Source organism: Culex quinquefasciatus, chromosome 3 (genome assembly GCF_015732765.1).
Source record: "Culex quinquefasciatus strain JHB chromosome 3, VPISU_Cqui_1.0_pri_paternal, whole genome shotgun sequence".
Classification (NCBI taxonomy): domain Eukaryota; kingdom Metazoa; phylum Arthropoda; class Insecta; order Diptera; family Culicidae; genus Culex; species Culex quinquefasciatus.
In genome coordinates, this window is record NC_051863.1 from 158,825,561 (window position 1) to 158,877,607 (window position 52,047).

The 52,047-nt window shown below is 38.9% G+C and overlaps 3 protein-coding genes across 3 annotated transcripts; 2 read left to right on the forward strand and 1 right to left on the reverse strand.

The window, feature by feature from the left end:
* Nucleotides 1-5,984: 5,984 nt before the first annotated feature.
* Nucleotides 5,985-8,302, forward strand: LOC6045927 (DAZ-associated protein 2). Its single transcript, XM_038263879.1, is given in 5 exon segments — nt 5,985-6,196; nt 6,699-6,757; nt 6,874-7,248; nt 7,309-7,347; nt 7,350-8,302. Coding segments are annotated over 5 exon segments (645 nt in total). The 5' UTR covers nt 5,985-6,174; the 3' UTR covers nt 7,500-8,302.
* A 5,443-nt stretch (nt 8,303-13,745) lies between these two features.
* On the reverse strand, nt 13,746-23,469 carry LOC6052635 (KAT8 regulatory NSL complex subunit 2). The gene is made up of 4 exons (XM_001868835.2): nt 23,332-23,469; nt 15,830-15,926; nt 15,123-15,759; nt 13,746-15,062 (listed from the first exon to the last, which is right to left on the reverse strand). The coding sequence occupies exons 2-4, from the start codon at nt 15,845-15,847 to the stop codon at nt 13,981-13,983; spliced, it is 1,737 nt and encodes a 578-aa protein (XP_001868870.2). The 5' UTR covers nt 15,848-15,926; nt 23,332-23,469; the 3' UTR covers nt 13,746-13,980.
* Nucleotides 23,470-23,699: 230 nt separating this feature from the next.
* LOC6045920 (cyclin-T) lies at nt 23,700-51,377 on the forward strand. Its single transcript, XM_001863166.2, has 9 exons — nt 23,700-24,051; nt 35,795-35,912; nt 35,976-36,186; nt 36,255-36,300; nt 36,427-36,517; nt 36,694-36,858; nt 36,939-37,116; nt 40,975-43,433; nt 49,987-51,377. Exons 1-9 carry the CDS (start codon nt 23,783-23,785, stop codon nt 50,299-50,301), a joined length of 3,852 nt encoding a protein of 1,283 aa, XP_001863201.2. The 5' UTR covers nt 23,700-23,782; the 3' UTR covers nt 50,302-51,377.
* Nucleotides 51,378-52,047: the final 670 nt, after the last annotated feature.

Below are 52,047 nucleotides of genomic sequence, written 5' to 3' on the forward strand. Positions count from 1 at the left end.
AAGGTCCAAAGTCAAAAATGTAAACAAAACACATTTTTCTTGCAAACGATGCTAAGAAAGTTAAACTATCTCTACACATCGAGAAAACTATGAAAAATATGATTTTTCTATGAAAAACATCTATTTTACCAAAGGCCAAAGTCAACGATATCTTGTTTGTTTTCAAAATCCTCATAGACCCGTTGCTTCTAAGGGCCATTGTGGAAACTGGGTTGTTTTGGTTTGGAATCGTGTTTGACCTAGGGACAAAAACAATGTGTTTCAAAACAAACACCGAAACAAAGAATGGCCCTTTGTTTTAAATTTGTACGAAACATCCAGCTGCCGCGACTTAACGGAGTAGCAATGCAGTGCGAAGCCACGGGACACATACTACTTCCGGCTGCGTTGACAAGGACGACCTAATCAAGCTAATCAACGTGAACACCGGAATTCCGAACAGTTCGCGCGCCCTCTTGAAAGTCCTGCCAGCGCTGGCTGGATGGCATGGTGCGTTCCATTTCATCTCGGCTTCGTCCACCGGTATAAGCAGTAGTAGCGGGGGAGGTGTGCGGAATAGCTGGGATTGGGTGAGTGGACAATTTGGAAGTGCAGATTCCAATACAATATTTGTCTTTAGATCCCAAAACCTAGCAGCACCACAATCCTGACTGTCCCTACTTCTTCTTTTCTTTCACGAAGGAAAACCTGCGGCCGCACGTCAACTACGCTCCGCTTCGGCAGCAACGACGTGCACCAGGTGTATCTACCCCCGCTAACGGCTACGCCAGGAATCAGCCCAACCGACGACGCCCGTTACAACCCGAACGGTGTCAAGTGCTGATGACGATTACGGTAGTGGCCACATGAGCGAGGCCGACGACACGAGCGCCAACACTATGTCGCCGGAACATCGCCGGATCCGGAGCGGCGGATGCGTTAGAGTTCGAAACAAGAGTATGCTGGCCTCGAGCGCGATCGTAAACCCAGGGTGCTGTGACTGCTCCGACGAGTAGTAGGAGGCTGTTGCCCAAGAACCGATAAAGGCAGCATTCGAGGAGAATCTGCTACCGTAAGCAGCGGTGGCCGATACAAGCTTCGGTACAGGTCAGCAACCGCCAACCTCGTTCCAACACCATCCGCGACGTCTCGAATCAACGAATGAACTCTTCCACTATCAGAGATTTAATCAAAATAAAAATTCCCTAGTATTTCTGGCCAATTCATACACCATCAAGACGTGCGTCATTATGATTCCAGTAATTGTCTGGCTTTGAAAACAAACATAAACGAAAAAACATAAAATTTACATAAATTTATTAGATAAAACGGATAAAACCATCACTTGAAGACACTGTTAGTCCATTTCTCCTGTTTGCTATTCCGTGTCGCTATCTCGTTCCGATGAATATACCCGTTGATAAGAACTTTCGCACAGAAAGATCCCCCCTCCCTCTCGGGTGGTGGCCGGTCAAGTCGTCGGTGCCATCGACTCGTAGGTGACATAAAGATTCGGCGGAGATGGCCATGCAATTTGGCAGCATTTATGTTGGTAGCTTGGTTCCTACGCCTCCATCGAAATCGTACGGTATTCCTTCCACAGATGCTTTAAGCTGTTTCCTCTAAGAAGGCCACTCTGGGTGTTAGCAACACCTTGTTGTCGTCACCCTGGTTCCGAGCATCTCTGGAGCACCTTCCGGTCAAAATCGTCTGAGTTTGTAGGCTTTTTAGCCATCCAAGTATCCAGCATTTTCCTGTAAAACAGAACTTTATTATGTACTTTAAATCACTAATACCACACAGAAAACTGTGCTAAAATATTGAACTTACCTTTTGAAATGCAGGAAAACTCGATGTGTAACAGGCAATGTATAAAAAACGCGACATTAACTGTAAAATTTACAAAAACGAGCGAAAAAATATTGTTGATTACAAAGGCCCAACACGAAACACGAAAGGCCCAACACGAAAGAACAATTTGTTTTGGTTTGGCCTGCGAGGCCAAAAACCAAAATAACAACAAAAACAAAGCCTGCCATCGTGTTTGGACGTTTGCCATAGGACCCACATGGAAAATGAAACACGCAAATGTTTACAAAGGCTGTAAATCGCAAAGGGCTAAATCCGATCCGGCATGTTGATAACTTTTTTTCAGGCCAATGTATTTTTTTCATTACTTTTTCCGGGAAAAACACATTTTTGCATAAAATTGAAGATTAGGAAGCATAACACATCTAGTTTTATGCTTTTTATTTGATTAATAATCAGAATTGGCAAATTATGTTCGAAATAGGAATTGAAAAACTAACCGCAGATTTCATCCTCGTTTTTCTCAATGTTTTGAAAAATGTGATTGGACGTTTTACAATGTTTTGCTTGAAATGATAAACTGTTTTAAAAATAAGATTGAGTAGTGTGTGTGGTTGCTAAACTCCAAAAGGTTTGACAAAAATTAGTCTCAACGACCGAGGTTTTTCTCCATCGAGATGTTAAACAGTGAAATATGGCGTTTTATTTTTTCCATAAATCTGCGAATGTTTAACTCCACTTTTTATACTTTTGGCACAAACAATCAGCACACTGTGCAAATCATGGCAACACTGCCCGGTATGGGTTGGTCTGGTTTTGGCGAGAGCGCGAGAGGAAACTACCCTGCGTGTGTGCGAATGTGTGCGTGGCCTCGACGCTGATTGGGTGACTGCCCGCCGCCGGGAGAGAGAGCGCATGCGGGTGGCAAGAGAGCGAGAGAGAAAGGGAACGAAAAGAAGAGCGCCGGTTTCTGACTTTTAACATTGACAGAAGTGACAGCTAGAGTTCTACAAGAAGGTTTGTTGGAGGTATCTTGACAGTCGAACGGAAATTATATAATTACAAAAATAATTGTTAAATTGTTTAAGGTTCTGAAAGGCATCATTCCCAATCGGCCATTTGGCAGCCTATTTGTTTTAGAAAAACATTCAAATCTTGATTCAGAATTTTTCAATCAAAAAATTGTTGTCTTTGTAATGTTTGTAGAAGCATTTTTAATATAGTGATTCATTTCACATTACTATTTCATATTATTAAATTACTAAATTATTAAATTATGAAATCATTAAATTATTGAATTATAAAATTATTGAATTATTAAATTATTAAATTATTAAATTTTTAAATTATTAAATTATTGAATAATTAAATTATTAAATTATTAAATTATTAAATAATTTAATTATTAAATTATTAAATTATTAAATTATTAAATTATTAAATTATTAAATTATTAAATTATTAGATTATTAAATTATTAAATTATTAAATTATTAAATTATTAAATTATTAAATTATTAAATTATTAAATTATTAAATTATTAAATTATTAAATTATTAAATTATTAAATTATTAAATTATTTAATTTTTAAATTATTAAATTATTAAATTATTAAAAAATTAAATTATTAAATTATTAAATTATTAAATTATTAAATTATTAAATTATTAAATTATTAAATTATTAAATTATTAAATTATTAAATTATTAAATTATTAAATTATTAAATTATTAAATTATTAAATTATTAAATTATTAAATTAATAAATTATAAAATTATTAAATTATCAAATTATTAAATTATTAAATGATTAAATTGTTAAATGATTAAATTATTAAATCATTAAATTATTAAATTACTAAATTATTAAATTATTTAATTATTAAATTATGTATTAAATCATTAAAAGTAAAAATAAAAGATGGAAGCCTCGTGGAAGCCTTTTGTTCCAAAATAAAATTAAACATAAACAAACAAATCTTTGGAAAAGAGCGAAGAAGAAAAAAAATAATTGAAAAATAATCTAATCTAACACAAACGCAACTGGTTCAACGACAGCATGTCTCCTGATTAGGTTACGCCCCATTCTTGACATTATTAATGATAGTAGTACACCCGAGAACACCTGAAAATGTATTACACAAATTTGAGCGGCTAGCCCTACTGCGTTGTGTTCACCGCAGAGAGGATTCTGTGAACGGCTCACATTTCACAAAATCTACTATAGTAGCTTTAGCAGAGAAGAAAAGAAAAAATCCATGTGAAACTAGATGTCCAACCAAATTTTTAGTTTATTAAACTATTTATTCGATAAACATGTTTGTTGAACCATCCCTCATGATAGTGATGGAGATTAACTAAAAGTGTAATTTTGGGGCCATACCAAACAAGTTTGTTGGATCCACAAAATTTTGTTTTGGGTTTTACAAACATGTTTGCAGGCCCTGAGATGCGGAGTACGAGTACACATCGGAGTACGCGCAACATTTTACTAGGTTTCTGTGTGCAGAGCTTAATGTAAGGTATGCACTTTGGAAGGAACCGGTCAAGAAAAAAATCAAATGGGCAGCAGCGGCAGAGATGGTGAAGAAAAGCCCCAAGAAATCGCTCCCTCTCCTTTGTTCTGCTGTTCGTAAAGCTGTTTCTTGACCCCTTTCCTTCCGATCTGCATACTAGCCTTAAACAGTGACAGTGACAAGGACAGTGACGTCTCTCTTCAATTTCACTTAGTCAAACCAACGCACTATGGGGTTTCAGGCGGCCATAAATCGAAAAACCGACATACTCTAATTATTTTTTTGGTATTTTTTTTTCGAAAATAAACATTCTAACTAAGAAAAATCCGGAGTTTGAAAGTTGTAGGATCAAAATTCACTGAATTGCAGACCTTCAAAGGCGAAAATGGTAAGAAAAAACATGTTTTTTGACAAAAAAATGATTATTTTTCATAGTTGTACTGTGTAGCTGTTTATGTATTTTTTCCTGCATCATTATATATATATTCAGAAAGGTAATTGATTCAACTTTTCAATAACATTTTTCAAAACACACTTTTACACGCTAAAAAAAATAATAAAAATCAAAAAAGATGGATTATTATTCAAAATTTAGTTTTTTTCAACTTTGTTAATGGAGTACTTTTTTGTGTGCATTTGTGCGATCTGAAAATTTTGCAGCCTAAAATTTGAACCATGTCCTAACTTGTCTCTAAATTTCAAAGTGCACTTATGTGCACTTTTTGAGTTATGCCATTTTGAATATTTTGATTCATGCAGGAAAATTAATGATTTCGCGTATACGCTTGGTTAAAAGCATATTATTTTACCTGCAGAGGAAGAAATAATGTACCTACTACTACTACTACTACTCATGACTTTGTTGGTACTTAGGTACGTTTATTAAAATTAGAAATTCATTCAAAGAGAGGTGGATTTTAACTCAAGAAGAAGGGGAGGGAGATTGAACGTAAATCAGAAACTTTAACATAGCATAAACCGCCATTCCGTGCATCAAATAGACAGAGCAAGAATATTAAAATTCACCACTTTAATGCATGTGGCCTCAAATATATGAAAAAATCGAGAATTAAACTTTTTTTTGGAAAAATATCAAAATTCATTTGTTTTCATTATACTAAGTACAAACAACACAAAAAAGTCACAAAAAAGCAAAAAAATATTTTTGGCCGCTCGCTTATATGGAAATACCCCATGGTGCAACGGGGTACAATCAACCAAGAGAGATCTCCACTGTTTCTCTCACGCACACTATGATTCTGTATTAGTATCAGTATTTGTATTAGTATTTGTATTAGTATTTGTATTAGTATTTTTATTAGTATTTTTATTAGTATTTATATTTTGGTTTTTAACGATTGTGATTGGCTGAATATCAAGCAGCTGACTTTGTTTACACTATTTTGACGCAGACATAGGCAAATCGAGTAGATCATTCGTCTGTAAAAACCAGCTGTTTACCACGTGCTTGTGGTATAACAAAGGACCCGCACACTCTCGCGCGTTGATACCTCTAGTGTCAAACCGAAAAGTGGCCAACCACCGGGGTTTCAGTGTAATCGACTCTGTAATCAAACTCGTAGACGTCGAAATGTCTGCGCACACGCAACCGCAGATGCGGCAGCCCCGCTGTAGATTTCGCCCCACAAAGCGGGCGAACCTGACGTTAAAAATGTCAACCTTCGCTTGCTTTATTTTCTAGACAAACAAATCAATATTTAAAAAGTTACTACAAGCAAAAGGGGAAGGCAAAAGTCTTAGAACGCAATTTTGTATTTATTTTTAACGTATATAGTATTACAAAGTATATATAGTTACAAATTTACAAGTTAACAGTACTAGCAAAAGGCCAGATCATCCTACAGCCATGAACAACAAAGCAAATAATGGTAAGTGTTGTTGTGAAATCGATTGCGTTTTTTTGGGGCAAGAGGAATGGCAGGAAGCTGCTCAAGAGAGAGAAGAAAAACATGACCCATGATATCACCAGATTCTGGGAAAATCCTTGATAATTTTCGGGTTTGAAAGTTGGAAAGGGGTTGTTTTCACGATTTTTGACCTTTGTTACGTAAATTTACGACAATTTGCCAAAATCTTTTCGATGATGGTGCCCCGATGAATAATCAATTTTTAATCAGCTTCGTTTACCTTTGTTCTAGAAACCTTCCTACGTATAACTTGTGTGCACTTTGCACTGAAATATGTGCTAAGTGCATTCAATTAGTTGTGAATTTAGTGTTTTAAAATCTATTTTCGTTTGTTTGATAAGGCTTTGAATAGATGACTAATGTTTTTCGTAATTTTATTGCGTCACATGATTATTTTCTCGTCTATTTACCAAAAAATAAATGATAAAAGTACTTCAATTGCATTACTCATTCTTTCTTTCAGGTTATCCTTACGATGCAGCTGCTCAATCAGCGGCTTATCAGCAATATGTGAACAGCCAAGTACGTACTAGTCAAAACGCCATCTATCTTTTCATACTAGCTTTAGGCTTCCATACAAAAGACGCACAGCGGTGCACTCTGGTGGCGAAATTTAAATTTCCCGAAATTCCTTCCAGATTCCAGCGCACGCCCAGCTACCGCCGTCGTACAACTCGGTGGTGACGAGCATGGCCGCCCCGGCCGGGTACTCGCCGTACCCGCCTGGGATGGTCCAGCACCACCAGCCGTACTACGCCACGAGTGCTGCCACCTGGAGCGTGAATCCGTCCACGGGTTTGCCGCAGGCCACACCGATGCAGTACGCTCCGGCGCCGCCCGCTGCCCAGCATCACCATCTTCCACCGCCTCCCCCGTATTCCGCGGCGGCCGCCGGCCAACCCATGCACCACCATCCGGCGGCGATGTACCAGTACCCGATTGCGACCGCCGCCCAGCTCACCCATCAGGCTCAACCACCACAAGTGTTTCAAGCGCAGATCTATCCCGTTCAGGTGAGTTGTACCAACTGTTTGAAAATGAATCTGTTTTCAATCGGAAATGTTTCCTCCTAGGGCGCCATGTACGACGCCGGAGCCCGTTTCGGAAAGGCCGGGGTGGCGCGGCCACGATTCCCCCTCCCCCGCCGGGAATCGCTCCGAACGCGGCCCAAATTGCCGCCATGCAGGGCCAGCAGGTGGTCATGACCAAAAAGAAGAACAACTTCCTTCACGGTGGCAACGGGGCCGGGTTTACCTTTTGGTAAGTGCGGCTCGCCCGTGATGATCGCGCACAAAATTTGCAACCACAAAAACAGAGTATGTAACCTGCTCAGAGAGAAACCAACCCAAATCAATCAGTGATTAAAATTATTCTCTACTATTGGTTCTTTGAAGATAGTAGTAGTATTAGCGAGCGCACACAAACACACACACACTCCCAAACGCATCCATTCATATACAAAACGTCGTGTTTAGTTTCGGTTTTGTGTAGTCAAACGGGAAATATTCAACTCCTCTTCTAGTGAAATGCAGAACGAGAAATGATGCCATTGTTTTGATTATTATTTTCTATTAGTTCAAATATTTCGTTTTTTCGTTGTAATCACTCGCATTGACTATTTAGAAAGCAACAATAAAGAATTTCTGAAGTAAACACACACAAACGAAGCGAATTGTAACGAACTATGTATGAAACGTACCAGTACAGCAACAACAAACAAACAAAAAACTACTAAACCACAAAACGAGTTATTGAGAACCTATTAATCACACACAAACAGAAATAGAAAAAAAAACACAAACCGGCAATGAGCAAGTCATGTAGCGAAGTTCAACAGTGAGTTACAACGTACCAACTTAAAACATTAAAAACCAAGAGGAAACGCAGCAGTAATCAATTATAAATATATTTGAATGATATTGAAACAGTATATTATTCACAATTAAAAAGGAGTAAAAAGGAAAGATCAACAACTAGCAATCATGGCTGAGGAAACGACGGCTAACCCCATACTTATAAATTAATGAAGCAAAAACAGTTACAGCAAGCATTCGAAGAAGAAAAAAACTAGCGAAAGAGTAAAAAAAAAAACAAAAGTGATTGTTCCTTGCCGCGTGAGGGATTAAAACCCAGATTGACACAAACACAGATTACATTAGTTTAGAAGTTGCGGTGACTTGAACTAGCTTCTGCAGAAAATGAGAAGAAGAAAAAACGTAGCGTTACCCGCGAGTTCCGAACACGATTTAGTTTGACCAAAATGCCATACACACGCCGCAGCAGCAGCCGTAACCGGAGTCAGTATTCGAAAGCAGTTTGCAACTTTGTATTTATTCCAAAAATTTTTCAAATCGTCACTTTGGGAAGGGATTGTGTTAGCAACTCTTAATATTTTTTGATAATATCTTTCTTAAAAATAGATCAACTAAAACTTCTGTTAAAAATTATTCAACGATACAAAACAAATCTATTTTGTACACATTTTCTCCCTAATTTCCTACATTTGGCCTTGAAATGTTTACTTAAATATTGATATTTATGGCAGTGTTGCCAGATTATGAAACTTTTCGAACTGATTTAAACGTTTTAACTTATCGCTTCATATAAATCACCAGACACAACATCCTTCCTTGCACAATTATGCATAATTTACTTAGATGAAACTTTTATGCGACTTAAATCAATTTTTAAACTCGAAAGGTTGTTTGCTTATGGCTTGGCTTTTTCAGCACTCCACCCCACCTCCCCCAATTTTCGTAACATTTCGTAACATACACTGACACCTCCTCCCCCTCCCCCACCACTAACTGCGTTACGTAATAAAAGAATGCTCCCTAACGGAATTTTCTTGAAAACTACTTTTGAAAACTCGAGTTGTGGAATCAATGTGGCGGATCTTCCCGCAAGTGTCCATTACTTTTAACAGTGTTGCCAAATTTTAAACGTCCCTTGGAATATTTTTTCTTATGGTTTTTCATGCGAAACTATTTAATTACTTTTTAAACTTACGCCGATTTTTTGGTAAATAAATAAAAAATATTATTGTTTATTGCTATAATCTTTCAATTTTATAATTTTTTTTCACTTTAGTTCTTTATTATTTAATAATGAAGTGGCTACCTTGTCTAAAATCATGAGAACTGAAGTATTTATGGAAGTATAAGTAGTTGAAGTCTATTCAAAACAACAAGTTTATTTTTGTTGTGAAAACTTGCCTTATTAAACACAAAAATGTTTAATTTACATTTTTTTTGGTAAGACCATTGCCAGTATTTTTCAGAGTTTATGTCGCCCTCCTCTACAAATTAGGTTCGAAAAATCAGGGGGCAAAAACATTTCTGATTTTTTTAATAGGTCCCTTAGATATATTAAAAACAATAGCATATGGGACCTTTATAAAAAGTGACTTCCTCATATTTGTATAGTGAACACTTAAGTGCTCATAACTATTGATAGAGTTGAAAGATCTTCAATCTTTTAGAAGCTTTGGAAAGGTTTTTTGATTACCCATCTAGCGGTAGGGTGCATGACAGATCCAGACAACGTTTTCATCAAAATATCCTAAATCCGACCTCTAAAAAGTACATAAATAACACTTAAGTGCTTATAACTTTAGATAGGACTGCCAGATCTTAAGGGGTTACATACATGTAGAAAAGCACAAAATTTCATAACACAGAAAATTTATTTAATCCACTAAAACATGATTCACTCCTGAAAGTATCACGGAGCCCGTTTTTTAAAATTAAGCCTTTTAAAAAAATACAAAAATTAAAAACTGACGATTTTTTACATGAAAAACACAAAAATATATTTTTTAAGTTTTTTGAAAATCGGCGTCCGTCTGCACATAGGACCGGTTTAACGAGTCTTCACTAAAATGTTGAGCCAATTTGGTCAAAGCAGTGTTAAGATATCGTGGCACCCGTTTTTTGAAATTGCTAACTTCAAGTAGCTATAACTCGGCAAAGATACAAACAAATCTCTTCAAATTTGTTTTGAGAATAGATGAAAATGTATATTTTAATGCCCTGAAACAGATTAAAAAAAATAAAATGCTCACACTAACCTCTGCCTTTTTTGTTGATTTACATGTATGTAACCCCTTAAATGTTTTGGACACGTGAGCAACTCTCTACGAAATCGGCCGATTTCGACCATTTTTATTTTTTGTATTGTTTTATTTGACTTAATTTGTTATTAATTTATTTGACTTAATTTATTTTGAGTCATTGGTTCCCCATACAAGTCTCCATACAATTTTGACTGCTGTCAATACAAAAATGGTATGTAAATATTCAAACAGCTGTAACTTTTGAGTGAATTTTCTGATCAATTGTTCTGTATTGTTGAGGACTTTTGAGAAAAAAAATAGGTACACGGAAAAAAAATTGCAGATTTTTTAATCAACTTTTTTTTTCACTAAAACTCAATTTCCCAAAATACTTATTTTTTGATTTTCGAGATTTTTTGATATGTTTTAGGGGACAAAAATCCGCAACTTTTGAGCTATAGAGAAACATGGTCAAAAAATCTGCCGCCGAGTTATGAATTTTTGAAAAAATAGTGATTTTTGGAAAAAATCGAAGTTTCATGCAAAAACAAATTTGTTTTTATTTTTTAATGCAAAATTGAATTTGCAATCGAAAAGTACTTTACAGATTTTTTGACAAAGAGCTCCGTTTTGCCTTCCTCACTGAGGTAAGGCTATAATCCTGCTCTAAAAATGAACTTTGTATAAAAACGTCGTAGACCCACCTTCATGTATACATATCGACTCAGAATCGAAAACTGAACAAATGTCTGTGTGTATGTGTGTGTGTATGTATGTATGTGACCAACAAACTAGGTCACGTTTCTCGGCACTGGCTGAACCGATTTGACCCGAACCTGTTGCAGTCGACTTGGTTTAGGGTCCCATAGATCGAGTTTTATACAGATTGAAGTTTCGATAAGTAGTTCAAAAGTTATGTATAAAAATATGTTTTCACATATAACCGGATCTCACTTAAATGTATGTAAACTATATCCGGGTCCATCATCCGACCCATCGTTGGTTAGGTTATCAGAAGACCTTTTCAACGAGCCTAAAACATTGAAGATCTGGCAACCCTGTCTCGAGATATGCCCACTTAAGTGATATTGATGTACTTTTTGGAAGCCGGATCTCACTTAAATGTATGTAAACTATGTCCGGATCCACCATCCGACCCATCGTTGGTTAGGTTATCAAAAAACCTTTCCAACGAGTCCAAAACATTTAAGATCTGGCAACCCTGTCTCGAGATATGGACACTTAAGTGACATTTATGTACTTTTTTATTCCGGATCTTAAAAATAGATGAAATTTTTGTACAATTCCATCATATCAGCCATTGTTGGTAATAAGTGAGGAAGGCTCCAACCACATAGGTGGATTAAGTTAGTTTTTAAGATATAGCCACCGAAAGTTTTATTTTAGCGAAATATTTGCAGTTTTTCAATTTTTAAAAATAGTGACCATAAGTGAACATTTCTAAAAAAATTTTTTTTGAGAAGTTCAGAAAATTTGCAATAAAATGTTAATACATGAAACATTCGTGAAATTTTCCGATCTTTTCGAAAAAAATATTTGACTAACATTTTAAAAGGGCCAAACATAGAATATTACGCCCATTTAAAATGCTAGTCTTGATCTAAAAAAATTCAAAATATTTTTTTCGAAAAGATCGGAAAATTTCACGAATTGTTCATGTGTTAAAATTGAAAATCGGACCATTATTTGCTGAGATATGGTCATTAGAAAATGGTGGGTTGTTTTGGTGAGATTAAGAAAACTTCAATTTTCGTGTTTCTTTTTCTTAAAGCGGCTCTATCTCAGCAACCCGAGGTTCAATCTTCAATGTCTCTTAGACAATTTCATAGCAAATTTTCTGAACTTTTCAAAAAAAAATATTTTTAAAAGCGGTCACTCATGGTCACTATTTTTAGAAATTAAAATAACCGCAAATATTTCGCTAAAATCAAACTTTCGGTGGCTATATCTTGAAAACGGAGCCCTCTATCAAAAAATCTGTAAAGTACTTATCGATTGCAAATTCAATTTTGCATTAAAAAATAATGTCTAACTTGTTTTTGCATGAAACTTCAATTTTTTCCAAAAATCACTATTTTTTCAAAAATTCATAACTCAGCGGCAGATTTTTGACCATTTTTTTCTATGGCTCAAAAGTTGCGGATTTTTGTCCCCTAAAACATATCAAAAAATCTCGAAAATCAATAAATACGTATTTTGGGAAATTGAGTTTTAGTGAAAAAAATAGTTGATTAAAAAATCTGCAATTTTTTCCGTGTACCTATTTTTTTTCTCAAAAGTCCTCAACAATACCTACAACTTTGTCGAAGACTCCAAATTGATCAGAAAATTCATTAAAAAGTTACAGTTGTTTGAATATTTACATACCATTTTTGTATGGACAGCAGCCAAAATTGTATGGAGACTTGTATGGGTGAACCAATGACGCAAAATAGCTTATTTGGTCATAGGGAAGGACCCCACAAAGTTTTAGTCAAATCAAAAAATACAAAAAAAAAAAAATGGTCAAAATCGGCCGATTTCGTAGAGAGTTGCTCAGTTATCTTTAACTTTTTTTCATTTCCAGTTGAAACGAAGTATCAAAAACTATACGTTTGCCAATTTAAAAAATAACATGGAAGTTTTAATATTGTTGAACTTTCGATTATTTTTTCAAAGACTAATTATTTTTGTTTCTACTCTGAATCGTAATAATGAAATTAAATTTTTGAAGTTTATTTTTATTTGTTTTTAATTTCTGTAATTACAAAAAATGCCTATATTTGGATTTTTTTAAATTCATTGAGAATTTTTTTTTCGGTGGTTAATATTGACTTTTTTATAGAAAGTTTTTTGCTTGAAATCATTATTTAGATAACAAATGCCTTTTATTTGAGCATTCTGGAAAAGTCTGGAAAAAAGTCGGGAATTTGAAAATGGAATTTGAGTTGTCACCCTGGTCAAAAATCACGTTATTAAATGTTGCTGACTTTAGGAACACCATGGAAAATGATGCCGATCCTCTATGAGTTGAAGTTTTTTTTGTACCTTTACCTATTTTTATTAGGTCCTCTGAGGTGACGAGACCAGATTAGGACCGGGTTCGGATTAATACAAAACCTAATTTATTTCAAAAGCGAAATTTTACTACAAAAAAATACATTTTTATAACACTTGAGAGCAGAATCTAAGTTTTAACATATTTGCAACAAGTTAATCGATAACACCAATTAGGAAAATCTGTTGTTTAAAAAAACTTCTCGAAAGCAACGTGACAAAATGCTACACGCACAATCCCAACCCAAGTGATATTTGCTCCATTATTTCTTTTTTTTTTTGTCTGCACTGTCTGCAAAAAAAAAAAACGCCAACGTAACACACTCACGCACGCGCCGAAAAAAGTAAAAGAAAGCGGAAACTGTTCTAGTGAAATGTGAAGATAACATAACACAGTGATCGAGATTAGGCTGACAATTTTATTCCCCAAAATTATACACCACAAATCGAAACCCCCTAAAACTATTCTCTACAACTTCTAGGCGATTTAGTTCCGAACCAAAAAAAAAACTTTCCTTGTTTTTGTTTCGATTTTTTTGTTTTTTCGTCTGCGACTGTATTTAAGGAAAAACTATTACAATGAAAGAAAATACAATAAACATCAATTAAATTGAGACCAAAAAACACGCAAGTTTTATTTGCCCTTGTCCGTCGCTGACGTCGCCGCAGGTAACTGCTCCGGCTTCACATCCACTGGCTTGACGGGAGCTTCTTTGGCTGCCGGCTTGGCAATCACGCTCACCGGCAGCGAGTCCTCCAAGCTGCCCGGTTCCTCGTCGTGCACGATGGTAATGTTGTTCTCGACGAGTGGCGGCCCAACCTGGGCCATTTCCGTGTCCGTTTCGACGGCCGTAACCGTCGTCGACGTGGACAGCGACGGGGACGATTTGATGGTGTCACCAACGCGTCTTTCCTCTTCGAACGGATCGTTTTTGAGCGTCAGCTGACCGTCGTCTTCACCCTCCGACTCGGATTCGTACTTTTTCTTGGTGAATGTTTTCTGGGCGGGGAGTTCGACGTGCAGATAGCAGGTGGAATCTTCAAACAGGTTCGCCAACGGTTCCTGGCAGACGACGCCGCTCTTCTCGACGCCGCACGCCTTGAACAGGACCTGCTTCTTGTCCTCGAGGATGTGCTTGCGGCAGTACTTGCAGCAGGACAGCGTCCGTTCGCCACATTTGACGCCACCCTCGGTAAATGCACACTTTGGATAGGACGGCACCTTCTGGTGCAGCCCTTCCGTGGCCTTGGCTCGTTTCTCCAGATACTTCCGGTGCAGAATCGCCTCCACGCCGTGCTTCCGGTGGTAATGATTCAGCGCCTTCAACTTTTCGTACATTTTACGCTCCTTGGGCGAATCCTTCACCTGGTCGTGGATGCTGCAATGCTGCTCCCGTTCCCTGCGCAAATCGTGCAAATAACGGCGGCGTTTCTCCTTCAGCACGTGCTGCAACCGGTGAAACTGATCAATGTACAGCGTCTGCAGCCGGATGAGCTTCTCTTTCGTGATCATGGTCGCCTCCTCGGCCGTGTAGATCCCGGCGTGCTTCAGCAGGTCCTCCGTTTGCGAGTCGACACTCTCGTTGTCCGAGTTGTCCATCTCGTAGCCACGCCAAGTGTTCCCGACGGTGACCGCTTCCTCGTCGCTGCTGCTGTCCGAAGCATAATCCAACACAACCCGACCCGCATCGTTGATGGCACCAACGTCAATATCCACTGGAAAGATCAAAACAAGATTAATTTGGCTAAATTGAGTCAAAACGAATCAACTCCTACCGTAAGGGTCAACCGACGGCGTCACCACGTCCACATCCCCCTCCTCGTCGTCCTCGTGAACGGTGATCTTCAACGCCGAACAGTTGGCCGGCTGGTGGTGATGGTGCTGCTGCTGCTGCTGCTGTTTGGCCTTGTCCACCTTTACGTGATGCGCCAGCTGATGCAGCAACGTTTCCGTCGTCTCCAGCGGGGTGTACTTCCCGATCGTCGACTTGGTCTTGGTCAGCTGCGTCAACCGGCTGTGCTCGAAGCAATAGTTCGTGCCGTAGTCCTTCTTGTTGTCGTACTTGGGCGCCGGCTCCAGGCATCGTTTCCCGTTCGAGGCGAAAAAGAACGCGCACTGCTTGAACGGCGCTCGCGCATCCTGCAGGATGTGGCGCTTGCAAAAGTTGTAATTCTCAAGCCGCGGCAGCGAACACTCGTACGACGCGTTCGAACAAGCCTTGGACTTCTTCTCGATCTCCATGTGAATTTGATTCCGCAAGGCTTTCTCCTGATCTACGACGGGATTCTGCAGGACTCCGGTTGTTGTCGTCGTTCCGCTGCGATGTCCGCCAGATGGTGTATTCTGCTGATATGGTCGGGTCCTCTGCTGGCCTCGAGGATGGCTGCTCATCTTCCTGGGGCTCCCGCTCTTCTGTAAAGCAAGAAAACCATAATTACCACCTGCGAATGTCGCGTCAACAAAGCATTTTTTTTTTTCTTACCAGATTGTTGTCTCGCATTTTCCAATTCAGCGGTGACAAAAGAGGACGGGGACGCGTCAAACGCGCCGCTGCGCGTTGATGCGTGATTCACGGTGTACTAAAACGAGACACGGGAAAACTATTAGTACTAAAATTATGGCTGCGTGCTTAAAAATTTGAATCGTCTTAGCAGTACCCGTTTGTTAAATGGGCAACCTACACTAGGTCTGGGAAGTCTAATTAAAAAGTTCATTTTCGAGTGGTTTTATAGTCTTTCCTCAGTAAGGTAAGGGAGGCAACAAATTTTTAAACTTTAAAATCACGAAATTCAAATGTTTTTAAACTTATGAATTATACACTGAAACTAAAAATATTATTGTTTTCTTATGCTAATGCACATAACTGTATCTTCAAAGACTTCCATAATTGGGTCCTAAAATGAAGCTTAGATTGCTGATATTATTGTTTACAGCGATAAAGCTTATTTTTCTGAGTACAATGACCTTTTGTACGACCACAAAGAGTTTAAAATGGATTTTTAAATCTATTTTGAAAAATTAACCTCGCGGTCCTTCTTGACAGAAAAGCTCCTACTTGACAGCTCGTTCCAAGGGGACCATAGTTGATCCATAGAAAAAATGTTGTCCAGACAAAAAAAAATTTTGCATTAAAATGAAAAAAAGTGATCAGAAATGGTTTTTAATCGTTTTTTTTACCGTTGTAAATAAAAATGTACATAGGGCTTAAGTACCCAATTGCCATGATTTTTCGTTCAAAGATATAAATTTTGCGTCGCTTTCAATATTTTGACAAAATTCCTTCTACAAGTTGTTTAGAATAGTGCCCTACACATGCTGATTCCTTTTGGTAACGATTGTCCCATTCCTTCCAAAGTTATGGAAATCGTCATTAATCAATGATTGCCAGCTAGGACGTCAATGATTGTACCACAAAATTTTATAAATTTTGAAACACATTTGATTTAGACCAAAAATTCTTTCAGTGGCTTCAAGAAGGCAACAACCGGCACATGCTGATTCATTTTGGTCCAGAAATTCGTTAAATTGAATTCAATACAGAGAATTTTAGAGTGATGATCAATTTTCTTCGAAAATGATCAACGGCTTCACCTTAGCAGTGCAATAAAACCCTTGAGCTGTCAAATTGAACCGTATCGAGAAATTAAAAGTGAGAGTGTGTGCAACATGGAGTTAAACTTTCTGTGCAGTTGCTGTGAAGGTTCCCGTGGTACTTCGAAAAGTTTAACTCCATGTTGCACGCACACACTCTCAATTTTTATTTTTATTTTTCACGATACGCTTGACATATAATTTCGAATAAGAATCTCATAGATTTTATATGCATCTTGCACATAACCGAGCGTGAATTCTGTTTGATGAAAAATGTTGTGCTCAAAAGTGCCCTTTGTGAGCATCGCATATAAATTGTGTGTGCATTATGCTATTGATTTTTGCAGTATGCTTTTACACATAGAACTTATATGCAATGTTCACGACATTTATGGACGGGTCTCAAATTTGACGATTTAATGGATAGATTTGAGAACGCGTTGCGGCTGGACGCGGGAGACGTTTTGCAAAAGGTGTGAATTTAGCGGCACAAAAGGTCGAGGATCGAGATCGAGCGGGTGAAAAAGAAATTGACCGGGTAAAGAAAACGGCCAAAGTTGCCATCGATTTGGCTGAGGATTGCAGGTACCGGGACAACAGTGACCGGATCGTGAACATGGAGACATGGTCACACCTAAAGCCAGGTGAAGGACTAGTTGAAACCGCTGGACAAGAGTGCGCTTAAGGAAGCTTTCCAGAACCAGGGGCGGCCAAGAAGGCGGAAGGGGTGGTCCATGGCAAAAGTGCACGGGTAGGTTTTGAACAGGTTCTAACATTTTCTTGAATTCATTTCTTTTCTATTTCTTACAATACTCAGGCAACCAAGTTGCGAACGGGGCGTCCTGCTAGCCACAACCTAAAACCGGAATCACATTGCGGACAACACGGACCAACGGCTGTTCCAATGGTGCATGGCCAGGTTCTCCACACCACTCCGGAAACGTCTGAAAGTATGGTGATCCCGACCAAATTATTGTCAATGTGGCTGCTTGAGAAACTGGCCGCTCCGACCATCGCCAAAATGCTCATGGCCAAGTTCGTTCCATCCTAGGTTCCATCGCACGTTGTCGTCGTTCCCACCATCACCAAGGCCAGTACAAATCGATGATGCAGGTTCCGAGACGTCACAACTGGGCAAATATTTTTTTAAACAAAAAGTGATCAAAAACGTTGATATTCTTGAATAAAATTTATGTACAAAAAAACTAATCATTCAATATTTTCTAATACAGAAAATTGAGAAATTTAACAACATCATAATAAAGAAATAATCATTAGAAGTAGTACTTTTGGGAATCAAATGAAAATTCACTTGGAAAACATGAAAACTGCATATACACTCAACCCCCGGTGGTTGGTCACTTTTTCGTTCTATCAAAACAAACGTTTGGTAGTGTGTGTGAACTCCGTGTAAAAGGGGTGTCAAACTAAAAAGTGACCCCGTTCGTTTGACAACAGTTGGTGTCAAACCATCGGGGTTTGAGTGTACATGCTATTAGCTTTGCATATACTACCTATATCCCGGTACATAACTTTTATATGCGTTGGCATATTTCGAATTCATAACCATGTATATGCAGTGCTCATACAGTTTATGTGCATCGCATATAAAAGTCAAATGCAGAGGCACTCCGCAAAAATCTAAATGTGAAACTAGTAGCATCTACAGTCGACTCTCTGGCTGTCGATCTTCTCGATATCAATATTGCTCCATCTATCGATGAATTCTTCAGTCCCTGCAAACTGCATACTTCGATTGTCTTTATTCCTCGATATTTTCTCTTCCTTGAAGGATCTCTTCCTCGACGGTCCCTTGGATTCTTTTTGCTTTCAAAAATCTCTTCCGGTTGTCAATATTTTCACTATCTCATGGCTTGCATAGAAATGTTTCTTTGCAAAACGAAGCTTTGAAGGGTGTTTGACTTTAAGGCTAGTACGCAGACCGGAAGGAAAGGGGTCAAGAAACAGCTTTACGAACTGCAGAACAAAAGGGAGGGAATGTTTTCTTGGGGCTTTTCTTCACCCTCTCTGACTTGCTTTCGCTACCGCTGCTGCCCATTTGAAATTTTTCTTGACCGATTACTTCCGAAGTGCGTACCTTACATTAGCTTGTTTTTGTTTGCTGGACGTTGCCATGATTCTCTCCCATAGCTGGGTATCAAGAAAAACATATTTTCAATCGAGTCTTCATCTTGCAGCGTTCTGTAAACTGATGCTTCTCTTCCTCGACGGTCCCTTGGATATTGACAACCAGAGAGTCGACTGTATTAAAATTCAGGAATTTGAAAAAATATAATTCTGAAATTTTAACTTTTATTGTAAAGTATGCACTTCGGAAGAAACCGGAAGAAATTTTTAATGGGCATCAGCGGTAGCGAAAGCAAGCCAGAGAGGGTGAAGATAAGTCCCAAGAAAACGTTTTCTCACTTTTGTTCTGCCGTTCGTAAAGCTGTTTCTTGACCCCCTTTCTTTTGAAGAGTATACCGGCCCTATGCTTTCAAGATTCAGAAATTAAGAAATTCAAAAAGTTGAAGATTCATAAATTTAGACATTCATAATTGTAATATGAAGATATCAAAAATGCAAATATTCAAAAAAATTAAATCTTTAAAATTATTAAATTAAAAAAAATCAGGAATTATAAAATTCTAACATTTCAAAATTTAAGAATTCGAAATATTACAACTCTTGAAAATTACAATATTTGAAAATTCTAGATTCAGGAATGTAGAACTTCAACAATTCGAAGATTCAGAAATTTTGCAATGCAAAATACCAATATAAAATAAAATATAAAAAGTTCAATGAAAATACAAATATTTAAAAAAATAAAACTTTAAAATAACGCAATGAAAAAAAAAAATCCAAACTCGTGAATTATCAAATTCTGAAATATCAAAGTTCAAGAATTCAAAAAATATTAAATTTTTAATTGCAGTGCAGAGCGGATAATACGAATTTCGCTACTTCGAATGTCCGCTAACTCGAACGCCCGCTCATGCGAACATTTTTAAATTAAAAAGCATTCTAACGTCAAAACCAGTTGTCAAACTGATGTTGACGTTCCAACACCATTGTTCGACAGTTTCCCAACACGTGGTTTCAAGCCTTTGACAGCTGTCAGTCGTTCCAATTAGCGAATTTAGATTCGCTCATTCGAATGCAGTTCCATTCGGATTATCGAATCCGCTCTGTATTAATAAAATTAAGATTCAAAAATGCAGAAATTCAAACAACAAGCATTAAAAAATTTAATACTTTAATATTTAAAAAATTTAAAAATTCTAAATTTAGAAATTTAGAAATTTTTTAAGGTTAAAAAAAAATCAGTTGTTAGATAAATTAAAATCAATAGTTCAAAAATTCGAAGCTCAAAAATATAATAATTCGAAAACTGAGGAGTTAATCCAAAATTATCAAATTTTCCCAAATTCTAAAATTTGAGAATTAAAGAATCATAGAATTTTAGAAAATGATTTTCTAAGGGGTGGCGCGTTTGTGGTCGGACGGACCAGAACAGCCCACGAGTCACACCGGAGACGACACAAAAATCAACTCCACCATTCCCTGCACGGGGTCACCTTTCAGTTTGACAGGTTCATCTTTTACAGTGGCCGTTCCTAGCGGTTAATCACTTCGAGTATACTGCATACGCGTATCATACGCACATAATATTCTTATTGTCTGCATACCGTATTGACGATATAGACCAACCCTCTGACACCACTGTAAATGACTAGAACGTTTGACAGTTACCAAAACCTCGAAGAGCCCACGTAGTAGCACAGACAAACAGACGAGACTCTTCATACAAATTGTTTTCAAAATCCATCGTCTTCAATAGATCCATCAAATCCCGGTAACGCCAGCGCTGTCTGGTGAGCAACAGCCGAAACACAGCCTATACATACCCTATACTTAGAACCGTACTGTCATGTACCTGTCACTGTATGTGTGAGACAAATAAGCCTCGTGCTAGCAAATGCCACCATCGAAATGATGTTTTTGTTTTTGACCAACCAACAGCATCTGGGACGAAAAATCCTAACCAAATTGTTCCAAAACAAATTTGTTCTTATCGAGGCACTTATCGTGCGGACGATATTGCTGGAGGTGGCCACAAAATATTGGATCGCATCTAAATCCGCAACCGCCACCGAGCACCGAGAGGAGGCTTCCATTCGTGATTTTACCACTGCAATTTTCTTGGAGATAAAATTCTCGCGGTCTGAAAAATCGGACAATGTGATTTCCGGCAGACACTGGAACAATGTCGCGGCTTTCCGCGATCATCTGCACAACCTGGAAGAGGTATGAGTGAAGAATATTGGCAATAAACGGAAAGAGCCCAAGCAGGGCTTTGCTGTGACACCCGCGGGAACGCCTCAACAATGCTTCAAGCACGTACTTTGTCCCGACTTTGTCCAACACCAGCTGAGCAGGTTCCATCGACATGGTGGACACATTTGATGTTTTGCATTACCGGGTTAACAATGGGGTAATAGATACGTCCTCCCTAGTAATCCGCTCATCTGGCCTTGGCCGATACTGTCCCAATCTTTCCCGCAATAATCTGTCACCCCGTATCCGGGTTCTCGAATAACTCCAGAATCCCATCAACATTTTTGTTTTTATATGCTGCCTCGCACGTGCTCACGCTCAACTTTGCCAAAATAAAAACACATCACGCATACTAAGAAAAGGCGGGCGAGCTGTCACGACAGCAACGCCATCAGCGCCGGGTGAGTGGATGCCGAAGCTAAATTGCATTTGAAATAACCGTTTTTGGCTCGGGTTTTGGAGGACGATGGTTCGGAACTCGAGTGTCACGTCTGTTTGTCTGTGGTAGTAGTATTAGTGAAGAGCCCACGTTGTTTATCGTGGCCTCTTCACTAATACTACTGCGTGGGCTCTGTGCAAGGAGTGTAGCAGTATTGGTATTGTCTGTTTGTTTACACCAAATCTTCAAGAAAAATCACTTTTTGTGTGTGCAAATCTGTTACGAAAAAAGATGAGAACTGTTGCTTCCGATTTACCGGGAAGATTTGCCGGGTAGTACTGGGCCGGGGACTGGCTAAGTCCCGCTGTTGATCCTTCCGAACAACTCGCTGCAATCTCCGTCAGGGAGTAACCAACCAAGTGCAGACACATCCGTGGTTCCAATGACTGTGGCGGAGCTGGTCTTTCCGAGCATCCTTCGATAACCTTCTCCGAGGACTGGCCCACTCCCACTGTCGACTCGCGCAAGGAATCGAAGGAATCGCGTGCTTGTGTAGAATCCGACCTTTGGTGGACTCACAAGAAGTTCATCGCGAAGTGGTCCGAACAAATCTGAACTTGCAAATCGTCTTTATCGCCACTTCGCGGGGCATTTATCCATAGTCTCTGGCGGATAGGGTCTTTCGGGAACTATAGGCTAGTATGCAGATCGGAAGAAAAGGGGTCAAGAAACAGCTTTACGCACAGCAGAACAAAGGTGAGGCAATGATTTCTTGGGGCTTTTCTTCACCCTCTCTGGCTTGTTTTCGCTGCCGCTGCTGCCCATTTGAATTTTCTTCTTGACCGGTTCCTTCCGAAGTGCGTATACCGCTTATAGGCCAACTGGAAATCTCACTTTTCTGAGTGCGTTTTCACACCTCCCCTTACTAATTTTTCAGTTCAACCACAATTGCTATTTTTGTGTTATCGTAGTCAAACTGTCAAAGTCATACGATTTGAAAAAGTGCGAAAACAAGCTCAGCCAAGTGCGATTTTCAGTTACAGTGCGCTTTTTTTAAAATTCAATATTCATTCCTACCATAGTCCCACGTCATCCCACTTCCCTTCGGTGCCCGTACGCAGCCACATTTTAGTACACACCCCATGCTTGACAGCTGTCAGCCGTGACAGCTCGCGCTACGTCACACGCGAAACGACGGGAAAAACAGACAGCAGCGGCCATTACGGATCGGATCGAAAGGCAAACCGTGCTCGCGCCCGCAGTGAAGTTCAATTTTCGACGCGTGAAACCGCTGCTCGGGGTGTGAAACCATTTCCGGTCGGTCGGAACCGTGCGGGGGCACCGTTCGGGCACTCTACAGTTGGGCGGAACGCGGTGCGAGGGCCACAAAATTCGATTCTTTCCTGCTCTCTTCCTAGCAGAAGTGCCAGCGAGCAAGCGAAAAAAAAAGCAGGAGGTGAAAGTCAGACGTCGACGCACACGCACTCACGCACGTACACAGGCACACACGGCGCGCGCGTTTAATGGCGTCTTGGGGAATTTTCGACGAATGATGAAACTTTTTTGCAGCTCGCGTTTGCGGCACTGAGCACCGCCCTGCGAGGGATAAATTTGGTCGTTGTGGAACGGCCGGACGCTCCGGCAGCGAATCCGACCCTTTGTGGCGTACTTACGGTTCGGTGAGCGGTCGAAAATCCGTCCCGACCCCGGAACCACTTCCGCAGCCAACAACAACTCACTGTGGACTGTGGTCGGCCATATTGGGAAAATCGTGAACCAGCAGCAGCAGCGGCTGAGAAAAAAATCCGCCTGCTTTGGTTCGGTTTCGTTTTGTAGGTGTGTGCGTGAAAGAGAAGCTGCTTCTCGCGCGCGCGTGTGTGTGTGTACAGTTATTTACACACCTCTACCTATCGCACACGAATCGTCGCGCCGAACGGGAGAAGCTGTCAAACCAAGTCCTGCAGGAAAAAAACGGCAGGAGGAAAAACAGAATGTTTTTGACGGAGTAGAAGCGGAAAAGTTCAAAATAAAGGAAAAAAAAAGTCCCGTGTGAAAAGTGTTGAGTAAAATCAATATTTTCGCGTATTTCCCACCCCGCGTGTCGACGAAGAAACCGTGTTCGGAATGTCGTCCGGTGCGGCGGCAGGCCCGAGCGGCAGCAGCAGTAACAGCGGCTCATCCGGCCCACCGACGCTGGGGCCCGGAGCGCTGGCCGCGGCCGAGGGCAGAAGCCAAACGACCAGCCTCGCCCGGGACGATTCCAAGTGGTACTTCACGTCGGAACAGCTGGCCAACTCGCCCAGCCGACGGTGCGGGATGGACGCGGACCAGGAGCTGATGTACCGGCAGCGGGCGGCCAACCTCATCCAGGACATGGGCCAGCGGTTGCAAGTGTAAGCAAAAAGAAAAAAAAATGTTGGCTTTGTTGATTTCACAACGTTATTAGGTTTTACGCCGACTCGATTTGGAGGTTGGAAAGGAGTGCACTGTTTACATGAACTTAGCACAGTTCGATGCGGTCGTCGATTTTGTTCGGGAAAATTCGTCGACAATCGACGAAGACCATATAAACAGTGCACACGAGCTGTCAAATGACGTCACGCTGTAAAACCTAATTGTGTGGTTCTTGGTGTGCTAATATGGCGACGTAGGGAATCAGGTTGCACGGACGGAGGGGAATGAAACGGAATGCGATTGTGGAATGCTGATGGTGCTAAAATTTTCTTGGGAGGTCTTCATCGGAATTGGATTGCTTTCATTAATGTTGTAAACATTGAAATCGTTTAAAGATGGCAGAAAATTATTCTCTGATTAGTTTGCAGCCATCGCGACCTCCGAGATTTCTTAAATTTTTTCTCTGAAACAAATCAAATTTTGTTCGAAATTGCTAAGGAAAAGGAAAGAGAAATCGAAAAGCTTAAAACTAAATCACGGTTTATATTTGTCTTTTGACGTCGAAAAACCTCCGTTGAAGATAAACTTAATTATAAGCTCACTCCGGCAGGCACGGAAGGCCGCCAGCATCTCTCCGGGAAGAGCGAATAGCTCGGAAAGCGTGAAGCGATCATCACCGGTAACATCAGCTTGTTCCGGTGGAGTACCGAACCCAAAAGCGGCTTCTTGTTCGCCACGGAAATCCGCCGTGTGGTTTCCACCACAGTTGGCGCACTTGACGCGCGCTTTAAGCTGCTGGGCTGCACCGGATAGCTTCTGGTCGAATTTCCAGAGCATCATCATCTCTCGACGCCTGCCAGGTTTCAATCCAGGTCGGAAATCGTGCGGTCCGGATATTCCTGGCCCAGACGATCTTCACTGGAACCTTCTCTGCAGGGTCAAATGTAAGGTAGTTGGAGTTTTGCAACTTCTTCACCACCATGCCGAAATTCAGTTTCTTATGGGTAAGGCTTGTGATTTTTCGCGATTTCAAGAAAGCCGTACTTCGGGTAATCGAATCAAGATTTTTTTTTCGCTGTCTTATTTTCGATTGTTGAGCTTTAATTTGAGCATAAGCATGAGCATGAGAGACCACCCATTTTTCGATTGTTGAGCTTTAATTTGTCCTCTAAACTACCCTAAGGTGATTTAAAACTTATAAATCCTAGATGGCGGCGATAAAATTAAAAAAAAAATATTTTTTTTTTTTCAATTTAACTCTTTACAACCCAACCCAGTCTTTAGACGGGTGTCGATCTAAAATCAATTTTTCAACAAATTTTTGTTCTTTAAAAAGCATTGGAAAGAAGAACTCTTCAAATTTTAGAAAATTTAAGGGTTGGAAGTTTGTAAACTTTTTAGTTTAACTTGTTTTATGTGATTTTGCCAATGTTTTTAAATGTGTCATTTTTTAGGGGTCAATTTGGCTGTTTTGCCTTCCTCAGGTTTTGCCTTACTGAGGAAAGGCTACAAAAACACTCGAAAAAAGAACTTATTAATTTGACCTCGTAGACCCACCTTCACGTATACATATCGGCTCAGAATCATGTGCTGAGCAAGTGTCTGTGTGGATGTGCGTAGGTGGGTGGAGAAAAAAAAATAAATGTCACTACATTATCTCCGGACTGGATGATTGGATTTTGACCGTATAAGTCTTATTCGATCCGTCTTGGGGTCCCATAGGTCTCTTTTTAGAATCAGCAAGTTTAGTAAAGTACTTCAAAAGTTATGGTAAAAAAACGATTTTGGCGTATGGCCGGAAGATTGTAAAAAGGTGGTTTTCCTATCATGTTATACATTTTCAGAAAGGCATTAAAAAGATCTTTCCAACGAGCCCAAAACATTGAAGATTTAACAACCCTATCAAAAGTTATCAGCAGTTAAGCGTTATTTATACACTTTTTGGAGGCCGGATCTCAGATATTGTGATAGAAATATTGTCTGAATCTTCCATGCAAACTATCGTTGAATAGGTTTTTTATCAGACTTTGCCGATGAGCCAGAAATATTGAAGGTCTGCGAACCCTATGAAAAAAGAAATGAGTAATAAAGTTGATTTGTTAAACATGTTAAGGGGGAATGTAGCTATTTTTACTGAATGTATTGACTTTATGAATGTGAGGAAGGCACCAACCACCTAAAGATGGATAAAGTAACGTTTTTTTACTAACATTTCCTGTATTTCAAGTAAAAAGAAGTATGCAATAACTTTTGTAGTGTCCCAGACTATGCCCCTACGCATTTTTTTACAATTTAAATGATAATGGTGCCATTTTATAGAAGAAAATGTGAAAAACAAGCAAACAATTTAAAAAGTGGCTGTACAAACATGAAACAATTAGAAAGGCAAAATCGAGCCAAACATTTCATTAGGGCACAAAACAAAACAACCACGATTCGAGAAAATCGCTTGCAAAAAGTGGACAACTTGTTTCAATTCCTATTTAAAAATGAAGCTTGACTGATGGTATTTTTACAAATGATAGGATAAAACACATCATTATCCTCAACTATGCTTGAATGCTTCTTATTTTATGTTGATTTTCGCAATAAAACTCATAATTTAAAAAAAAATCTCGTTATTGGGCCCTTTTAACTTTCCAACTGTTGTTCATAATGGGCCCTTTCTGAATGCAATTTCCAAGAGAACTAAAAGGGCACTAAAGCGCTGTCACCCGATTGTTGTTTTGAATGATGATTATGGGCCCTTTTGTTTAGATAGAAATAATGAGGAATCCAGCGGAAATTTTGATAATTGGTGAAGTTTTGTGATCGAATGATGAGAATAAGGCATGTGAAACATAAAAATTCTTCAAAAGTTTACTGAACAGCAGCCGCGGGACCCTACACATATATTGTATATCGACGAAGTTCTTGGTGAAACGTAAATCAAACTTTGTTTTGAAGTAAATTAGTGTTAAGAATGTACTTTATAACATAGAAAGTTACTCAACTACGAAAAACTAACGAAAAAGAAAAGGTCAAGTCAAGTTGTCTAGTTTGGAGTGAACATTGTTATGTGCCCTTTTGTTTTTGTGATTTTTTCAATAGGAAATTGTTTGCTATCAATCTTAATCTTGGAGGGCATGTAGAGAGTGTACTAATGAATGGAATAGTGGAACAATCCCGAATGTTTACGTTTTGGTTTTGTGCCCTAATGAAATGTTTGGCTCGATTTATTTAAAATTGATACAGGAGATTGACAATTTATTTAATTTAAACTCTGCTGAAGCTTATATGAAAACTAATGTTACAACCTTCAACAGTTATCCTGCATGATTCTCAAGTCCACTCTTCACTAAAATATAGAAAAATTGATGTTATAACTAGTTTATTGACTACACTACAACCAAACAATTCGCTTTTCATTAGTTCTGACTATTTCAAACTTATTTGTCACAACACTATTGAATTCAACGCACTTTGGAAAATCAGCCTTCAAGATTGTTTGCACTCCTACTGCTCAATGGTCATCAGGGATACCTTCTTACAAGATTCCTTTGGCAAAAATAAGTAAATGTGCACATTTTGAGCCAAATTGGTTAATATTTAAGGGTCGCTATAGATCGTCTTGACCGAGCCACGTAGCCCAGTGGTAACGCTTCCGCCTCGTAAGCGGTAGATCGGGGTTCAAATCCCGGCTCGGACCAACACAACTGGTGATCTTTTCCCTTCTGGAATCGATTGCTTAGTAAAGGGAAGGTAGTGTATCGTCACAAACTGGACCTTATCACGACACTGCCACTGAATCCGCTTTGTAAATGCCGGCCCCGATACTCTTCAAGGGTGTTCCCCTCAGGAACTGGGAAAGATTTACTTTTTTTTATAGATCGTCTTCTTCAAATCGCTGATAATCGGAATCGGAAACATTAGTTTTACGAAGCATTGTTTCTTGGGGACTATCCATAAACCACGTGGACACTTTTTTCGAAATCTCAACCCCTTCATGGGCAATTGTCCATACAAAAAAATCTTTTTTGTTTGGAGCGTGAACAATGGCCGTACCGAAGGCCTTGGCAAAATTTCACTTCGGATAATCGAAACTACAGGTAATCGAATATCGAAAAAATAATTCTCTGTCTTATTTTTGACTGTTGAGCATGACCGGTGATGAAATACTGAAAAAAAAAGTTTTTTTAATTTAACCCTTTACAACCCAACTCCGCCTTCAGACGGGCTTCGATCTAAAATCAATTTTTCAACCAATTTAGATCTTTGAAATTGTAGTTTGACTTGTTTTATGTGATTGTGCCAATGTTTTTAAAAGTGTCATGTTTTTAGGGGTCAACTTTGGCTGTTGTTTTTTTACTTACATTTCCTGTAATTCAAGTAAAAAGAATAATTCAGTAATTTTTGTAGTGTCTCAGACTTTCCCCCTACGCATTGGTTTTACAACTTAAATAATAATGATGCCATTCTTTAACAGAAAATGTGAAAACAAGCAAAAATTTCAAAAGTGGCTGTACAAACATGAAAAAATAGAAAGGCAAGATGTAATGATAGGAGGTGCTAGAATAGGAAAAACACTACCAACTAAACCAGATAAATCCAAATCAAAATACTAAAAATAAAACAAAAATAACAAGAGAAATAAAGTTTTTCGTAGAACAAAAGTTACTCAAAATGTCCTCCTGAACACGGGAAAAATAAAAAGTTTCGACAAAAAATTTTGGGTAGTAGGTAGTGGGTTAATACGCAACAAACCATTCAAATTTGACTAAAATGGGGTCGCAGAACTCGAATCTGATGTTAAAAGTTAGAATATAAAAAATATGAAAAAAAAAAAAATGAAGTCCCATACAAACCTTTGGATAATCGAGTCTGGACTGTACTGCCGTTCTACGCATAGAGTTCGAGCCAAACATTTCATTAGGGCACAAAACCAAAACGTAAACATTCGGGATTATTCCACTATTCCATTCATTAGTACACTCCTTACATGCCCTCCAAGAATCAGATTGGAGCAATTCTCTACCAAAACCGGAAATGGATTTTATTTGTATTTTTTTTATTTGGCTCAAACTTTGTGGGGGCCTTCCCTATGACCAAATAAGCTATTTTGCGTCATTGGCTCACCCATACAAGTCTTCATACATATTTGGCTGCTGTCCATACAACAATTGTATGTTAATATTCAAACAACTGTAACTTTTGAGTAAATTTTCTGATCAATTTGGTGTCTTCGGCAAAGTTGTAGGTATTGTTGAGGACTTTTGAGAAATAAATAGGTACACGGAAAAAAATTGGCGGCTCTATCTCAGCATCCTGAGGTCCAATCTTCAATGTCTCTTAGACAATTTTATAGCAACTTTTCCGACTTTTTCAAACAAAATATTTTTAGAAATGGTCACTCATGGTCACTATTTTTAAAAATCGAAAAACTGAAAATATTTCGCTAAAATTTCTAATCTTGAAAACGGAGCCCTTTATCAAAAAATCTGTAAAGTACTTTTCGATTGCGAATTCAATTTTGCATTAAAAAATAATGTCAAATTTGTTTTGGAAAAAAAATCGTTTTTTCCAAAAATCACTATTTTTTCAAAAATTCATATCTCGGCGGCAAATTTTTTGACCATGTTTCTCTATGGCTCAAAAGTTGCGGATTTTTGTCCCCTAAAACATATCAAAAAATCTCAAAAATCAAAAAATACGTATTTTGGGAAATTGAGTTTTTGTGAAAAAAAAGTTGATTAAAAAATCTGCAATTTTTTTTCCGTGTACCTATTTATTTCTCAAAAGTTCACCAATAATCAAAATTTCTACTGAATTCCTCATTATTTCTAACTAAACAAAAGGGCCCGTAAAAATCATTCAACACAAGAATTCTATGACAGCGCTTTAGTGCCCTTTCAGCTATCTTCGAAATTGCATTTAGAAAGGGCCCATTATGAACAACAGTTGGAAAGTTAAAAGGGCCCAATAACGATTTTTTTGACATAGGACTATGTCTTTACTTACTATATTGGGGGGCCAGTTCAGAAATTCGATCCAAAGCGTCACTTTTAAGCGTTAAAAAAGGGGACATTTTGAACGCTTATATCTTTTTTCCCTGTGAATCAATCCAGATGGTTGGACCACCAATCGAAAGAGGAAGACTTCAGCTATTGTTTAACTACATAGATAGTCTGACTAAACATAGTTAAAGCACTTAAAACATGCAATCAAAATGAGTAATTTTTCAGTACAAATCGGACAGATGACCAATCAGAGCGAGCGTATGCATTCGAGACCGCGCCCCTTTTGTGCCGTTCTCCGTCTGTGCCGCTATTTAAGCAGAAAATTTCGCAAAAGCAAGTCACTTTGGAACGAGCACTCGAACTGTGCACGTCGGGCCGGCGCGGAGCAGCTGCAGCAGCGGCCAATAGAAGAAGAGGACCAGCAACTAGAAGGAAGAACCACCGGCAGCAGAAGGAGGAAATTCGAGCGAAGCGGACGGCGTGGAAGTCGCTATGATGCGGCGGTTCTCATGAAAAATGGCCAATTCGACAGTGGTGGCCAAAACCAGGAGTGGCCGGTGGCCTCAAAGAAGGTTCCCCCGGGGCCTGGGGGGACATTTACAGAAACATACGAGTTGTGGCAATATGGGAATCAAAATTCATGGTTTTTTATACTGAACATAATAATGGCCATTTCGACAGTAGTGACCACAACCTGGAGTGGCCGGTGCCCTCAAACAAGGTTCCCTCGGGGCCTGGGGGGACATTTACAGAAACATACGAGTTGTGGCAATATGGGTATCAAAATTCATGGTTTTTTATACTGAACATAATAATGGCCATTTCGACAGTAGTGACCACAACCTGGAGTGGCCGGTGCCCTCAAACAAGGTTCCCTCGGGGCGTGGGGGGACATTTACAGAAACATACGAGTTGTGGCAATATGGGTATCAAAATTCATGGTTTTTTATACTGAACATAATAATGGCCATTTCGACAGTAGTGGCCACAACCTGGAGTGGCCGGTGCCCTCAAAGAAGGTTCCTCCGGGGCCTGGGGGGACATTTACAGAAACATACGAGTTGTGGCAATATGGGAATCAAAATTCATGGTTTTTTATACTGAACATAATAATGGCCATTTCGACAGTAGTGACCACAACCTGGAGTGGCCGGTGCCCTCAAACAAGGTTCCCTCGGGGCGTGGGGGGACATTTACAGAAACATACGAGTTGTGGCAATATGGGTATCAAAATTCATGGTTTTTTATACTGAACATAATAATGGCCATTTCGACAGTAGTGGCCACAACCTGGAGTGGCCGGTGCCCTCAAACAAGGTTCCCTCGGGGCCTGGGGGGACATTTACAGAAACATACGAGTTGTGGCAATATGGGTATCAAAATTCATGGTTTTTGATACTGAACATTCCAGATATTCCAGTGACATTGATTTGGTACACATGTCTACATACAGCCAAACACACAGACATTTGCTCAGCTGGTGATTCTGAGTCGATATGTAATGGCCATTTCGACAGCAGTGGCCACAACCTGGAGTGGCCGGTGCCCTCAAAGAAGGTTCCTCCGGGGCCTGGGGGGACATTTACAGAAACATACGAGTTGTGGCAATATGGGTATCAAAATTCATGGTTTTTGATACTGAACATAATGGCCATTTCGACAGTAGTGGCCACAACCTGGAGTGGCCGGTGCCCTTAAAGCAGGTTCCCCCGGGGCCCGGAGGACTTTTTACAGAACCATACGAGTTGTGGCATATTGGTATCAAAATTCATGGTTTTTGATACTGTACATGAAAATTGACATTCCGACAGTAGTGGCCACAACCTTGAGTGACCGGTGATCTCAAAGCAGGTTTCTTCGGGGCCCGTAGGGTCTTTAACAGAACCATACGAGTTGTGGCAATATGGATATCAAAATTCATGGATTTTGATACTGAACATGAAAATTGACATTTCGACCGTAGTGGCCACAACCTGGAGTTGCCGGTGCCCTCATAGAAGGTTCACCTTGGGAGAACATTTATGACAATTTTGCCGACAAATCTATGAAACAAAATAAAATAATCTTATTTCAGATTTCACTAGCAATCCAAAAACACATTCAAATTGTTTGGTCCTATGTCTTTCGGTTATGTCTCTGACATACCATCTTGAACTTTTTTTTAATTATGAGTTTTATTACGAAAATCAACAAAAATTCCCTGGGCCTTGTAAAGTCAAGGGGCATGATTTGATCCTAGTGCACTGCCGTTCTACGCATAATTGTCCCATGTCAGTTTTGGACGATTTTGACTTTATGAAATTTTTAAGTTTTGTTTGATGTGTACTTTAAGAAAAATACATATAATCTGGTACTTTGTTCGGAAACTCATTAAAAACAACACCAAGTCTGTTTGTCCCATCGTTAAATTTCTACGCATAATTGTCCCACCAATTATTTTCTTACACGGAATCTTTAGTTTTACTAAGCAGTATGTCTTGTTTACCTGTTGTATAGCAGGAGAATCACAAATAAGGGTGATAAATTGCTAACTGGGGCGATTAGGGACACATAGGGCGAATAGGAACCCACGGGACAATAATGCGTAGAAACACAGAAATCGGTCGAAAAATTTCAATCGCGTTTTTCTCAGTTGCCCTTTTTTGAACATGGGACAACTATGCGTAGAACGGCAATGCATTAGTTAAAATTTGGGTATAAATTCTTTTTTATAAGCACTGTGGACACCACTTCATGCTACGAGAACTCGCTTTGTCGCAGCCCCAGGGCTTAAGCGTTGACCGATAAGCTGTCTTCGTATCGTTCGTAGTGAAAATATCACAATTGCACAAGACACCGCTGCTTCTGTGACTTTTTCACTATCACAATGTGGGTTTTAGGTTGGGACTTCAGGTACAATTGATTTGTTGCTTAGCATTAGCATTTAAAATAAACCTGTGTCCTTTCCAAATCTATTTGATGTTAAAGTTAGTTGTAATTGTTAAGTTAGAGTAATGCTGTCAATAAACTTTGATTGATGTAGAATACTAGGCATTCTTTTATGACAAATTGTCCATAGAGTCTCGATCAATCAATAATGTAATGATATCGGACAAAATTCGCTCATCTGTTGAACTAACGATTTTCGGATTATGGTTGTATCGACCATTGTTGCGAATCGAGGAACTACGGATCTTTTAACGTAGGGTAGGGTAGTCATCAATGAGACACTTTTGGTTTTCAACTTTCAACGATTTTTCTATTTTTTTCATCAGCATTTTTGAATGAGCTTTTTTGGCATTTGCTTTTTTTTAGTGTGTTCTAACATTGACCAAAATATGATATCGATCCGACATCTACAGCCAGAGTTATTCAACTGTCTCATTGTAGACGCACTTGGCAGGAACAATGAGACAGCTGGGGAACAATGAGACACTCTACGAAAATCGATACTTTTCTAGTAAAACGTCATGTTTTTGCATTGTTTCATTACAGGTGACTTGCCTTGAACATTTTAGAGCAATTTTTCCAACATGAAACTTTAATTAACAAAAGTTATACTAAAAAGTATTTAAATTTTGTAAAATCCATATATTAATACCAAATAATTTATATGTTTGGTTAAATGAAGTTAAAACTCTATAAATATGCCAAAAATCATTTCCAATTCATTTTTTGAAAGATTTACATGGATTTTGAAATGTTTAATGGAAAAAAATCAAAGTGTCTCATTGTTACCCATGGGCTAAAATGAGTGGGGAACAATGAGACAGCCCTGGATTCTGGGTATATTCTAAATTTTGGTCAAACCTAATGAAAGGACATTGTAGCCCAACTCAATCCCTATGGAACGTCGAAAGAAATTTGAAAAAAAAATATTAGTTTTGGTGTAAATGGCAGCTTACGAGCGAAAAAGTATTTTTAGTCCATAATTTACTTTTACACCCCAGAATCAAACATTTATGAATTACTTTTCAAGGAAGCATCCATAACCAAAGCCACTATTATAGCAGACGTGTATCCAGTAGATACACCTTTCCCCCAAATATGAGCCAGATTGGTTTAAACTACGACTTGTGAGAGCCATTTTATCATTGTTCCCCGTGTCTCATTGATGACTACTCTACCCTAAATGGTAATTTGTTTTTAAAATCGCGATTTCTATCCTATTTGTATATCAGTTCACAAATTTTTATTGTTTTTTTTTTATAGAAGTAGTACTGCAACAGTTAATGGAACGTTTAGTTTTGAACATTAAGTTTAGAGGATTTTAGATTAAAATTAGATTTTCAATCCAAAGTAGTTAGCAAATGAATATTTGGACTTAAATGAATAATTGAATGAGTTGGACTTATGAATAACACACAACTGTGCATTTATTCTAGAGTCAGATCCATACAGCGTCAGTGTTTATTTGGTCGAAATGTACTAATTCATTGGCAGATCTGATTCTAGTTGTAATGTACGACAAGACGAAAAAAAAATTACAAAAATCAATAAAAATTAAGAAGCATTTACGCAGAGTTGATGATAATGATGTGTTTTATCGGATCATCAGTAAAAATACCATCAGTAAAGCTTCTTTTTTAAAAAGGAATTGAAACAAGTTGTCCACTTTTTGCAAGCGATTTTCTCGAATCGCGGTTTTTGGTTTTGTGCCCTGATGAAATGTTTGGCTCGAGTTGTTCCATGTTAAAAATAGTGAAATTGAGATAAGGGACCATCCATAAACCCCGTGGACACCTTAGGGGGGGAGGGGTTGGCGATTGTACACGCTCCATACAAAAAATCTTTTATTTGTATGGAAATTGTCCACGATGGGGGGGGGGGATGTTTTTTGCCTTCCTCAAGGCTATAAAATCACTCGAAAAATGAAATTCTTAATTCGACCTCCTAGACCCACCATCACTTGTATATATCGACTCTGAATCAAATTCTGAGCAAATGTCTGTGTGTGTGGTGGGATGTTGATCCAATAATTGTGTCTGTTTTGGTTTCATTCGATCCGTTTTGGGGTTCCACTAGTCGCTATTGAAAATTATAAAGTTTAGTTAAGTACTTCAAAAGTTATGCTAAAAAAACATTTTAGCAATGGTCTGGAAGATTGTAAAAAGGGTGGTTTTTGTAAGAAAACCCGTCATATTATACATTTTTAAAAAGGTATTGAAACTACTTTTCCAACGAGTTTAAAAGATTGATGATCTGACTACCCTATCATAAGTTGTAAGCACATAAGTGCTCAAATAATGAAGATCTGACTACCCAATCTGGTGGTATGAATAATGAGTCAAATTGATAGAACACTGAATGGTCCGCCCTTTTGTGTCTGTTTTAGATAGCATTACCCTTTAAATACGAGGAAGGCACCAACCACCTAAGGGTGGATTAAGTAAGGTTTTTTTTTACATTGAGCGCATAGTGGAACTGAAGTTTTGACCTTACAGTTCTGTTCCTAAGAAAAATTCAAATTGGATTTCTAGTTTTGGTAAATGTTTTCCTTGAGTCCTGAACTTGGTCCTGGAACAATCTTTTACAATTTGTGATTCCATAGATATCTCAGTTTAATTGATATTTTCCAAATTCTCTCGAAAAGGTTGAAACTTTAGGGTGGTTTCAAAAAGAATGATGTTGTGCTATTTGAATAAAAATCGAGATTTCAGTGCATTAAAACCCATATCAGAAAAATCTAAAAGTGTCTCATCCTGCCCCCATGGTCCATTATTCCAAAAAACTAATCGTATTCTTTTCCCCATTTTCCATTTTACAGATCCCAGCTCTGCATCAACACCGCGATCGTGTACATGCACCGGTTCTACGCGTTCCATTCCTTCACGCAGTTCCACCGGAACAGCATCGCCGCGGCGGCACTTTTCCTAGCGGCCAAGGTAGGGCCGTCTCCGGCTCGTTGAGTCCCTGTTCAAAATGTCTCAAAAATCTCACTTTCCCAGGTCGAGGAGCAGCCGCGCAAGCTCGAGCACATCATCAAGGTGGTGCACATCTGCCTGCAGCTCGAGGCGCCCGATCCGCTCAAAGAGAGCTACGCCGAGCAGGCCCAGGATCTGGTGTTCAACGAGAACGTGCTGCTGCAGACGCTCGGCTTCGACGTGGCCATCGACCACCCGCACACGCACGTCGTCAAGACGTGCCACCTGGTCAAAGGTAATGTGCGGTTTTGCTGTTTTGGAGCTGGGCAGCAATTTTACAAGACTTTTTCTTTCTTTCCACAGCTTCCAAGGATTTGGCTCAGACTTCCTACTTTATGGCGTCCAATAGGTGAGGGAACGGAAGACCTGTTTTGTTTTGTTTTCTCTCTCTCGTAGATATTTGTTAGATTCTTTTTTGTTGACTTTATTTGGTATCACATTTTGCTCAATTCCGAATGTTGTACATTCGTTACAGTTTACATCTGACCACGATGTGTCTACAATACAAACCAACCGTAGTGGCTTGTTTCTGCATACACTTAGCGTGTAAATGGTCCCGTTGGGAGGTTAGTAACCGTTTCTCTCTTTTTTAAAAACACAAATCTTCAAAGTATTATTCGATCGATCTCTCTGTACACCTGTTGTATTTTCGAAATAAATGGACACATTCGTTATGTTTACACAATTGCATTTTGTTTTCGTTTCCGTATCCGGGCGGCACCCCGCTGTCGATCGCTCTCAGATTCCACAATCGAACGAGGGCCGCCACTGGTTTCACTATGTGGACAAAACCGTCACGCTGGACCTGCTGAAGCAGCTGACGGAGGAGTTCCTGCACATCTTTGACCGCTGCCCGACGCGGTTAAAGAGCAAGATGAAATCGATCCGGGCGGACGCGTCTCAATCGGTAGGTTTTTCCGTTCCGTTTTCTCCCACAACCACACCGCTCGTTCGTATTGCTCATGTTCATGTTGTCCGCAACAACAGGATGATCAGGGCCGGAGAAGTGCTAGCAGCAGCTCGGCGGCCGGTCCGTCGTCGGCATCATCGTCGTCCATTCCGCGGGGCATCGACGACGCTGGTTCGTCGTCCTCGTCTAGTCATCACCGGTCCTCGTCGGCGTCGCACTCGCAACATTCGCACTCCAAGCAGAGCTCTTCTAGTGGTAAGTTTGTGTTTAAAGAATTATTTTTACTAGGGGAAAATCACAAATTGTTGACGGGGTAAAAATATGGTGTTATTTCAAATCAATTTTTCGATCAGTGCAATGCAGCGTACTTTAATCTACAAAAGCCATTTTTGCTTAATATGCGGACCTGATTTTGCTTCATTTTGTTCGCAAATAAAAGATGTTGTACCACGGTTTATTTTCCCGAAAACATTAAAATATGGAAAAAAACGGCAGGTCGGATTTTAGACACCATGTAAGAAGGGCTCTTTCCCGACACTGTGCGTGGTGGATCTAAATCAGTGTTTCTCAACCGGTGAAAAATTTCCCCTGGGGAATGACGATGCAATAGAAATTCAATGCGTTTTTGTATCTTTATTCGTATTTTTTAAACTTGTATTTTAAATATATTTGATTTTTTATGATAAGTTAAAACATCATTCATTTTGCAGATGTTTTAAAAATATAGCTGACTAAAACTAAAATTCAAAAGTGTTAATCGAAAAGGCTGGTACAAATCCGAAAAAATCAGGGGGGCAAAATAGTAGTTAATGTAGTTGCAAAAAGAGGATTTTTTCAGCACGAGTCGTACATTTATCCAACGAGGTTCACCGAGTTGGATAAATACAAAGAGTGCTGAAAAAATCAAGTTTTGCAACGAGTTCCATACAACATTTTTTGCAATTTCAAAAAACACACACTGAGTGAAATTTTATGTCAAATTTTCATGTATTTTGTCAATAAATCGTTTAAATAATTTTTTAAAAGTGTTACTTTTCGAAACAAGTGCTGAAAAGTGTTGCTATTCGATTCTGTTATTTTTGGTACAGAAAAGTAGGCTATTTCGTCGTTCAAGAATGACAGGAAAAGTAAGTATTTTCACGACGGAATTGCAAAAAAAAAGTTTTCGTAAAAACTTCTAAATTTCGATGGAAATTTAAGTTTCTGAAAATAAAACAAAATATACTTTTTAACTAGGCAGCTTTTGAAATGATATACAGTAGTTGTAACAAACTAAAATGACCGAAGGGTTAATGGATGCAAAAATCATATTCAATAAATAAACAAACTTTTTTCAACCTTTTTTTTAATTTCAAGTTACAATTAAAGAAATATGAAAAGTAAGCATTGTAAATAAATTTGAGTAACTTTTATTGTTATATTTTATCTGGAAATATAATGCATCGGTGGTCCTCTCGTTATTTTTTGTTCAGCCCAGTTACCGAACAACGACTTTATTTGTGAAGTTTTGCGTTGGGGGGTGAAGTTCTTAAAATTCAGGCAAGAGGGAAATTGATCAATAAAGGTTGAGAAATACTGATCTAAATAATTGTCAGTGGATCTAGTTTAGAGCAACTCTTTTTTTTAATCTAATCTAGTTTAGAGAAACTCTTTTTTTGAAGATTTTTTTCGATTTTATACGTTTTTTTGTTCACAAAAGTCGCATGATTCATGTATAGAGCAATTCCAACTTACTGGGTTCCTTGGCCAACATAATTAGACCCGCATTTTTTGCCACTAGGGTAACCTACACCGTGATAGGGTAGTCCCAAAAAAACATAGCTCCGTGCCATTTATATATAAAAATCTTAAGTTTAAAATTCTGGAGTTCAAAATTTAAATCAAATATATATATTTTTTAGTTTCGAAATCCTTAATTCCTAAATCTTTTGCGTAAATTCCAGAATTCAAAAATACTTAAATTTCCAAAATCCTGAAATTCCTACATTCTGAAATTCTAAAATTCTTAAATTATAAATTTGATTTTCTTTACTTCTTTTATTCTCAAAATCTTGAATTATTTAATGATTGAATAAAAGCAAACAACTTCTCAAATTTTAAATTATTGGAGTATTTATTTTATAAAACTTTTAAATTATTATTTTTTTATTCTTCAATGCAGCCGGAAAATCGAACATTTTTAGAGTATTTTTTTGTTAGAAACAAATTCCTCGATTTTTTTTTTTATGTTCTATTCTAAGTTTGGGATTTTTTAAGGTTTTTTAAACTTTGATTTTTTGTTTTATTTTATTTAAGAATACTTAAAAAATAAAAATTTCAAAATCTCGGATTTTTTTAATTTTTATTTTTTAGATTTTGTTTTATTTTAAATATTAGGTTTTTAGAATTTTCTATGTTTGAATTTTGCTATTTTCAATTCCATACATTTTTTTTGCATTTAAACGATTTTAAATTGCAATTTTTTTAGGTTCTAAATTTTAACGGAATTTTGAATTCCTGGAGTTTTTTTTTGAAAAGGTCCAAAAAACCAAATTTTCAGTTTTTGCTTTTTGTTTTTTTTTTTTTTTTTTTTCAATAACCCCTGAGTCAAGGCGGATTAAAAAAAACCCAAACGGGGTTTAGTGTATTAGTATTTTGCGTTTCGAGATTCGGCATAATAGGGCAATTTAGAATTTTCAAAATAATTGGGTCCTAAAATTGAGTTTAAATTTGTGATATTACTGTTCACAATGATAAAGCTTATTTTTTTTGAGTTCAATGACTCTTTTTCTACGACCGCAAAAGATTCAAAATGTATTTTTGAATAAATTAAAAAAATAACTTCGCGGCTCGCTTCGACAAAAAAGTTCCTACTTGACAGCTTGTTCCAAGGGGAGTTGGAGTAGTCATCCATCGCACTGCGCGAAGAAACGTCAAACGCCACTTTCGGTTTCTGTTGAGGACGTATTAGACTACGACAACAAAAAAACTTTTTGACAGTTTGTTTGTTTGTTTGCTATAGTCTAATAGCTCCTTTAGTTTTCAGTTGCGTTTGTTTGGTTGCCTACATTAGTTTGCAGAAACGTCAGCTTTGCTTTGTTTGCAAGTTTGGCAAACTGTCAAACGCGAAAAAGTGCGAGTTTGTTTGTTTGTTTTTCATTGTCTGATTACCAAGTGACAGATAGGTGCTATTGGCTGATGCACGAAGTGATTTGTTTACCTTTTTTTGATACCCTCCGCAAACGTCAAACCATACAAAATAGCTGCCGAATCTTTTCCGGGAGGGATCCGGAAAAAGATCCGGCAGCAATTTGTATTGATTTGACGTTTGCTGAGGGTGCGGAAAAGTTTGGTTATGTTCTGCTTGCAAAAGACAATATCCTATCCCTCGCTTGGTCCAGACCAAAATCCGCGATAGAGCTGTCAGACCAAAGAGTAACAAGTAAACAATCTTCGTTTTTGACGTAGGTGCAAACGGATCAAAAAAAGACAATTTTAAACATTTTTTTTTTTCAATTCTTCAACTGTTTGTTAGTTTCAAATTAATGTGTAGGCCAGAAAATGATCAAATAATTCGGCGTCCTGTTCAAAACGGTTAATTTAGTAGTTAAGAGCAACGATACCAGATTATTTTATGGTAGATCTGTGTTTAATAAAAATATCTGTGTTTTATCTGTACCATGTCGATTTCGAAGCCGTAGAAGACATTTTTAATTTTTTTAACAGCAGATTTTAGCTATTTCGACGCGAACATTTTAAAAAGTATCATGTACAAACCGTGCGTTTTGAGAAGAACGCATTTTAGTGTTGAGCATCATTGTTCAATTCCCTTTTTAATGAACAATTGTCTACGAAATCGGCCGTTTTCGACCATTTTTATTTTTTGTATTTTTGATTACTTTCTTGCTTTAATACATTGCAGATTTTACGATCCCAAAAATCACAAATATCTGTGCAGATTTCCGAAAAATTGTCGACGTAGTTTATGACATTGGATAAACATGATTTTGGACTATTCATTTTAATAAATTAGTTTTAAGGTGAAAAGAAATATAAATTCGAATAAGTTTCAACATTGTTCAACATTAAAAAAACGCATAACTTTCGTTAAATCTAACGGATTTTCTCTTGCAGGTGACCTATTGCTGAAAGCATCACAATCGGGCAACCACAAAATTCCATCGTCTTCGTCGTCATCCTCCGGCAATTCCCGCTCGCGCAGTGACCGACCATCCGCGTCACAATCCCAGCAACAGCAACAACAACTTCATCAACAGCAGCAAATGTTGGCCAAAATGGGGCAACTGCCACCTCAGCAGCAACAACAGCAGCAGCCCCAACAACCGCCACAGCCCCAACAGCACCGAATGCCACCGACGTCGTCTTCTTCGTCGTCCTCGTCGTCGTCACGTGGTGCTAGCGGTGGCTACGGTCATGAAACTGGTAGCCGGGATTCCAAGGGCCGCATGATGCCCGCGGGAACTGCCGGAGCGCCACCGCCGATGCCCCATCCGTACGGTCAGAACAAGATGGATCGCCAGAAGGGGGCGCCGGGCGCGATGAATCCGGGTAGCAAATCGTCGTCGAGTTCCATGATGGCGTCGCTGTTTAGTAATGCTCCGCCGCCGGTCATGAAGCAACCTGGACAGCAACCGCCGTACGGGTCGCATCCGCCGAGCTATAGCCAGTCGATGAGTGGCCGAACCGGAGGCAGCAGCAGCAGCAACAACAACAGTAGTGAATCAATGTCCGTCCCAAGCCAGCAACAGCAGCAGCAGTTCAAGGCTCAGCAGCTCGATTCTTCATCCTCGTTCCGCCTTATAGACGATAGCAACCGGATAGCGGCGACGTCGGCGGCCTCCGACGCGATGCAGCTGTCCACACCACCCAAGCAGTCGAAACTGTCGTCGATATTCAGCCCAGACTGGAAGGAAACGACGGGAGAGCCAGGCCAGCAGTTGCCCGGGAAGTCTCGGCCGGCGCCGCCGGGAATGCCGGGCTTGAACAAGCCCATCAAGGACAGTCCTAGCAGTAGGGAGAAGAAACCGACACTGCCGTCGTATCCGGATCAGCAGCAGCAGCAGAAGCAGCGTTCGGATACGCCCAAGAAGGACCGTCGGGTGGATCCGATGGCGGTCGGTGGGGGGCAGAAGCAGAAATCTTCCTCGTCGAGTTCCAGCTTGAAGCGTAGCTTGGAATCGATGTCGGCGCCGGCGCTGACCATGCCCGGAGGAAGTAGCACCGTTGATCCGACGGATCTGCTGAGTCTGGGTGGAAAGCATCCCAGTGCATCGATGACGGCTTCGGCGGTCAAGCGGTCACTCACCGGTAGTGAACAGGTTCGCCAGGAGGATGGGACGGACTTTCGGGAGTCGAAGGTACGCAAAGTGGAACCGACGTCGCCAACGGAAGTGTTGTTTTCGTCCTCGTTTGATCTTTCGAACACGTTCGACAAGGAGACTGGGGATAGCTTCTCGATGTTTTCGTTTGGTGATCCGGGTTCGCTGCTTTCGCAGCCGTTGCTCAGCGATTCGAAACCCAGCTTGGGAGCAGGCATCAGCAGCAATAGCAACAGCAAAAGTGGCTTCCCGAGCACAATCAACGGCATCGAGACGAATCCGGCGCTGGTCAGCTCGTTGCTAAAGGAGAGTCTGCAGCAGGACAGCAAGTTCGGAATACTCAGCAGTGTAACGTCGCACGAGTCTGGTGCTAGTGGGCCGATGGTCTCGATTCCGGACACGGTCAACATTAAAACAGAGGCTCCGGATATGAACGCACCGGCGACGATCAGCAGCCTGTTGGCGCCGACGACGGTTGCTTCGGCAGCGTCCCTCACCGCTACCAACTCCGACGTGCTGCAAACGCTTACCGGCGATCCGTTGATCGCATCCGCCAAAGACCAGGAAGACCCGCACCGAATCAAGACGGAAAAGAAAAAGAAGAAGGACAAACACAAGCACAAGGAAAAGGACAAGACGAAAGACAAGGACCGCGAGGAGCGCAAGAAGCACAAAAAGGACAAGGACCGGCATCGGGACAAGTCCGACCAGGGCAGCGACGCGTCACTGCTCAGTCCCCCGACGGCGACGGCCCCGCCCGGTCCCATCAAGATCAAACTGCCCAAGGACAAGCTGAATCTCCCGTCGCTCGGCGAACCCGAACCCGGCCTCAAGATTAAAATCCCCAAAGATCGGCTGTCCGGGTCGGGGTCGTCCCTCGCCGGCAACGCTCCACCACCGTCGTCCGCCCCGCCCAACCCGTTGAAGCTGAAAATCTCCAAGGACAAAATCGAGCACTACAACGTCAGCTCGGACGGTGGCCCGGTTGCCGGTGGTGGTGGCTACAACAATGGTTCCGGCCACGGCCACGGTGCGGCAACGACGGCGACTACGGCTGGCCCGAGTGGTTCCAGTGGTTCGCACGGCCACGGTCACAGCAGCAAGAAAAAGGACCGCGACAAGGAGCGGGACAAGAGCAAGTCCAGCAAGACTTCGTCGTCGTCCTCGTCCGGCGATTACAGCAAGCAAAACGGCGGCGGCGGTGGCGGATCGTCCGCTGCCGGTGGCTCGTCGAACAAATCTTCCTCCAGCAAGGTAAGTGACGATATGGCGTTGTTTTTCTGATTGCAGAGTTTGGTCGTGTGTTTGAGGGGTTTCGTACGTCTGGTGGTTTGTTTCTAGGTCGTGATACAATCGCTGACCTTTCGTATTACAGGCAGAACGAATAATTCTTAATTATTGATTGTTTCGTAAGTAACCTCTCAAACCAAGCACCACGTGTGTGTACATTAGAGCGTACTGTAAATAAATTGTCCAAATCAAGTTTAACTGGACGGTCCAAGTTTGCTCCAATCCGGGGCGGAATCTATGTAGACCGATCTACACAAAAAAAAATGTTAGTAGCTTTTTTATATTTATAACAAAAAAAATGTTTAAAAAATCAATTTGACGCTGTCGCCTCAAGCTCGAGCTTCCTGAAGTTAAATTTATTCAAAAGTTTTCTTCCTTCCACCCTGGCCTTCGAAATCCAAATTCACACCCAGGAATCTCCGGCCGACAGGTGACGACGTCCTCTTCCATTCTTTTTCGTTTACATTAAATTGTTTGATAATAGGTCGACCTAGGTTTTGTTTTCCAGTTTATAAAATTATGCAAATTGATTCAACGAACGTATTTTCAAATTTTCCCAAATTCAATTAAAAAAATTAGTAGATACTTAACAAATTGAAACAGGTGCGCCGCGTAACCGCGCGCGCGCGCACCTGTTACCTTCATGTGATAGACTACACCGACAGCCGGTGGTTGTTACACTGGGCTGTTGGCAAAAACAAAACAAATTCCGTTCAAAAATAGGCAACACACACTGACACACACACGCCGAAAAATAGACATTTACACACATAAAAACAAACACACACACACATTGTCAAGAACTGATGAAAAATCAATGAAAGTTGAAAAGGTTAAATAAAAAGTGCATTTTTTACAAAAAAAAACCCAAAAAAAAAATCCATCGTGATTGAACTGTTGTTGTTTTTGTACTCATTTCGTTCCTGATGGTTGTGCTGCATTTTTGGTGGCACGTGATCTGTTGAAAGAAATTTTCCGATTCTTCCCCGCGAAAGTTGTTGGACTGTCTGTCTGATTTGAGTAGGTATCGATTTCTCCTTTGGTTGGCGTTGTTTCTTTTTATTTATTTTTTCCTGAGTCGTTGTTCGTTTTGTTGGTCAGTGGGATTGCTTGATTTAGAATTCGCAAGAAAAGAAATAGATTCGGTTTGCAAACATGGATGCTGATTTGAAAAAAAAAATGTTTTGTCAAATTGAAATCGACAATTTTCTTGCTGTTAGGTAGGTTCGTATTTGGTAAGTATGAAATTAGTATGTAGATTCTCCGATGGTGATCTGATCATGACATTAATTTTTTTTTTGCATCTTCGCTGGCGAAAAAAACTGTCACGTATTATCATGAGAAAAAACTAACACTCAAAAAAATAAACTTCCTCTTATAGTTACACATCCTGGACCTAACTTCGCTTAGACATATCGACTCAGAATCAAATTCTGAGGATGAGTGTAGAATGAAATTGTCACTCGAATATCTAGTTTAACTGGCCAACGGATCTGTGCCGGATGTGTTTCATTCCGTCCGGTTTGGGGCCCCGAAAGGTTCTATGAGCAATTCCCTAAAATTTCCATTTTGCATCATTAATTTCTTCATTCAAGTCTCCATATAAATTTGGGATTGTCCATAGAAAAGTGCAATGACAACATTTTAAAAATCTGTATCTCGAGAAGGGATGGTCTAATCGATTTGATGTCTTCGAAAAAGTTGTAGATTAGATTGTGATTGGGACTATTCAGAAAAAAAAACATAGTGGAGCAATTCGAGCCCAAAACAGGAATTTTGTAGGGACTTCTTTCTCGACCCTTTCCGATTTCAATGAAACTTTGTAGTCATGTTATTCTAGGCATATATAAGCCATTTTTGTGTATATGGAGCCAGTTCCACTCGATAATGACAGTTGAGAAGGGCGTAAGTGTTATCAATATTTTTGTATTTTGTAATCTGGAAGCCGTTGCATCGTATCAGAAAGTTGTCAAAGACAAACATGTAGGAAATTTGACGGGATTCCGGAAAAATGCACTGAAAGAAAAAAACGCGCCCCGTTTATGAGATTTTTTGATTTTTAAGTTTAAAAATCAAATTTAAAGGTGAGCCCACGATTTTTTTTTCGTTCAATTTTTTTGTGAAAATAGCCTAACATATTACAAAAAGACTCACAAAAAATGAAGGAAGGAAAATGGACGATCTTTCCAGTAAAAATATTTATGAGACTGAAAAATCAAGTCTGTCATATAGAAATTGTCAAAAACCGCAAATTTGAAAACTAAAAAATATTAAATTTAAAACAATTTTTTGGAAATCTAAAAAATCTCAAATAAAATTAAAATTCTTTAATTCTTGAATTCCTAAATGCATAAATTCTCAAATTCTTAAATTCTTAAATTCTTAATTTTTTAGAAGAAAATATTTCAAATATTGGAAATGCAATTTGTTTCGGAATGAAATTTTAGTGAGGAATTTGGAATACAATCTGTATTAAAATTCATATATTTTGAATTTTTAGAATTTCGAAAGTTAAAATTGAATCATATTAAAATTTTTGATTTTGGTTTTTTGAGCTTTTATTTTTGAAGTTAAATTTCATTTGTTAGATTTTTAAATTTAGTTTATATTGGTTTATAATGTTCTATTTAGTTTATATTGGTCAAAATTATTGTAGTGTCCCTCTGATTTGCAAAAAGATTTTTATTGTGACACTTTTCTTGACGTCTCTTGAGGTATATTTTAAATAAATTTTTTGCTTTCATTCCTTCAAACATCAAACGAGTTTCATTTTTTTTAATCAAATACTTTCTGTATTAGTATTACAGTCATCCCACATATTCGGAACACCCACAAATTCGGAACACTTTTGTGGTAATTTGTCAATAACATGGCAAATGCAGCTTTTCTGTCGATCCTACTATTTTTAGGACCTTCATTTGGACATTCTCTTGCTATTTCACTAGTAAAAGTAGTACTTTTTGAACAAAAAACCACATTTCAAGACTATTTTACCAAGAGCACCAAAACTCTGGCTCCAAATTGCCTGTTCCGGGATTGTGGGATGTTATTGTGCCTCCCACAATTGTGGAACACCTGAATTTAACTGATATGTTCACAAAAAAAGTTATCAGACCATTCATAAAACATAACTAAGCTTGAGTTTCGTTGGTTTCAGTGCGTGAAGTCATTATTTTGTAGAAATTATGTACTCATGGAGAGAACCAAAGTTTGTTTACATCCGTAAGAAAAAAGTGTTCCGAAAGGGTCAAAGTTTTTCTCCAAAAACTTGATATGAAAGTTAAAATTTGTAGTTGTTCTATACAGCATTCGAAAGATCGCAAGAAAATCTTTCAAATGAAGGCAAAAGCGAATCATTAAGTTCAATCATCGATTTTCTATGTTTTTTTGAACATTGGCTGATCTGTAAACTGTTCCGAATATGAGGGATGACTGTAGTTTTGGAAATAACATTTCTTGAATGTTGGCCTTTTTTTATATGGCGCGGATTGAGGTTTCGGTCGGCGCGGATTTTTTTTTCGACACAGCCCTGCACTTACGCCCTTCTTAACTGCCATTATCAAGTGGAACTGGCTCCAAATACACAACAATGGCTTACATAAGCGCAGGATAACATGTCTACAAAGTTTCATTGAAATCTGAGAGGATCCGGTAGAACCGATTCCCTATTTGACATGGAATTGCTCAGTAACACTTCAAAAACATTTTTAATAACTTTTTATCACAAAAACGCGATTTTGACCACTTTATTATACAAAAAAGCCAACTTTTGAGCTATAGGGTATGACTGACGAATTGTTTTGGCCAAGTTATAATTTTTTGATAAATACAGTTTTTTTTTGGAAAGTAGGTACTTATCGAAAATGCATACATAAAAATCATGTTTAAATTTGAAATTAAATTTTAAATCGAAAAGTAATTTTGTAAATTGTTTATTAAGTGCGCCGTTTTTCTTGCCTTTAATAATTTTTTAACACAGTGTCCGTCTATGAAAAAAAAACTTCTGTGAAAATTCTCTACAATTTGCTTTTTAGGATATTGTTAAACCGATCTTTGATTGCTGGCCTTGCAAAATATGAAAATTACCTAAAATGATTTTTTGTATGTTTTACCTAATGGACCACTTCCATTCGAGCAGTTTTCCATGTAAAATTATCATTTAAGCCCAAAATAAGATTCAGATTCAGCGGGCAAAATTACATGGAAAAACATATATTTGGACAATTTTCGAAATTCGTTAGGGTGGTTCCATATGGGTTTCGCTTGAAAATTAGACTTTTTCAAATGAATATATCTCAAGTTTAAAGAAAAACACCCCTGAGTTTTTTTCAGCGTTTGTAGTGCTAGATTTCTTCTTTCAAATGCAGCCTGGTGCTTAAAATTTGGCTTGCGCTTTTTAGAGATATTTATGTTTTAAATTTGCATCTTTTTTTCCTTAAAATGGCTGTAACTTTTGACACTTAAGTCCAAATTGACATGTCAAAAAAATGAAAATGTTCGTTTTTTAGAGCTCTAAAAGTGCTCCGAATATCACCTTTCTCTAAAAGTTAACCCTGCATTCCCACGCTCAAAAACTGATTTTTGAAGGTTTGCTCAGATGCTTTCTATAAATTTGGTCATAGAAGGCGTAGATGACGAGATAAAATGTTGGTGTCTTCGACAAAGTGGCTTGAATTGGCCAGCCCAACAACTTTTTAGAAGACATAAAAATTCCCAAAAATATTTCTGAAAAGTTAGATTTTCAAAATCACCCTAAAAGTGAACCATCCTAATTTTGAACCAAACCGAAAGTTGCCCCCTTCCATTTGCAACAACTCTTCTGAAGACATCAAAGCTCCAAAACGTCACCATTTTTCGGAAAATCCATTTACCACTTAATTTTGTGATTTGGACCACTGTGCATTGATCATATTTTCAATGTAAAATATGACTCTTGTGTTAAATTTTCTCAACCTTAAAAAATATTTTCAGATTTTTTAAATCACCACTTCCTTCTTTTCAAAAGGGCCAAACAATACGATTTAATCTAGTTTGGGCCGTAATACTTCAGGAACTACATATCTAGAGTTTTTATTTATTTATTTATTTTTTAGGAGGTCCTATACTGTCCCATATGCATTTTCGTCACTTTTGAGGTAATGATGCAGTTTGGTTCAAAATCGTGCGATCTTTCAGAAAAGCCAAAACACTCCGTACTTTGTTCAAGAAATCAGGAAAAAAATGATTTTTATCAAAACAGAAACATATTTAAATGTTTGGCAACTGAACATTTCTCACTGACTAATTCTTAGGTCAATTAAAACAGGTACTAAAAAAACTTTTTTGACAAAAAAGGATACAATGGTGGATTTCATTTTTTTTGCCGTTACACGCCTGTGGATACGCTGGCGATACCGCATAAGGCCTCATTATATTGATACCATGACTGCTCACGATTAAAAAAACGGCCAATGTCCACATCTGACAAAAACGAGTTATTAACACCAGGAGGTAGGTCCAACGCATCTTCTGAAACTTGAATTTCACTAAAATAGTGTTTAGTTTTGGCTGCCGATGCGAAAAACCAAACGCTAAATATGCCACTCTTATGAGAAATTGCCTTGACGGAGATTTGGTGAAAAACACTAAAACGAGTTTTTCTCGGAATACTTGATTTGGCATAATGGCATAATAATTTTCAATTATGGGCAGATGGCTGATAAATAATTTAATTTGTTTATGCAGTTCGTCTTTTTTTTTATTAGACAAAAAGGCAAATTAGACAAATTACCAACCAAATGTTTAAGAAAATTATTCTCTCAGCATTACAGGTACAATCACACTTTGATTGTTTACTGTATCTCGAAACGTTAATCACATACTGCCTTCTAAAGCAAAATTAAATTCCGGCCTTCCAACCGGAGATCCAACCCGTCTAGGCAATCCCCATCTAGTTCGCCTTTCTACAGTAGAAATAAAATGATACACGGGACTGAGCATCAACCCATTATGATACAATTTACACTTTACCATAGCTGCGTAGCCGGCTTACGGATATTAGTTTAACCACTGACGAACTGACGTGCCACGAGCAAACCACTTTTGACCGCAGTTGTCTTCTTCTTGTTTGGCGTTTTTGCTTCTAGCGAAAAATCTGTCAACCGATTTTTCTCTCTTCCCTCTCTTCACTAGCTCTCTTCTTTCGCTTCGCGCCAATGTTTACATGCAATGTATTGTTGAAGTCAGCATAAACTAACACACGCTTTCGCCGAAACGAACAGCGCGTTCCAAAATCGTTCTGAGCGCATACTCTTTTGAAACGACGCAGATTACAAATTGAAGCAGAGTCGCAATATCAAAAACACGTGTGGGAGAGAGAATTAGTTCAGCGAACCTGGAGGTAGATGGAGTTGGTCGTCAGTGGTTTAACACTCATTAGCGGGACAGCAAAAAAAAAATAGGGATTTTCAAAATAAATGTCTTTCGAGGTCAATCGTCTGAGCCCCCTTCTCTTTCTCGTCTTCCCTCCTCCTTCCAGCAAAGTGTTCCTTCTTCTTCGCAGCAGCAGCATCCGCTGGCGGTGGCAGGCTCGCAGGTTAGCCACCATCCGGCGAGCTTCGATTACATGCAGCATGCCCAGGCACCGTCCCTTCTCCAGCAGCAGCAATACTTTAACCAGTTTGGAGGTGCGTTCAACGTCCAACAGCAGCAGCAGACCCAGCAACAACAGCAAATGCAACAGCTGTTGATGAACAATAGTGCCATAAAGATGCCTGGCACCACAGCGATTCCCCAGTCGCTTTACTACGGCGCTAGTAATACGGGCGGAGGCGGCAATACTGGCAAAAAATAGTTTCGACCCGGTTCGAGTTGAGTTGAGTTTCGTTTGCGCTTTATGCGATGAAGTGTTTCTTTTTGCAGTAATTTGTTTGAACTAAGCCGTTGATACTAATGCTATGAGATATCTCACCCTCTGGAAGCTGTTATTCAATTACGTTGTAAATAATCATGAATAGAACATAATAGAAAACCCCCACAAAGATAACAAAAAAAAAACAAAAACGCCGTAGCCTCCAAAAGCAATATTCATAATTTAATTGAAATTTTGCTCACAGTTGGGCAGCAAAAGCCTGTTCCGGTTAAGAGTTTTAGAATTTTCTGTTAATTAAAAACTAACAAAGATTGAAAAGCCCAACTCTCGTATCTTGAGAATGTAATACAAACAAAAAAAACCAAAAGGATTTTTTTTCTAAAATAGGAAAAAAATAAATAAAATAATCAAGTGCTTTACACAGATACGGAGCACTGCAAAACTATAAAATTACGTTAGCAAAATATTATTTAATTGTTTAAAGACTAGCTCCTACAAACCGAGCGAAGCCAAGCTCTGTAAAACTGGTGGCTTGGTTTCCCCCCAACAATTAAGCATCTTTGTGTATTGTGGATTGCGTCAGATTGAACCCAATATATAAAACAAATAAAAGAAAAAAAAGAACTCACACTGCACACATGATAGTTAATCAATACAGAAATAAAAACAAAAGTTAATTCCTATTACTGACGAAAAAAAAAATCTAGAATGAAAAGAAAAGTCTGAGCCTGAGAAGTGAAATAAAAAAAACTCTAGGAATATAGCAAACAAACAGCACTTAACAAATGAAAAAATGAAAAAACACTATTACTAAAACCGTGTCGCAACTGTTGCACATACACACTATGATATTGAGTACTGATTATAAAACAAGAACAACAAAAAGAAAACAAACCTAAAAATTCAATAACAAAAAAAAAACAAACAAAAAAACAGATGTAGTTAGACAAAATTGCATTACCGTTTATTGTAACAGGCAGCAGCAGGGCGTGCACCGTGGTCGATTGCGTTAGTCATTAAAAAGAAAAGGCTCATTCGCTGATAAAAATGGTTAAAAATGATGCTGTTTGTTGTTTCAAATCCGAAATGTCCCTGACGTTTTCCTTTTGAAGTTGTATAGATTTTTTTTAAGCCGATATCAAAATCCAAGTCCAAATTGGCAGTGCGTGGCCGAATGGTTACGCTGTCCGCTTTGTAAGCGGATGATTCTGGGTTCGATTCCCATCTGCTGCAACCTTCCATCGGATGAGGAAGTAAAATGTCGGTCCCGGCCTTGGTTGTTAGGCCGTTAAGTCATTCCAGGTGTAGGAGTCGTCTCCATGCCATAAGTACAAACAACACGCCAAACTAAGCCTACTCCGGTGGAATCGCTGGCGGCGGTTGGACTCGCAATCCGAAGGTCGTCAGTTCAAACACTGGGGTGGAAGGTTCCTTGGAGTAGAAAGAGGTTTGGGTGTTCTCCCCATTCAAGCCTTCGGACTCCTAGGTTCGAGCAGAAACTTGCAATAGAGACCACAAAAGACCCGGGGGTCGTTAATGTGGATGGTGTGATTTGATTTTTGATCAAAATCCAACGGGATTATTGACCAGATCAACTAGAATCTTCTTGCAAAAGATGACAAATTTGTAGGGAATTGAATTTACTACAAGATTCTCACACCTCTATAATTATTTTTTTGAATAGGTCCTATAAAAATATGAAACAGCTTATAGGAAAAAAGCGAAAAT

Coding starts and splice junctions, on each gene's coding strand:
- LOC6052635 (XM_001868835.2), bottom strand. Junction 15,063..15,122: donor GCCGTCGGTTGACCCTTACG/GTAGGAGTTGAT, acceptor TGATCTTTCCAG/TGGATATTGACGTTGGTGCC.
- LOC6045920 (XM_001863166.2), top strand. CDS start 23,783: ATGTCGTCCGGTGCGGCGGCAGGCCCGAGCGGCAGCAGCAGTAACAGC. Junction 36,518..36,693: donor GTAAATGGTCCCGTTGGGAG/GTTAGTAACCGT, acceptor GATCGCTCTCAG/ATTCCACAATCGAACGAGGG. Junction 37,117..40,974: donor CAAGCAGAGCTCTTCTAGTG/GTAAGTTTGTGT, acceptor TTTCTCTTGCAG/GTGACCTATTGCTGAAAGCA.